The sequence below is a fragment of the Thermobia domestica genome, chromosome 5, assembly GCF_964235325.1.
Source record: "Thermobia domestica chromosome 5, izTheDome1.hap1.1, whole genome shotgun sequence".
Taxonomy (NCBI): Eukaryota; Metazoa; Arthropoda; class Insecta; order Zygentoma; family Lepismatidae; genus Thermobia; species Thermobia domestica.
In genome coordinates, this window is record NC_137458.1 from 247,950,661 (window position 1) to 248,022,749 (window position 72,089).

Here is a 72,089-nt window from a genome sequence, read left to right on the forward strand (position 1 = left end):
TATGCAGTGGCGTATTTACGATTTTGTTTCGGGGGTGGCTTTGCTAACTTTCGGGGGGAATTTCCCTGAAAATGTGAAAATTATGCAAGATATTTCATATACTTTACTATAGTAAGTAAGATTTCGGGGGGGGCTTAAGCCCGGAAGCCCACCCCCCTAAATACGCCACTGGGCCTATGTATATAAAACAATAAAAAGTTGCGATAAAATTTCGGCGAGTGCTTACGCCCGAAACCCAGCCCCTGGGGATGCGGTGGCTCAGTGGTAGAGCGTTCACCTCTGATGCTTGGGGTCCCAGGTTCGATCCCAGCCCCCGCCAAGTGAACTTTGTGGTGGACAAACACCGTGCTCGTAGGATTTCTCGGGGTTCTCCCGTTTCCTCCCACTTTCTTCATTTCACCATTTCACTCATCTCTCATCATCACCGTCTCCTTTAGCCTAACCGGCATATACGTGGGACGTAAAACTTAAAGATTTCATTTCATTTCATTTTCCGAAAGCCAGACCCATAAATATGCCACTTCATAGAATACAATATTAAATATCTTACGTTGATTCAAATAAAGTTCCTTCTGAGCATTAACATTTCTAGTGAAGTCTTACAAGTGATGCATTAATTAACCGCAGTATTGAACTTACTTTAAAGCGAGAGTTGCAAGTAGCAAACGCTTATCCAAGAAATTTGACAACTAATTAAAGAATATGCTTTCTTTTTCTCTCCCTCGATTTTCAAATATGCAGGAAATGAAAACAGTAAGTGAGAAGGGAATTCTCCTCAACCCCCTGAAAATCCCAGATAGAAAAAAAAATGAAATGAATTTTTTGAGTTTTACGTCCCACGGTTATGCCGGATAGGCTAAAGAAGACGGTGATTATGAGAAATGAAAGAAAATGGTGGAATGAAGAAAGTGGGAGGAAACGGGAGAACCCCGAGGAAACCACACACGGTGTTCGTCCACCACAAATTTCACTTGGCGGGAGCAGGATTTGAATCCCCAGACAGAAGAAAGTATGAACTGCACTTTAAAATATTTGTAGTGGAGCTAAATGGGAATATTCCAATCACACATATTGCGTGTTTTCCCCATGTAAATATTTGTTGAATAATAATAATAATAATAATAATAATAATAATAATAATAATAATAATAATAATAATAATAATAATAGATTACTTTCCGTGCACTTATATTTCATTCTTTCTTGTTAAATTATGTGTATACATGCACATAAATTCAACTCTAAACAATGGTAGAAATACAGCTAAGAAAGCTCTTTAAAATAAATAAGATTTGGTAGTTTTTAAAAAAAAACTCAATAAGGAATTAGAATTCTTACTGTAATTTTAAACATTTTGATACATTAAATGTTACTTGTACTATTAATTTGTCGGGCCTACCTTACTTGTGGGATTACGCTTCGCCACTGGAAGTAAGCAGTAGTATTAAACTTCTAAATTCTATTTTGAGATGCATCTATTTTGAGAACTACTTTGAGAGTCAGTTGAGAGGCATGAAATGTGTGCTATTTTTTTTCATAATTGGTTTCGACAACATCTCTTAGGTTATTATAAAATTTCGACTTAATGTAAATTTGTAATTGTGCAAAGAGTTATGAAACTTATTGATATAAGGACTGTTGGTTTATCAAACCTTTTGTCTATCATTTCCATTAAAACTTTTAAACAAGTAAATGAAATGAAATCTGTGAGTTTTACGTCCCACGATTATGCCGGTTAGGCTAAAGGAGACGGTGATGATGAGTAATGAATGAAATGGTGGAATGAAGAAAGTGGGAGGAAACGGGAGAATCCGAGAAAACCCACGCACATGGTGTTTGTCCACCACAAAGTCCACTTGGCGGGGGCTGGGATCGAACCCGAGACCCCAAGCACCAGAGGTGAACGCTCTACCATTGAGCCGCCGCGGCACCCATCTTTTAAACAAGTTCTAATGCTTCTACATTGTTCATGCTATAAACAGATGTTGGTAACTGTTGTTATACTATGACCATGTAAGGTATATGTCCCTTGTCTACCCTCTCAAAAGCGTTAAAAATAATAAGTCGGATTTTAGCAACGGTTTTCTTTAATATATATATTTTTTACACCAAAGAGTTATGACAAATTTGTCGCAGATGTTTCACTTATTATAGTATGAGATTAGCTGTAACAATTGATTTTCTTCCTTCCTTTCTTTCTTTTTTCATTTTTGAACTGAATAATATTCTAAATATCTCTGAAAGAGTAATTCGCTTCATTACTTCTCAAAATAGTATTCAAAGATATAATGCAGGAAACTCTTTTCATTTATGAACACTCCATAGCAATACCAGTTTCTTTTTATCTTTTTTTATTCTCTTCTGTAGATCCTAGTAGTACTTCGAAATATATTCTTTTCCAAAAATACAGTTCCCTTTCTTCACTACTACGTATATGGGCAGTCACATGTTTTTACAGTTAATGATGTATCACAAAACATACCGTCAATACATTAAATTAACACATTGAATCAACAGAAAACAGAGTTTCTTTACAAGTTGTGTACAATAAAAACAGAATGCAGTAGAAACATATACAATATGGAATATCTCCACATGTGGTAGACCATATATATTCACGAAGAAAGTTCGAACTATTTCATTGTAAACATATTTTACTGTTTTTTTTTCTTCTAAATTTCAATGTGAGAAAACTGGTAACTCCAACTCCTTCGCAGTTAGACTCTTCTGTCGTTCATCCTATAATACTTTCGTTTCCTTTTGCTTTCAAATAGTCTTCAGAATATTCCAAATTGTTGTCCAAAGGGCATTTTTTAAAATATGTGATGACAAGTCACGTTTAATATGCCAAAAGTAAAGTGTTTCCAATATTATTTTTTTCTTTTCCCTTAAAGAAAATTTGTGCCAAGGCACGGCAGCTACAAGGACAATTTTATTTTCTCTTCTTTGCCAAAACAGTGTAGTGCGTTTCGAAGTATCCAAGGACGAACAGGGTATATTAGAAACATTAACAGTGACAGCACAAAGATATTAACAGCTGAATACTCAACCCTGTTGTAAGGGCTTCAACAGTTCTTTGAAGAGCCTCTTAAAGTTCATAGATTTCCTAGTCTGCCGTCGAGCAACAGAGTAGTCTCCGCCACCACAGTCTTTTCTTCTGCTTATTCGTTCCAGTTTCAGAAGATTCGAATATGATGCCATCGAACTCTGATTCTGAGATGTCACTTAACGAATCAGCCTCTGAGACATCGCTTTTGTAATCATCAGATGCTAGATTTCCTAGTCTTCCTGTGAAGCAACAGAGTAGTCTCCGCCACCACGGTCTTTTCTTCTGCTTATTCGTTCCGGTTTCAGAAGATTCGAATATGATGCCATCGAACTCTGATTTTGGAATGTCACTTAAGGAATCAATCTCTGAGACATCACTTTTGTAATCATCAGATGCTATTGTGGTAAGCGAATTTGTTTCATGTATTATGTTCTCAGGCAAGTTATTAACGAAATTTAGTTCTTCATCGGCACATAGTAACGTGGCCCGGTCGCTATCATTATCTTCGCTGCATTCCCAGGAAGCATCTGCTGGAAGATAAGCGATAGAAGGCTCTTCATCCTTCACAAAGCTGCGCACATCAGTGCGAATGCTGACATATGGAAGAATACATTTTAAACACATCTCGTTAACTGAGAACCAGGTGACAGAGTAAGCTCGTAATGTATAAATAAAAACTCGTGTAACCACTTCCTCATCGTATTTGTAGGTGTAAATTCTATTGCCCCTGGAGTCGATGCTTTGGTACTCTGTGCAACGACGGTCACAACTAATGGTGTTTCTCGGATTATCAATAAACGGAAATCTTATTTCTTTTGAAAAGAGAGCAAGAAAAGAATTCTTAAAGTCATCAACCATTTTAAAAATCGGACCTTTACTATTTTACGTGTGACTTGTATACTTCTTTCGCCGCACTGAATTTTCCAGTTCTTAGTAACGACAACAGTGAACACAAGAATCGAAAATTTAGTTTTATCAACAATGACTTGCGATATTTCGTATTATGTATAATATTAACAAGAACAGGAAAAAATAAAAATCAAACATTTTTGATAATTTTTGGTATAGATATCTAGAACAGTTAAGCGCAAAATTGTTGAACTTGATGCAGGTATGATAAAGTTCTTCTCGGGCAAACAGCCAGGTGAAAACTGGTGGATAGGCCAACGTTTCGAGAGCTGTCATCGTTCTCATCATCAGGGCAATTATGTAGAGATCAGCGGATATAAGTAATATATACTCTGGGCTGGCGAGAATGCTGGTTCCTGATTGGCTGAAAATGCTGGTTCCTGATTGGCTGGTTCAATCTGAAAACTGGAGCTGTGATTGGCTGGCTATGTTCCGTAGTCCGTGGTACTGATTGGCTGAGGGTTATCTGGATGTTTGTGTGTCGTTTTCTTTGCTGTGGTACTGATGACCGGGTTCCATATAGGACTGAGTTGAAATCCAGTGTCTCTATTAACGTTGATCGGTTCATGAACTATGGCAAGAGATTCGGCTACTATCCTGGTCCAGTAATTGGTGCTCTTGGTAATGATGAATGTGTCCTTAAATAAAACTTTATGCCCTTCTGTTAAACTGTGTTCAGCTAAACCTGATTTTTCTGGATGGAATAATCTAATGTAATTTTCATGTTCTCTGCAACGTTGTTCAATGGTGCGTCCTGTTTGTCCTATACAAGCCTTTCCGTATTCACAGGGTATACGATACACGCCCGGTGTCTTTAAGCCTAAGTCATCTTTGATCGGGCGAAGTAGGTTTCTGATTTTTGGTGGCGGCTTGTGTATGGTCTTAATGTTGTGTTTTTTCAGAATCCGGGAGATCTTTCCAGAAAGTTGTCCAGTGTATGGTAAAACTGCTATACTCAATGGTTCTTCAGTTTCTTCTTTGGATTTCCTCTGTTCAGGACCTTTTCTGAACAACGTTAATAGAGACACTGGATTTCAACTTAGCCCTCTGTGGAACCCGGTCATCAGTACCACAGCAAAGAAAACGACACACAAACATCCAGATAACCCTCAGCCAATCAGTACCACGGACTACGGAACATAGCCAGCCAATCACAGCTCCAGTTTTCAGATTGAACCAGCCAATCAGGAACCAGCATTTTCAGCCAATCAGGAACCAGCATTCTCGCCAGCCCAGAGTATATATTACTTATATCCGCTGATCTCTACATAATTGCCCTGATGATGAGAACGATGACAGCTCTCGAAACGTTGGCCTATCCACCAGTTTTCACCTGGCTGATTGCCCGAGAAGAACTTTATCATATACGCCGCCAGGAAAGCTTCAAATCTTACTTGATGCAGGTAGTATATCTTTGTATGTGAATTCTCTTTCCGAAAGCAAGTTTTATATATGCTTGGATTGATGATTAGCGTTCCTTTCACCAATGAGGCTCTATGAAGCGTGCATCACTGTTAGAAGTATATCAATGTTAGGATTATTTGTGTCACTATTAGCAATATGTGTATCACAGTTAAGAATACTTGTGTTACCATTAGGGTATGTGTATCACTGTTAGAGGTATGTGCGTTATATTAAAAGTGTGTATCATTGTTAGGAGTATGTGCGTCACTGTTGGAGTATGTGTATCATTATTAGAGTATGTGTATCACTGTTAGGAGTATATGCGTCACTGTTAGAATATATGTATTACTGTTAGACTGTGTATCACTTAAGAATAGGTGTGTCACCCTTAGTAGTATATGTATTACTGTTAGGAATATATGTGTCACTGTTAGAGTATGTGTATCACTGTTAGGAGTATGTGCGTCACTGTTAGAGGATGTGTATCACTGTTAAGAGTATATGCGTCACTGTTAGAATATGTGTATTACTGTTAAGAGTATATGCGTCACTGTTAGAATATGTGTATTACTGTTAGAAATATGTGCGTCGCTGTTAGCAGTATTTGCATCACTGTCAGGAGTATGTGTATCACTTTAAAAGTGTTTCATCATTAAGCGAAAACAAACAACAGATATAATCTGCTACTTGACAATGTACTGTTTCATATAGTATATAAGTAACTAATATCTGGTGTAGTAAAAAGTAATCCATTATTTGGCCAATAGATGGCTTCAGTGATCTGTATCTCGCGTTGTATAAGTCCGATCAGGTTCAACGTACTACAAGCACTGTTCAGATAGTTGTGATGAGTTGACTCAGTATTGTGAGAGCGCGACTCAAAATGGACATTAGCAAAGAGAAAATACGCTATATTTTACAGTTTTTCTTCGATAAATGCGAAATCACAAGTCAGGCGGCTGCAAATGTGAATAGTGTTTATGGTCCTGATACTGTAACAGCCAATCACGCGCAATTTTGGTTTCGTCGATTCCGTTCCAGTAATTTTGACGTCAAAGATGCACCACGCACTGGAAGGCCAAGTGTCGAAAATGCCGATAAAATCATGGACATTGTCGCGTCCGACCGTCACGTAAGCACTGTGTCGATTGCCCAAGAGCTAAACATTGCACAAAAAACCGTGTGGAACAATTTGCATAAGTTTGGATACAAAAAGAAGCTTGATATGTGGGTGCCACACGAGTTAACGCAAAAAACCTCATGGACCGAAATCGCAACAAAATCGACCCATTTCTAAAGTGGTTGGTGACTGGCGATGAAAAGTGGATCACTTACGACAACGTCACGCGAAAACGTTCGTGGTCGAAGCGCGGTGAGCCGGCGCAAACGGTGCCCAAACCAGGATTGACGGCCAGGCAGGTTTTGCTGTGTGTTTAGTGGGATTAGCAGGGAATTATCTACTATCAGCTGCTCCCCTACGGCCAAACCCTTAACTCGGAACTGTACTGTCAACAATTAGACCGTCTGGAGACAGTAATCGACCAGAAGCGGCCAGCTTTGGCCAATAGGAGAGGCATTGTGTTCCACCAGGACAACGCCAGGCCACTCACATCGATAGTGACTCGCCAGAAGCTCCGAGAGCTTGGTTGGGAGGTTCTTATTCATCCACCTTATAGTCCGGACCTGGTACCGAGTGATTACCATCTGTTCCTCTCCATGGCGAGCATGTTTGCTGGTGAAAAAGTCGCTTCAAGAGAGGCTTGTGAAAATCGACTGTCTCAACTTTTTGCCGCTAGGGACAAGGGTTTCTATGAGAGAGACATCATGATATTACCTTCCAAATGGCAACACGTTATCGAACCAAACGGCGCGTATGTGACCTAAATCGGATCATTCTAACTATGGTAAGTCAAGCCTTCAATGTCATGCCAAAATAATGGATTACTTTTTACTACACCAGATATGTTCCAACAGAATAACTATTTCTGTGGCCTACCGGAGGTTAAACGCCGCATTCACAAAAGTTCTCCATTGTCATCTCTCCGTAGCCAACTGAATCCGCTAACTTTGTATTTCTATTTCTGCGAGACATCTTTATTTTGTCCTCCTATCTGCGCCTAGGTCTTTATGTTTGTATTTTGCCGATTGGATTCCTAGTTATAATTTTGAAAACATTTATTATTTATTCCATCCTGATTACATGACCTGCCCTCCTGAACTTTCTTGACTTAATGTCCATTCAATATTGGGGAAACCGTTTCTCGTGATGAAGTTTCTGGCCTGAACTGTACCGTTCCTTGTTATGAAGTTTTAGTATTTCTGTCACTTTTAAGTTAGAATTTTCACCTTTATATTTTATTTTCGAATACTTTCAGTTTGTGTTGTGTCCTGAAAGTAAGCGACCATGTTTTGTAACCATACAGTACATCAAACATAATTATACGTAGTTTGATATATTTTAAACTTTAAATTATTCGACAGAATTCGTGAAAACAAAGAATTTGAACTGAATAATAATCCTAATTCCTTCTTCCTTTGAGATTATTTTTTTCGTGGATGAAGTTTTGGTCTCAATGTTGGTCCTAGATAAATATCCACTTTGTTGAAAGTATTGTTTGATATTTTAAAGTATTCATAACTTTACCGGTATTAAGTATTAAGTATTTACGGTCACACCGAATTTCCATGTAATATTTTCCTCTGGATGTTTAAGTAAAAAATGAAGTAGGCGAGGATGATAAAGGATTTAGTATTCTTCGGGATGAGTTTGAAAAAGTTATATTTGAGATTAAGAATGGAAAGGCAACCAGGACAGGTAATATACCAATTGAATTCACTAAGAATATGGGAGACAAGGGCACGAAAGAATTGTTTCGACTGTGCAATCCCAGGAGCGTGGCCAAAAGACTTCCTGAAGATGATCATGATACCGATGGCTAAGAAATCGAACCCAAATAGATGTGAAGATTATAGAACTATTAGTCTCTTATCTCACAAGGGAACCTTCCGAAAATGATAGTTGCAGTGAAAGATGTGGCCTATGCCAATTGAAAGAGCTGTAACAGAGATGAGCATTCCCAAAAAAATAGCTGCCCATAGCAATAGGTTCAAGAAATATAAGGGGTGGAAGTTTGGGAAACAGCAAGTTTGGACAAGGGAGAAAAGTGCAAATTCCGCCAAAAAGGGGGGTACGGCAAAATACAATGCTGACAAGTGATGTATAGAAAGAGACTTGCCACAATAGGGAACAAATGAAGGCCACCAGTGGGGTTAACCGTGTTGCCAACTGCAATGAAAAGTATATGTTTTGCAAAGAACACTATATGAAGTGAGTGCAATATTCAGTGTCAACCTGTCATGTAGAACATAAGATATGGCCAGGCTGTGCATATTAGAATGAACAAAACAAGAAGCACAACTATGCAGGAAACCGACGTCCCTAGAGTCGAAAAGAAAAACGAGTTCCAAAGTTGGTAACATTGGCCATGAACATCCAGACAAGTCTAATATAGTTAGGCCACTCGCTTCACAAAAAGAAAATTCCGGCAACAGGCATCACTCGGAATGCATCAATGCTAGAGTGATTGAGGCAATGTCAAGTCGGGGAACATGAAATGGTTGGGTTGAGCCAAAAACCGATAATAGAAGCATTATGTCATGGTTGGGTCGTATGTGGGAATATACAGGGTGTCCCACCAAACTTTGTGACCTGGAAGATTTGCGAAACGAACAAAAATGTGACGGATCCAGTTGTGCAGGAATGTATCAATGTCAGGGGGTGATAAAAGTCTGTGAGAGGCAAGTGCCCCCAGGATCCCTATAATAGGGCCCCAGGAGCCAACTTCAAACTTTCAAATGGCAACAAGGACCGAGTGGTAACTCTCTTGATATATCATGGAATGTGCAACAACACCTATAGGAAACATTTGTTATATGAAACATGTTTTTCAAAATAGCCGATACAAATATATGTTGTGTCTTAACATGGCATCGAACATTGTGATCTCAAATTGCTGGGAAGCGAAAAGAAATGTTGCAAATCCAGTTGCACAGGAATGTACTCATGTCGAGGGCCAAGAAAACTTTGTAAGAAGCAAGTCCCCCAGGGCCCCCATTATAAGGCTCGAGGGGTCAACCGCAACATTTCAAATGGGAACAGGGGGCGGATGATATTTCTCTGGATAGATACAACACCGCCTATAAGAAACATTTGTTTTATGAAGCACGGGTTTCAAAATGGCCGCCAAAAATGCGCGTTGTTCTTGTCACCGAGCAGATATTTTTGGCGGTCATTTTGAAATCCCATATAGTAAATATTTCTGATATGCGTTGTGGCATATTCCAAGATTTATCGAAAGAAATATAACTCGACCGATGGTGCTATTTGAAATTTTGAAGTTGGCCCCTGGGACCCTATGATGGGGACTTGGGGGCACTTGCGTCTCAAAGAAGTTTGTCACCCGCTGACATGGGTACATTCCTACACAACTGGATGTGTCACATTTTTTTCGCTTTAAAAGTATTTCAGTCGCAGAGTTAGGTGGGACACTCTGGATATATCTTATAGGCGGTGATAGTACTGCAGACAGCAACACACAGTAGATCAAGCCTTTGATTATGTTTGCTTTCTACAGGTGTGGATATGTGATAGAAAGACCGAAGGTTCCGACACCTCTAGAGTACTGTTTCGAGACATTCACAGGCGATCATTGTACCATGTGTAACGGATTGGCAGTATTCCGCTGTGCTCACTGCAAATGTATCTTCGGTTTGGACCATTGTCTCATCGAACAATTGCACGTACAATGTGGACGAGCATGTACAAATGATGCGGAGGCTAATGCCTGTTGCCGAAATTTTCTTTGTGTGAAGCGAGTGGCCTAACTATATTAGAATTGTCTGGATTTTCATGGCCAGTGCTGCCAACTTTGGAACTCGTTTTTTTTCGACTTTTTTCGACGTCGGTTTCCTGCATAGTTGGTGCTTCTTGTTTTGTTCATTCTAATATGCACAGCTCGTGATCAAATGGGGCGCATTATGGCCAACTCCGCCTTTCCCGTATTTTTCATACTTCTGTTTTTTCTATTCTCTTTTGTTAGATTGTACCACTGATTATACACTCATATCTTATGTTCTACATGACAGATTGACACTGAATATTGCACTCACTTCATATAGTGCTCTTTGCAAAACATGTACTTTTCATCGCAACTGGCAACACTGTTAACCCCACTGGTGGCCTTCATTTGTTCCCTATTGTGGCAAGTCTCTTTCTATACATCACTTGTCAGCATTGTATTTTGCCGTGTCCCCCTTTTTTGCGGAATATGCACTTTCCCCCTCTTGTCCAACTTTGCTGTTTCCCGAACTTCCACCCCTTATATTTCTTGAACCTATTGCTATGGGCAGCTAATTTTTTGGGAATGACCATCTCTGTTACAGCTCTTTCAATTGGAATAGGGCACATCTTTCACTGCAACTATCATTTTCGGAAGGTTCCCTTGTCAGGCAGCTAAAATTCTGCTTCGAATTCTGAACAGAAGGTTGTATGGAAGAACAAATGAAAAAGTTGAGGAGGAACAATTCGGGTTCAGGAGAGGTAAGAGAGATCGCTGAAAAGTTTATAGAAAAAGGGAAAGAGATGTACATTGTATTTATTGATCTAGAAAAGGCTCTTGACCGCGTGAATTGGGAATTTTTGTTGGGATTTCTAAAGAAGATTAGGTTGGAATGGAAGCATCGAGATTCATAAGAAACTTATATATGAATCAACAAGAAAGTGTTAGGACAGGGGAGGAACTGATAGAGGAGATTGCAATTGTAAGAGAAGTTCGACAAGAATGCTGTCTCTCGCCCAGAGGTGTATAGGGCCACCGGGCTACCGGGGGGCGCCCGGTGCGCCTCCCAACGAATCGCCCCCAAGATGCAACAAATAAAAGAAAATTTCGGACTGAATCGACCAAGAAGCTTTAAATCGTGAAACTCGATGTGGCATTGTGGAAAGAAAACAAAGCTATTAGAAGCAGATGCTGATGCCTGCAGAAAGGTCACATATCTATTTAGTACCTCCAAACTTACAAGAGCATCAACTACTGACTGCCAACAGACTGAACACAGTAGGCATATTGAAATTAGCGATCCCACCTCATCTGCCACGAATACTACTGTCAGAGTGGAAAATGAACAGGAAAGCTCTAGTTTCATGAATGCTGAAATTACTGCTCCCACCACATCAAATGTCACTGTCAGAGTGGAAAATGACCAAGAAGGTTCCACTTCCTTGAGTCTTGAAATTAGTGTACTTCCAACCTAAGGTACGATTGGTTGCTGTCAAATAAGAAAATGAACAGAAAAGTTCTAGTTCTAGTGATGCCGATTTCGAAATCAGAGAAAACATTGAATAGCGTAATGCCGCAGGGAACAGAACAACGAACTCTTTCATACATTCACAAGACAATGGTATCCTCAAGTTTTTGAATTCCATCCTCATCAACCAAAATCAAGCATACCTTTTAATCTTGAGGTTGCTTATTAACGAGCAGATAGCACCAACAGGGCTTAGCTGTTGCTCAAAATGCGTGTGTGTGTGTGCAGCGTGCACAGCATATTCTGCAGATTGAACAAATAAGTTTCTTAAAGGTACGCCACGTTCGCAACACTAAACACGCTTATCAGCGAGTAAGAGAGCACGAGTCTTCCAAAATACATCAGACCAGAGCAGTTGTGCTATTCTAATTTTTTAACATCCGGTTTTCTCTTTCTCTCTCTCTCTCTCTCTCTCTCTCTATCTATCTATCTATCTATCTATCTATCTATCTATCTATCTATCTATCTATCTATCTATATATATATATATATATATATTTTTTTTTAGAGAGAGAGAGAGTGAATTGATTGGTATATATATATATATATATATATATATATATATATATATATATATATATATATATATATAATTCTCTTAGGAAACAAACCATACAAGATAGACAAAGACATATTTTTTACTGGATACCACAAGTGACAAGTAGAGACCTACACACTAACCTAATACAAGGTGATGTGAAGAAATTAGGCAGCACTGCGAATATATTGGATACGAATTATCCGAGATATATGTTTGCAGTGGCGTATGGTGAAATTTTACTTTAGGTAAGCAATCCCATGAAGCTTGTTATCTGTTTTCTGTAAATACATTTAACATTTGAATTCAAGAACAATTTGTAGGCTTTAATGTTAGAGGTCGCCTGAGACAATAGCGGTTTAATTCATTCTTTTTATATATGAAATTCGACACATTAGATACATATTCTATTACATCGGTCTGAATTATATTAGTTAATCTATGAACACATTAGAATTTTCTAATCGGGGTTGCTAATAATGGATCATATTTGTTAACTAGAGTTAAGAGTTATACATAATTTCCTCTATTTGAAAATTCCGTCCTCTCATTTTGACCCCTAAACCTGTTCATGTTTACTTAAGAAACAAACAATAATGAAACGTTTAATAAAATCTGTCCTCGTGTTCCTGATCATATTATTATTATTATTATTATTATTATTATTATTATTATTATTATTATTATTATTATTATTATTATTATTTCATTCATCAGGCATATGGTCAGGTCTGGATTTTCCATTATTTTCACAACAACTGTTCAGTTCCGATGTCAAGGAAGGAAGTAAAGGAGCGATTTTAGGAAATGGGTTGGAATAATTTTAAAAAAAAGAAGAAATAATAATAATGTTGTGTGAGTTTTATCTTGGGTATGCACTGCTTACCTTACATACATGAGATAACGCAACTGGATAGTTGTCAAAAAAGTATTGGGAAGACCTTAATCCAGTAATGGATCAATAATTTTTTTGATAATGGTATGTATGACTTTCAAATATAAATAACCCTCACAACTATACTCATGTGATCTCAGTTCTCATTCTTGATATCTCAGCATTTGAGATTAAGAAATAAACGCTTATACTTTGTTCTGCTAACTGACAAAGGAAGGAGAAATGAAGCTACCTATAGACTGGAAGACACAGCTACAGATCATGAAAACTTTTTGGATAGCATATTATTCTTTTATTAAACAAATTTGACCTTCCGCTTAATAAGAGTAATTTTAAAAAGGTCATCGAGAACAGTAAACTGAGTCCTGCATGAGGAAGTAAGCAGGATGGTGGTCATATAACTTTCTAAAAACATGGCGAATTATGTTTTGGATGTTGGAAACATACTTATCAGTGAAAATATTTCGAAAGAAGTCTCAGAATCTGGAAAGTTTTCTGTTCTATTAGATACTATTCAACACGCCAGTGCTATGTTGTTTTATGGTATGTTGTTAAAACTGTTGTTATAGAAAGAATTGTGCCATTGTAAAATGCACATCTACCACAGGTCAGTATCTTTTCGGTTTACTGTTGAAGATTCTGCAGAAGTTGAACCTTGATATTAAGAAGTGTATTGGAAATTCAACTGTTTGCGCAAGTAATAACACGCAAGGACAATATTCAGATTTTTCAAAACACATATGATGAGTTACACGTGTCGTGTTATGCTCATATACTCAATCTTGTCATACGTGATCTGAGAAAAGGATGCATTGATTCTGTGTCATTGTTCTGCTGAATGATAGTACGATATTTATGCCTGAGTATTTTCTGCGAATGGATATTTGGAAGATTAAATGTCAACAAAGGCGTCTTGCAGTTATTGCGGAAGCAAGATGATGGAAAATATTCTGCAGAAAAGGTCTGGTCATTTTTCGAACCCAGAAAAGTGCTTTTGCCTAGAATGGACCATAACAATGAAGAAAATTGCTTATACAGAAAATATCAAACTAGAAGCTAGGTGGAAAGCGAAAGAATACATATAAGATCTTTTCAAGTTTAAAACAATTCCGACAGCACAGTGCTCCTGAAAATATTTCAAGTGACGGCCCCTCTGTCAAACTATCTCCACACACGGGGTGCTGGTGAATTGTAGTAGTATCGAATGGTCAGACTACTGTGTTCCAACTGAAAGAGCAGGGAGCTGTTTCTGAATCTGTTAAGAATGCAGGGTTAAGATTTGCAGAATGGGCAATAATAAATATGAAGAATTATAACGTGATTTCTTTGTTTCCACTGACCTGTAGACAACATGCCTTCGGAGGTGGAAAAGAATGATTCCCTATGAATGTGAAGATGAAGCTGCTCCTGAACCAATGACCCAAATAGTACATCGAAGCACTCAACACAATATTGGTTACGGTAATATCGAGTATTTCTTCAAAATTCAAGAAGCAAGATACTTTATGGTTTGTTTGGACTCTAGAAATTTCAACCAAGTAAGACAACTTCCAGACACAGCTTTTGATAAACTTAATCATCTTCTGAAAAAAAAAAATCAAGAAAAAAATTTCTAAGGATTCTGTAAAAGTCTTCTTGGATTCTTGAATATCAGGCTTGATTACGACTACAACCGAGAGAACGACTTATTGTGCTGATGACACAAGTGATTCAGAATTAGAAGTTCATTTCTTTAGAAGGAAGACGAGTGCAAAACGTTTGAAAAATTGGCCACAAAATTACTCCCCCAAAATATATTAAATTGCCTATATGTATAATGTGTTTACATTAAGGTGAATCTAAAAAACAATAAGTAAAAATAAAGTACCGCAGGGTGGACTAGAACTACCAACCTTTGGATTATTAGCCGCGTGCTCCTCCGACTTTTTTTTTTTTATTATTATTATTATTATTTAGATGCAAAAAAGTATTATACATTGGAATACATAACAATTTTTTTCCAAAAAGGATAACATATACTGTATTATTAACAAATAACAAGGAATCAAATCACAACCAGCAGAAACATAAAAAAAAGAAAAAGAAAAAGAAAAGAAAACATTAGTAATACAAAAATTATGAATACATCATTGTTAATTTTTCATCAACAACAGCTAAATAATTCGAGAACTGTTTTCGTTTGATAGTTTCAGTTATTTTCCATCGTTCTTTCAACAGGTGAAAATAATAGTCTGCAAGGGTTGGCGTTTGACTTTGAATCAAATATTCCACAGTTACACCACACAACCAAATTACACTATTTTGTTTGTAATGAGGATAATATGAAAAATCAGGAAATAAAATCATTAGCGGGGAAATATCCTGGATCCCACAACGAACGAGAATACACATGATACGTGCGAACGTCAACCATATGTCATGCACCAAATCACAAGTTGAAAGCCGATGTTGTAAAGTATCGTCTCTACTACAATGCGAACATGTTCCGTTAGACATCAGCTTAATTTTCTGTAACTTTATATTAGTTGGTATGACGTCATGTACAATTCGATACCACACAGAGCGTTGATTGACATTTAGGACTGTGTTATTGATATTTTTCCAGATCATATCCCAATTATAGTTAGGAAAGTTGTCTTTTCGTTTAATAGTAACATTTTGTTTACACTGATATGAGCTGTACAAAAGTTTAATATTCTGGTGTTTGGGAGTATCTAAGTCTAGAACCATGTAACTAGAATTCAAGAGTACATCATACAAATATTTTACAGTGTTTGAAAGAATAGACATATTAAGAGGAGGGGTGATTGCCGTGGCCTGTACCCAATAAAGACCCCAGATTTTAGCAAAACTGGGTGTATGTAATTGTATCTTGTACATCCAATTAATCAAATATAAAACAGTGCTTTTGCAATATATATCCACCATGTTGAGACCTCCAGCATTTTTAGATTGAGTAAGTACATACATGGGTGTTTTAAAAATGTTACCTCTCCAAACAAACCAATAAACTGCAGCTTGCATAGAGCGGGCAATTCGACTTGGCAACGGTAAAACAGGACTTAAATACCAAAGGTGAGATGTAATATATGTATTAACAATCCAAATTCTTTGTTCAAGACAGTAGCCACGAAATTTCCACGATTGACATAAACCTTTCACCTTCTGGAGGGCTAGAGCCCAATTTTCTAAAATCATTTGTTGGACCGTGCAATAAAAATAGACACCTAAAATTTTTATCCTATCAACATGGAGAATAGGAAAAGTAATCATCTGAAAATCCCAAGTACCAAACGCAAGCAATTTTGTTTTCTGAAAATTTATGCATGCCCCACTAGATTGTCCAATATTTTGTATGACATGAAGAACTTGATTAAGTTGAGCTTCATCTCGTACTAAAACAGAAAGATCATCAGCATAGGAACGCACTGTAAGGTGGAGATCAGCAAAGGAAATACCTATTTGCATAGCATGTAATTCACAAATCAATGGTGAAATGTAAATATTAAAAAGAGACATTGAAATCGGACACCCCTGTCTAATAGATCTATTGATTGTTATAAAAGGTGTTAAATAACCATTTACCTGGATTTTAGATCTCGCAAACATGTACAAAATTTTCACTTGATTAATTACAGCAGGATGAAATCCAAATTTTTCCATTACTTGATATAAATACCCATGGTTAACCAAATCAAATGCTGTCCTTAAATCTATAGATAGAAGGCCACCTTTACATTTGGTGTAATCAAAATATGCCACAGCATCGCGAAGATCCATCAATACATCAAGAAGTTTATTACCTTCTAGAAATCCTGCTTGCATTGGGTGGAGAATGCTTGAGAGCACTGTTTTTAACCTATTGAAAAAGCATTTTGCTACTATTTTATAGTCAACATTTAACATAGTTAACGCTCTATAATGCTTAAGACAAGTAGGATTTGGTACCTTTGGTACTAATATAATGACACCTGTAGCAAAGGATTCACTAATTACACCATGATGCAATATTTCATTGACAATAGTAGTAAACTCATCTGCTATAATAGGAAACACCTTTTGATAAAATTCTGCTACTAATCCATCAATTCCAGGAGTTTTATAACGCTGAAAACTGAGTATTACATCATGGATCTCATTTTTGGTATATGGTTGCATTAACATGTCGTTATAATCAGATGTCACTGTATAACCTGGCAGAGGCGTAAATTGCCAAACAGGAGTCGTGTTCTGTGATACATTATACAACTCTTGGTATGTATTATGAATGTGAGCTCTAATTTCACTCGGATTAGTTAGTACTTGCTGAGTATTAGAGGTTAATCTTGAAATTAAAGCTCGATTTTTACGTTTCTTTGTATGAATTAGATGGTATAACGTCATACGCTCGTTTTCTACCACAGTGTTATCTTTACAATAGAAACGAAATTTTTCAGTACATTCTCTCTGCAAATGTAAAATTTTACCTTTATAATACTGCATATCTCGGTACGATATTGGGGAAGTAGACGATAAACCACTAACAGATTGTAAACATTTCATATAAAATTCCATCATATGGTTACTATTGGCATTCCTATCTCGAAAGTGATCGATATATAGCCATTTGATTTTAGGTTTCACATATTGCTCCCACCATTTGAGGCGTGTGGTATACCTGTGGCGGTGGTGAAGCCAGACTGACCAGTGCCGATGAAAACGGTTAAGAAAATAAGGATCATTTAGACCAAGGGGGGACATTTTCCAGTAGGATCGTCCCCAGACACAGTACGGCGAACCAATATTAAATTCTAGAACTAGACCTAAATGATCAGTAAACGGGGCTAAACAGACATCATATTTAACAATCAATTTAACCAAGTCTGGATTACAATAGCAACGGTCAATTCTGGACGCCGCATTACTGCGCACGTAAGTAAAGATATGGTCCTTTTTACAGTAGATAGCAGTATCAACCAGCCTATATTGAGAAACAAAAAATTGCAGTGCAGGACTATATGATGGTGTCCCGACACAATCATTAGCTCGAAGTACACAATTAAAATCGCCCATGAGCATAATGTTATTAAAAGGTTCAGAAAGCAAATACAACAAATCTTCAGAATATAAGATCTCTCTACCCGTCTTTCCTTGATGCCCCGAATTCCCATATATATTGACAATTACAGTGTTTTTCCAATACAACGCTATCCCTCTGCCATCCACCAACATTTTAAGGGAATCAATTTGTATTCCTTCTTTCACTAATATAGCAGTTCCAAAACCATGTACACCAATATTAACATGACTCTTATAACCAGAGATGGAACAGTGTTCATCGGAGATTATTTCCTGAAGACATATAAAATCTGCGTCATAATCATAAACAAATTTTTTAAACAATTCTTTTTTAACACTATTTTGCATACGGTTTACATTGAGTGAAACAATACGTGTAATGTACAGTGTTATAAGTAAGAAAACAAAAAAGCAAATGCAAGATTGGAACATATCGACGTATTACTATAAACAGAAGACGAGAACGTCAATATAGTCACACTGACAACAAAAAAGCGAAAAAAGTGTTTACAAATCTTGAAGGTCAGTGAGCACACCTGAGGCAGTATCGTCGTGACGTAAACATTCAGTTATTGAAGCACCACGCCTTTTCTTCTTTCGAGTTGTTATGACATTCACAGGTTGTGAATAGGAACCACGTGAGCCTCGTTTCTTTCGTGAACGTAATTCCCTTGTATCAGGAATGTCTGTTGTTTCACTTTCCAGGTCAAGGTCACTACCTTCTGTATCTGAAGTAGGTGCAATGAATTCCATATCAGTTTTTTGTTTCACAGCTTGGAGGGAGCTCTCAGTACCAACAGGCTGTTTACCAGGGAGACAAGACGGAGTATCGATATTATCTACACTTGCAAGGTCATTAACATTAACACTAGGTGTATGTGTTTCTTCAGCTGCATTGTTGATAAGGCCAGATGGGGAATCAGAGTTGTCATCCGTATGAGCAGCAATCGTAGTAGAGGTGTCAGTTATTGATGCTGAACTGTTTGGTTGTAATTGCACATGTTGTTCACAAGGTTTTTTTGGAATAGTGCCGAGAGATGACATTTGTAAAGGCAGTGGCGGTGCGCTAGATGCGGGGCGGAGTGGGGGGAAAAACTCGGTAAATCGAATGTCAGACGTTTGAGACGTATGGGGGCCATTCAGTTCTTGTCTTCTTTTCTTATCACAGTCACTAAGTCGGTGAGTTAATGATCGACAGAAAAAACACATTACAGGCTGGCCTTCATATGATATGAAGCCACGAAAGCCGTTAAAGAGTAAACGTGAAGGAATAGGTTTTTTAAGGACAATGTTCACAGTTCGTATTCCATTGGACACTGCAAGGGGATAATTTTGAGACCATGTCTCATTGGTTATATTTTTCACTGTTCCATATTCAGTCAGAATTTGCACAATAACATTATTATCTAGTTGAATAGGTAAATTAAAGACTCTTACCCTGGTAATATTTTCCATTGCGTTGACAAGTTGGACAAAAGAGGTACTACCGTCACTATGTTTAAATGGTACCGTAGGTTCGAGCTTACTTAACACTTTTTCAAAAATGGCATCAGTATTAAAAGTCACAAACACAGCATATTCATCAGAGTGAAGTTGGAGCGCAATAATGTCATGGCAGTCCTCTTTAAATAAACTTTCAATCCATTTATGAATAGCGATGGGTGACGGGCGATTATTACGTTTTTCCTTGTCAAATACACATTTGATGGTATTTTTTCTAACGAGCTGAGACATCGTAATATTTTACAATATATAGTCACTTACACAAATAAACCACACGTAGTGGTAAAGCTAAGCACGTCAAACTGCGAACAAACACTGCACCGGACAACACGTCCTACCGCTAGCACAGTTTAACAGCAACTCCCCTTGGCCACGGAGGCGACGAGGAGAACGTCGCTTCTAGAGGGATATATTGGTGAAGTCTTTTGAATTTGGCTAATCAGTGTGCTCTTTTAACCGCGTATATTCGACGATACCGTTTGGGATCAGATAAAATCTGCTCGCCATGTAGTTTTATAACAAAATGATGAGTTATTTCATGGTTCTTCCATATTCACTTTCAAATGATCGGCGACAGTTTCCATCTAATAAAGTTGATGCGTTTGTTACTTCTAGTACCAGGGGCGGATCCAGAACGGACTTCTGGGTGGGGCGGTGGGTTGTAATACTAATACTTAGAGCTACTTTTAAGAGCTCCAAACTCTGGGATGGGTTTTATTTATACATAAAATTAAAAAAGTTTCCTCTTCTGGGTGGGGGAGATCACCCCCCTTGGATCCGCCATTGTCTAGTATACAATCGCTTAGAAGAAGCAACAAATGCATCAAATGTGGGAGAGGAATTTAGAACACCTAAATGGCGCATGCCTAGCACATATTGTGCTGTTAGGGCATCTGAAACAGTCTGTACCTAAAGAACGTACCTAGAAAATGACAGATATATATTCGACAGTGACGACATAAAAACAAATGACAGAGTGCGAAACAGTCAGGTATATAAATGCTATATTTGTAGTATATACAATATACCGCTGTCCGGAGAACGGATGTTTCTCAGTGTAATTATATGTAATTTTAAGTGAGATTTCAAATTTTCGAATTTTCCCTTTATTTGTACAAAATTCCTATGTTTGTGGCAAATTTCAAGTTTGCATGGCCACTAGAAGTACCTTATAGGTTTCGAATATATTGACATAACTACGAAATGTTTTCCTTGTCCCCTAATTTTCCATACATGATAAAATTTCAGATTTTCGGATTTTTTTCTTTTGATTTGTCACCAATTCTACGTTTATGCAAATTTAAAGTTTCCATTATTATTAACAATAGCCTACAGATCTTGAATCAAATGACGTAACTATACAATTTTGCCCTTATACCCTAATTTACCCTTGGAGAGGGAAATTTACGTTTTTTTTTTTTAAATGCCATTTACTTTTATCACAAACTTTACATTTGTACCATGTTTCAAATATTTATGTCTACAGGAAGTACCCTATAGGTGTTGAATCAAGTAACGTAATTTTGCAGTTTCCTCTTGATTTTCCTCCTGAGGGGGGGGGAGTTCAAGTTTTCGGATATTTCCCTTTACTTATAGGATAGCACGATCCATACATTTCTGCTATATTTCTAGTTTTTTGTCAAATTTAGGATAGGAAATACCCGATAAGTTTTTAATCCAGTGACGAAATTTTGCTTTTGCCCCCTAATTCCCCAACTTGAAAGGGAAAATTTCCCATTTTTCGGACATTTTCCTTTACTTGCATCACAAAATGTACATTTGTGCCACAGTCAAAATTTCAATGTCTACAGAAAGTACCCTGTAGGTTTTGAATCTAGTAACATAAATTTGCCTTTCCCCTAATTTTCCTCTAGAAGAGTAAAATTTGCAATTTTCGCATTTTATCCCTTTACTCGCATCACAAAATCTACATTTGTACCAAGAATAGGAAGTACTCTTTAGATTTTGAGTCCACTGACGTAATTTTGTCCTTGCTCTTAATTTTCCCTTTGGACGGGGAAAGTTCCAGTTTTCGGATTTTCCCCTTTCCTTGTATCACAAATCCTACATTTATAACAAATTTCAAGTTTCTATGTCTATACGTTTTTAGTCCAGTGATGCAATTTTGTCTTTGGCTCTCATTTTTTTTCCATTGGGCGGGGAGAAATTTCCAGTTTTCGAATTTTTCTCTTTACTTGTATTACAGACCTTACATTTGTGCCAAATTATGTTTCTGTATCTATTGGAAGTGTTCTTTAGCTTGTGAGTCCAGTGACCCAATTTACCCATGTCCCTCAAATTTCCCCCTCGAAGGGGGAACATTTCCAGTTCTCGGACATTTTGCTTTACTTATATCCCGAATCCTAAATTTCAAGTTACTTCGTCTTCCGGAAGTACCATATAGCTGTTGATGAGTAAGTGCCAACATTTTAGCGTTTTTTTTTCAATAAATAAATAAATAAAAAATCGTGACTTTCTGTCCCAAACGATTGGAGACAAAACATTGAACGCTTATTAAGGATGGTCTGGTGCAAGTTAGTGATGGAGCCATTTTTTTTCTTCATTATCTTCATGTGAAGCGAAATTACGGATGTTTGAAGTGTCTGAGTTGAATCGTGTAATATACACACTGCGTGCTCCGGCCAGAGAACATGGCTTGGTGCACTGCTATGTGCCTTGACACTGTAGCACTATAATATACAGATTGTTATCACTAGAATAATATCAACACCCTAAATATGTACAGTAAGAGACACTTCTGGATGGTACAGCCATATGGAGATTTACGGCAAGAGTGCTCCACCAGTTGAGTCCAAAGTATTTGCTGAAAGTATTGCAACCGAATTAACTTTAAAAGAAGGCGGGTGGCATAATCGCCAGGCAATGAAAATTCCCGTACACTCGGGTGAAATTCCCACTACCGTCTACAGCATCATTTCTCCAAAATAAAATGAATCTTATATGTGTGTTATGCCAAATATACTATTTGATATTCGCCCTATTCGCGAAGATAAAGTGCAACAACAAATAAAAGCCCAATCCCGTTGCTGTTGGAATGAACTCTCTTTAAATCGTTTGATCTAAAATGACTTTACAGAACCTAAATAAATATTCTGTCACTTCAGGGGGGGAGGTAGGAAGAGCAAAATCTCCCCTTCTACTGTATGAAAACATATACTTTCAATCAAATGCTTAGCGAGAGTGAACCCATTGGTATAGCGCTTTTATGATTTGAAATCTTGCTTCCAAGCCATCTTTTGTCATAACTGACAACATAGGAGAACGGGAGATGCAAATATGATGAAGGAGAAATACACTCACATGTGCAAATTCAAAATTGGAGACAAAATGATCGGATAGCATCCATATTTTGTCGAAAATTTTGATTTTGTAAGTGGACATGTAAAAGCTCACCCGAACTTGAGAGCATCCCATTACCAATTGTTGAATTAAAGTGGAGAACTCAGTTCAGAGCATCAGATGATTACGGAGGGAGAGAAACATCTTAAGATATGGGGAACGAACAATGGAAAAAAATACCGACCGGACTCGAACCCTAAACCCCATGATTACGAGGCTACGCCTTTGCTCACTCATCCACGGAGCCACACAGAGTCGTACGGTCATACGTCAGGAGAAGCGTTCGTTACGACCAGTGATTTATTTGTAGGGGGAAGCTAGGGAAATTCCCCGTCTCTAGTTTTTCTTTCCTTGGCACTAACTTAATTACTGTTGTCCCAGCCTGAGAAGAATATTTTCCACCACTCTAGAAAATTTCCTAACAATTTGCATACATTTTAAGCAACACAAAACATTTATTCATCGCTGTTCTGCATAATTATACTTACACAAAGGAATTATTTTCAATTCTATGAATTCCCGTACCAAGTAAACAGAAGTACTGAGTATGAAATTCTATATCTCGCGAATAGTTTTGCAGAAACATCGCCGGCTACGATCTCTTAGCGCCTTCCCAAATAGCTCAGAGAAGCGAACATGGCCTAGTTCCTATAGGAGCCGCTGTGGCGCTAGTTACGTGCACCAATATTTTCTGTGTAGCAGGGAAATGAAATAGCTAGCTATAACAGGAAAAGTCCCCCCCCCCACATAGTATCACAAAAACTAAACTGTTTTTAAAATTGAATACAATTAGTATCGATTAATTAAGAATAAAAGATAATACAAACACACCGGGAAAAAATCCTTTACAAATTACAAACGAAATACTTCCCCAGATAATGGCTTGGCATTTTGAAATTTTGCATGTTCAAAACATCGTGTTTCAACATCTGCTATGTTCTTCAGCAACACTGGAACTATTACATCGCAAATTTTTACACTTAATTTAAATGAATGATTGTCCGAAAAGAGGCACTGCAAATACTAAACGTGTTGCAGAAAGGAAACAATATAGGCGGAAAGTGTTTCCGAAATTCGGGTGTTCACAAACAGGTGGGCCTTTTCAACAACGTGAATCACCCATACTAGTTCTTTTGTAGGATAGCACATTACGTTTCTACTGTCTTGTTTATATATCAAGTCCATAAGCGTGGAATTGAATTTGTCCTGACTGATAAGTTTGTGACATGAGGCACAATCTATACTTTGAATAATTTTCCGATCTACAAAACTTCCTAAGAAAGCAGTAGAAGCTAATTTCACTGTTCCTAATAAAATACCTGAAAAGAAAACCATAAATGGGAACAAATACTACTATAAAGTACTATACAATACTATACTATACTATACTATACTATACTATACTATACTATACTATACTATAAAAATTAAAGTACTATACAAATTGTGACAATAGTAGTGAACAATAGGCTGAAATGTTATGAATTGACTAATTTCTTTAAAATGTTATGAGTTGACTTATTTCTTATTATGCATATAGTGTGTACAGACTGAATTGTTAAGGATTGGATTTCATTTGCGTTATGATTTAACTGAATTTCACTTTTAGTTTACACTTTAATGAATGAATTTTTCTCCTAGTGCAAAATGGTTATATTTTTTTCCTGGCATTATCATATTAGTAGGTTTCATATGGTAGATTGTCAGAAATACACAAATATCTTTCTAAAACATGGGATCTTTGTATATTATTATTATCTGTTTTAGCAAGATGTAAATAAGACTCTACTAATATATTACTACGACATTTCACAAAATAAATAAAATCATTTTATCTATTGTAGATAAATATTAGGGAAATTTGGGGTTACCACTGGCACACCAAATACTGGGATAGTATCTGAAATATACGCTCTGGGTTCTTCTATCCCATTGGCAAGGGCATCAATTTTGGGAAGCTTTGTAGGCCGGGCCCTCCGAAGTTGAAATTGGCTCCCCTAATAAGGGGGGGGGGGGCAAAATGCTAAGTAGAAGTAGGTTCTCCAATTTCTACAGTACATGGTAATTCCTTTCCCTGTTCTACTAAAGCGTAGCTGCCATAGGGCTCCCCCAAAGTTACACAGAAATCGGCACTCTTGCACATAAGTTAAAGGTTTTACGTCTGTTTTTTTTTTCTTTAGAAAAGTACTAACCTACGCATAGATCCCATTACTAATCAGAAACATAAATAAATAAAATTAATTACACAAGCAAAAAACAACACTTACTAGGATCACTTAAAACAGTTCACTTAAAACACTATAGAAATATCCTAAAACTTAATAAAAGGAAAAAAGTTCTTTCACAGCGTGAAGCTTACGATTATTTCCATATACTTATAGCGTAGGTGATTCGTGTATCTTCTTTCGTAGCTCATTGGATCCGTATAGAATTCCCATTCCCGCGACCCGTGTTCGAATCTTCGCGTCGCTGTTTTTTATTTTTATTTTATTATTGATCAGGTAGGACTGCAGTAGAAAGAAACATATGGTTACAGTTCAAGGTGTGATTCGATATTCTGCAAGTATTTATTTTTTTTTTCTTGTCAAGCGAAAAATTGAAGTAGAATTTTACATGCGTAAAACTTCTAAATTTGACTGTTAATAAGAACTATGAATAAGATTACAGCTCAAAATAAATTGAATTCTCTTCAATTGTAGTCCATAATTAGCTATGGTCAAGGAAATGGATTTAAGCTGTTTTGTGATCAGCACATTGACTTCGATCATCCCTATTTCTGGAACTAAATATCACAAATTTTGTTTTTTTCGTTTATATATGAAATTCTCATCCTTTAGTCCTTAACAAAACAGAGATTATTGTTCAAACTGTCACTATGGGATTACATATCATTATATAAAAAAAATTAAACTAACTATATATATATATACATACTTAAAAATATCGAAAATAATATGACAAATATTATGAACAATTTTATAATAGAACTAAGCAATGTTTTATAATACACTAAACTGAATGAAATACAGGATATTTGAAGTTAGCGATAATATTGCCAGTAGATTCTGAAATACAAGTTTATTGAACAGATAGGGACACTTCACCTTGAAATATACACCTTGAATTTGATTCTCGATAGAATCTGAAATATGTTAAGAACTTTAAATCTTGAATAACGCAACAGAAGTTTGAATCCCATGGTTGTAATTGTGTCGTTACAAACTCACTCTTTTTATATAAATCAACCAATCTAAAGCCGGATCTTTATTCAAAAAGTATTTTCTCCTTTACGTATATTTCAGGGAGAACATTTAACGTCAACTTTTTATTAGCAAATGTAGCAACTGATCAAATTGAATAATGCTAAAAATAGCCTACTTTGCTTGCTAGAACTTATCTTTGGTAGAAGTTCATACATCAAATCTTTTTTTTTGGTGTTTCTTGTTTTTTTTTTTTTTTTTTGTTTCGTAGGTTTCTGAATATTTCGGAAGATTTTAACAGAATCCTTGTAATTATACATTTATGTTTGCTCTGTTTGATATGAAATAAAATATTTCTTATGAAGAAAATGGCCTGCAGAGCTCTTTGTAGAATGTCTGTTATTAGTTGTAGTAGTTAGTTTTACTTTAGCGTCCCATTCAGCAGCGAGGCTATATGAGACATGGACTTACAGCTTAACGTGGGATCCGAAACCATAGGCTTCTACTGAGAATCGAGCTCCGTTTTTAGGGGAAAAATCTAACCACAGTCAGTTCCTTCCCGTTGGGGTTAGAACATACCCTATTATTATACTGGTATTTGGAAGCAGTGATAATTGGTTACGGATTTCTTGACCTGGAAGCAATCACACTCGTGTGCCGGCAAGACAGGAACAGACCTGGGGACGACGACACGTCGTGATACGCACGATGAAATTGTATGATACTGTTAAATATTAAAGTTAATGCATCATTTTTATATCAATAGATAACTTAAATAAAAAAGACAGTAACAATACTATTAACGTATATCTACATAGTATATAAATCAAAAATACGTTGTCTATTATAGCGAAAAATGGCTGAACCGTTTGAAATGAATTTTATTGACATAGTTAACCTCTAGCTTGGACTAGGTTATTGAGATCTTGCTCGGGAGAGTACTCCCGGTAGTAGTAACTAAATACAAGATTCTGATTGGTTGGCGTTATCCATATCTTGCTATGTAGCCTATACCTATGTATATAACAGAAATCATACGCTTGTTGCTATCGGTCCTCGTGGTCGTGTGCGCTAGCGTTGTAAGCTGGTAACAAGAATTGCTTTTGGCGTGAGTTCAAACCCGGCAATTTATCTATTTTTTTTAAATCGTTCATAACACTTTTTTCAATAAAATATGATGAAAGAGTACTCAAAAAGGAGATTTGCTTACTTTTGGGGAGATAAGTAGTAGTGATAGTAGTAGTACAGCAGAAGCGGATATATATATATATATATATATATATATATATATATATATATATATATATATATATATATATATATATATATATAACTTTCCATGAAATCATGAAAATAAAAAAAATGACTTCCAACTCTATTCAGAAAGTAGGTATATTGGCACGTGTCGAACCGAGTTGTTTGCTACGCGACGTTGAAGAAAGAAAAAGGTATGCTTGTTTCATGGGGAGAACAAAATATAATAGTCTATCTGCTCCTTGACATTAAGTGTTTGAAACCAATGCTGTTATGAATATCCATTTTTCTAATTTCTTTAGGAGACTAAAGAGAAACGTTAATTCTCCTATATATGAAAGAAAAATATATATCTCATATATCACACAGATAACGAAATAAAATAGCATATTTATCTACGCCTTGGCTTTAAGTGCCTTAAAATTGTTCAGAATATTTTCTTTATTCCCATAATAAAAAGAAAAAATGAGAATTGTTAATTCCCATAGAAGAAGAAAGAAAAATATAATTATATTTATTAAACAAAAAGAATAAAATAAAATATATTTAAAATATATTAAAATAAAATATGACTAAACTAAGTAAAACATTTACTCCGAATAGTCTCTGCAAGTAATTTGTAGAAAATTGTCAGAAATAATGAGCATAAACTATCAGGTCTAGTTCTAAAAGTGTAGCAAGTGATAGTTCTAAACTCAAGTAGAATATTCACTCTGCTTCATTTAAATAATAGACATTTTACAAAAATAATGATCTTTTGGCTGTATCGTAAATATTTTAGTAAATAAATAAATAACATACATATGTATAATTTAATCATCGCAACTGGATAGCTGATTCTGTGGGTGAATATAATGAATATTACTACAAACTGTTACAAAGGTGGGGGCCGCAGTGGCCCAGTGGAAGCCGGTGGGTGTAGCTAAGCAGCCTGTAGTGTTGTCAACGGCTCGGCTCACGACTCAGTCACCTCAACATACCGAGCCGGTTCGAGATCCATAAAAGTGATTAGATGCTAATACAATACGAAGTATATGTTCTATAAGCCTTTCCCACAATTCTACTGCTTGGGGCTGAAATCAGTCAATACTGAGGAAGTTAATTATTCGTGCCTGATTGAAAACTGTTCCGCGAAGACATCTTTAAAGAAATCCCATTTTTATGGAACATATTGAAATTGATCAAAGACAAGCGCTACAATTCGAGTCAACTGACATTTGTGTATGTGCGGCCGTTTGCCTGTTTCACTACTATCTTTTATTGTTTTGGTTTCATTTTAATGAAAATTGGCTTATGGTTTCAACTAATAATCCTATTGTTTGGGATTTAACTCTATCAAGAATAAGGGGTGAAAGCTAAAACACACCCTTTGCACATACACATATATAACAATTTTGTGTTATAGGCAAAACAACTGAAGATCATTTGATTAGACAAAACATAGGCTATTTTTACTTTAGGCCATCCGCATCATTCGAATTTGTTGCGGGTGAAATTGGCAATGGATAAGCGCGTAAAAGGGACCAAGTTCCTCTGAACTTCGAAACTTGGTTATTTAAATATTATAATAAAATATGTTTAAAAATAACTTCCACCATATTGAGTCAATTTGATTCAATATGGCGTATATTTTCTTTGGGGCTTCTCGATCATCCCTATTAAACGAAGTCAATTGGGGTCAAGAGAAAAACGAAATTAACTTTTTCAGTTTTACGTCCAAAGATTATGTCCTGTAGACTAAGGGAGACGATGATTGAGGGATGTGAATTATGATGGTAGACTTGATGGAATGATAATGTGGGAGGAAACGGAAGTACGCCGGCTATCAAGAATTAGAGGTTGAATTACTTTACCCTGCCGTTTTAAAAAGATCCAGTATAACTTCTGTAAAAAATGTTTAATTTTTAAAGAATATGGTGCGAGTGTAATTTGGAGTTTATGAACAAGCCACACTTTTAGGGGTAAAATCAGTCAAGAATGACCAATCGCCCCCTCCCAATCATGTTCCTTTACAAAATTCCAAATATTGTTTTGTAGGTTCCCAATTAACTCCGCTGTTTGGAATTATAATTGGCCAATAATAAAGAAGTAAATTTCATTCCTGTCGTCATGTAATATTTCGTGTAAATTAGTTTTGTGAAACATAATGTTTTGTTTGAAATTAGAGGCATAAAGTTATTGTTTTGAGTTGAAGTTGGAGGGGAAGAAAGGTGAATTAATTTCATTTCGTGAAACTGTTAACATTTTTTCTCCAAAGTTCCAATTTTTCATGAAATAGTAGGTATGTTTTCTTTCAGGCTGTAGTTAGGTCTATTGTTTATGCTGTTATGCATGAGAGTTGGGGAAATTAAACCAATTTCAAGATTACATTTTACGATAACTTCTGTGCTTTTGTTAAACCTGATTTCATGAAGCAACTTTTATTTTTATTTATTTATTTATTTATTTATTTATTTATTTATTTATTTTTGAAAGTGTAAGAACTACTATTGTTGGTAGGGACTGAAACTGATGAAGAGAAAGATAATGCAAATGTAAAAGTTGAAACGAAATCCACTCGCTTCTTTAACACACAGCACAAGTAGTGGTGAAAAAAAACGTTATTTTGTAAAGAAAAATAAAATATATAATTCTAGCCCCAAATGTCTTTTGGGCATTAATTAGGAAAAACATAAAATTAAAACTAATTTTTCTAAAAACGAAATAAAATATTTAACTTTAGCTCCAAAGGTCTCTTGAACATTAATTGGGATGAAAATAAAATCAAAGTTGAATTTGATGAAGAAAACCTAAGACATTTAATCCAGCTTCAAATGTCTTTTAGGTTAATTGAGAACAAAAATGAAATGTATAAGTTCTTTACCATTGAACAAAAGAAGAAAAGATAAATAAAAGGCAAATATTTGGAAATTAAAGAATTTTAGTATTTTGTCTAGTCACCTTCTGCTTCTATAACGTCACCCAAACGATTAGGTATACTAGCTACAAGATTCGAGAATATAGTTGGATGTTGTTGGAAATTATTCCAGAGTTCTATTACATGTGCCTCAAGAATTCCTTTGTTACGGTCTTGTCGAAGTTCTTTCCATTCTTGAACCATTAACGCCCAAAGATGTTCTATGGAGTTAAGGTCTGGCGATCGAGGAAGCCATTTTATACATATTAGCTCTGGATGATCTTCCAACCATGCTTGAGTTTGCGTCGAGATATGAACACCGCTGTTGTCTTCCATAAACACGAATTCCTCTTGTTCTGGAAATTTTTCGTGTAGAGACGGAAGCAGTGTATCCTCCAGTACTTGGATATAAGTCGCACTAGTCATTCGTCCAGGAACAGGAATAATCTCGCGCGGACCTTCAGCTGTCATAGAGCCCCAAAAATGAGCTGAAACTCGTCTTGAATGTTCGGTGCGAATGACATGTTGTGGAAGTATCGTGTCCCGCGTGGCCTGTATAATATCATTCTCGGTTGCAGATCAGAGAGGAACACCTTCTCATCAGACCAGATGACGAGATCCCAATAGGCTTGTGGAAGACTCACGTTCTTCTTAGCCCATTCTGAACGCCTTTCCTTGTGGTAATCTGTCAAAATAGTTCTCATAGCTGGTTGTGCGTGATGGAGTCCAGCCGCAGTAAACCGTTGCCTTACTGTCTTATGTGAACATCCTAGTTCAACAGCTTTGTCTCTCAACACAGACACTACTTTAGTTCTAGGCACTTTTGCTGACACTAGAATCACAAACGAAATACTCCACAGGATGTATGAATGTGAAGGCGTGTAATAAGGATCAGAGTAATATTATGGGTTGATTTATTTATTGATGCATGTTCATTGTGGGTATTATTAATTTTATTTTTGTAAAGAAGCAAGTTACTACCCGCAAATATAAATATAACTCTAACTAAACTCTTTTTCTATTTTTGAGAAAATAATATGACGAGTGTGGATCTTTGTATTTGTTTTTGGGTGAGAGACTGTTGACCAGGGTAAAAGAAATCATGATTTTTTAAAAAAATATCATTTTTGTTGATTTTTTAAAATTTAAATCGATTTTTTTTATTTATATCAAAACTTTCTCCTCGTATAATACAAGTCGCGAACTACAGAAAAGACATTAGAAATTAGTATTAAATGTTAATTATGTCATTTAGGTGGAAGTATTGGGATTTAATTTTGAATTAATCCCCAATCGTTTACCTATTTCAATCCCAAACAATGTGTCTCAAGCATTAAGGAAAAAAACTTACAGCAACGTTTATCAATATGACACTTTTCTTTTCGCAAAAGTTACTGATGTTTGGCAGTGCCATATTTAAAAAAAAAAAACGAAACTAGCTAGCCGCACGAAATATAAGTCCATAAATTTCGCCTAAAATTAACTAACTCTATGGCGTATGGAACCCATAGGATCAATTCCACGTTCACAAAAGCTTTCCCTGACTTCTATCCTTAGCCAACTGGATCCATTTTCTACTTTGTATTCCTATATCTGCGAAATCCATCTAAAAGTTGTCCTCCCATTTGCGCCTAGGTCTTCCTAATGGTCGTTTTCCGATTGGTCTTCCAGTTAAGACTTTTAAAGCGTTCCTACTTTTTTCCATCCTGGCTACATGACCTGCCCACCTGAGTCTCCTAGACTTGATGACCCTAACAATGTTTGGTAAACCGTAAAATTGTGTAGTTCCTCGTTATGAAGTTTCCACCATTCCCCATTCCCGTTCCTTTTAGGTCCGAATATTCGTCTGAGGATCTTGTTCTCCAATACTTTCAGTCTCTGCTCTTCCCTCATAGCAAGCGACCATGTTTCGCAACCATACAGAACAACAGGCATGATTATCGTTTTATATATTTTAAGCTTCAAATTTCTCGACAGAATTTGCGACGACAAGAGATTTTGAACTAAATAATAACACGAATTCCCTGCTTTTAGTCGACATTTAATTTCTTCGTGAATATCGTTTTCGTCTGTTAATATTGATCTTAGATATTTGAAAGTATTCACTTTATCAAAAGAATTATTATTTTTTTAACGCATCCAAAATTTGCCGTATTACGATCCCGAATAACTTCTATGTATTTAGTACATAAATTTCGCCTGAAGTTTTAAACTCTATTATTATTTTTTTTTCGCAGAGGGGATCGAGCTTTCCTAAATACGACCCTATTACCTGAAAACAAACAAATAGGCGTGGGCACAAAAGAACTTTCGGCTTAAATTTTCATGATGATTTCTCCGTTGGAATAGTTTTAACGATTTAAAAACCCTATGTTACAAAGAGAAGAAAGCAGGATTTACCCGTTACCTGTTCGAAACGGGATTTTCTCTAATCATCCTCTGCATGATACTCGTTTTCATATTGTGCTTACATAATTTGAGTCTCATTGTATTTTCTTATTATCTTCCATAATCGAAATAACAGAACAGAAACGGGATTTTACTTATTTTCACTTTAATTTATTTCGGATTTTGATTTAAACCAACGACTTTTATTAAAAAAATCAAGTGAATTAAATCTTGATTAAATTCGTGATTTAAATCAGACTGATTTAAATCAATCCACTCTGCTGTTCACCCATTGAAATTTCCTTCAGTAGTAAGCAACAACTTATTCAATGAATCATCACTAAACGCTAGAGGCAAAGAAAGGCAAAGCAATATCGCCTGAAGGTCGTTTGAAATGCGTGTCTTGTCTTTGGTTTACCTGTGAAGTGAAGCATTTTGCTTCTTCTACTAAGTTCTGACACATTATGTCAATGAAATATTGGTCTGTTTGTGAAAACAAAGAGAGGAAAGAAAAAAATATGAGCTATCCGCGTCAGTCTATTAGATCTTTAAGCATGTTGGAAAAATAAACCATGTCCTGTATTTAACCAAAATATGGTTAATAAACTAGCGTTATTATCATTAAAGGCCGTATGCGTCCTGGAACCTTGTATTATACCTGGAAAAGTTCGTGTCAGATCCAGAGGAAATGTAACATTTTATAATTATGCAACGATAAATGAAAAAATGGAAGTACGCTCTGTCTTAGTGTTCGATGCGGAAGACCTGGGTTCGATTTCCAGTGTGAGTTTATCTGGTTTGGGACAACACGTTATTCTGTAGGCCCATGTCTCATATAGTCTCGGTGCTGCAAATTAAGTTAAAATTCTAACCATTCAACCCATCAGTCTTAGAGCTCATAGTATTATGAGAAAGTGATTGGTGTGATCCGTGATGCGTTGCAATTAAAAAAGCCACAATGAGAATCACAATGCTGGATATAAAAGTTGATTTCTCGCTGAAGCATCGTGACTTATAATTAAATTTCAGATTTTTAGCTTCTAAAAATTGGGCCTATGGGTCCCTAATATAAGCTTGGCTAAGTAGTTAATAGGGATGCGCACGAGTCGAGTCGAGACAGAATTTTCCTGAGAAAATTAGAGTCGAGACACAGCTCTTCCAATAGAAAAATATACGTTTTTCGAGTCGAGATATCACTTTTACAGCACATTTTCGAGACGAGACAGCTTCAAATCTTGTCTCGTGCGCATCTCTAATAGTTAAATATATTCTAAAACTCATGAAATAGAATCAACAATTAATTTAAAATTATTGACTGAGTATAAATGTAAACCCAGAGTTTAAAAGTAAATATGTAAAAATGATTAGACACATAGTTGCATTCGTCTGGATATTCAAAGCACGTTTTCACTGTTCACATCAGTTTAAAAATTATCAACCAACTAATTACAATTTCCATTCTCCACACGAGAAGAATAAGTGTACGAAAATGTTATTTGGAAAATATTTAAACCCCTTTCATCTCCCAGAAAAACAGCGAATGATAAAAGCTATCCCAGTCAATCCACGAGTTAACTACGTATGTTCAAAATTCATTGTAAACAGTTATATTACTTCCTTGCTTTGACCATTTAATTAGGATCGTGTAGCAATAACCCTCGTTCCCCACTCCGTACATTCTACAAGACAAATTTTACTGGCTCGCTTGATTGAATTTTGACAATCCCTTAAAATCAAATAACTTCTCTTTTCTGTTACTCTCAAGTGCTTATACTCTTACAGACCTTGCAGTTATCTTTCAGTGCAATGTTTTGACACACACAGACGCACTCATCAAACAAGAAAGGCAAATATAAATTTAGTGAGAAGAGAAAGCAGAATCGTGTTGTTATAATTCCATTTAAAAATTAAATGAACATTAATGAAAAATTAGTTTCACGTTCCACGATAAAGTCCTTTAGGCCGCGCCTCCATTGCAACCGAATGCGATTGCGAATGCGAATGCGAATTTCCCAGCACGTGTAAATAAATTGGAGTGCCTCGACTAGTTCCGACCTCCGAATTGCGAAAACCGACGAAAAGATGCGAATGCGAACGATCCCAACATACTGGGATTGTTCGTCCGAATCCATGCGAATGGAGAGTCGTCTGCAAAGAAATTGAGCGCTACGTGAGAGAACAAAGTTCGATTTGCGTGAAAGTAGACGACGTTGCGTGGTGCGGAGATAAAAATGAAAATAAAAATAGAAATAGATGTTGATGTTTTAATAAATTGTGTTTTTGATAAAGTTCCATTGTGGATCCAAGCTCATCCAGATTATCACAAAAGACACGTCGTGAACAAATTATGGGCAGATGTAAGTAAAGAACTTGGAGTGGAAGATATAATTTTCTTTGTTTTTTCTTTAAAATATGAAGATTTAATTAATACACGAACCGCAACTTTTTATTCAGTTTATATTTCCTCTTTGTTCCTCAAATAATGATTTTACGAATACATGTAATTATTGACTAATATGTTTGAAATAGCAAAAACGGGTTTTTTACTCATGGAGAAAATTTTCTTAGAAAGTTGGTTGATTTTGCAATTTCTAATTTTATTTAGTTAATTTATTTTAAAGTGAAAATAGCGGTTACCACAGAACCATAATAATAACAGGAGCGACATTCACTCTATTTTGCACACAAAGGAAATTAATAGATATTATAATTATTATTATTATTATTATTATTATTATTATTATTATTATTATTATTATTATTATTATTATTATTATTATTATTATTATTATTATTATTATTATTGCTCTGAAAACTTTAAGATATGAATTTTCAAGCAAAAATATTTCACATTGAAGGTTTGAAAGAGATATTGCAACTTGATTCGCATTCACAAAACTTCGGATATAGTAGAGGCACATGAATTCGCAGTTCGCATTCGCATTCGCGTTCGCAGTCGCATTCGGATGCAATGGAGGCGCGGCCTTAGGCTAAAGGAGACGGATCATCAACGAAACTAATGTTTCTTGAAGTAAAGTTTTAATGATCTCCTAACGAAAATCGAATCCCAGACTACACGAACCACAGGCGCACACGCTACCCACTAGATCAGCGTTTCCCAACCGGTGTGCCGCGGCACACTGGTGTGCCGTGAATGGGCCGCAGGTGTGCCGCGAGGAATCGAAACAAAATTATTAATTTTATAGCAATCAAATTTTAAAACGCAAGGAAAAATGTATATTTGTATTTCACATTACTATGAACCTCTACTATGAATCTACAATTTTAAGTTTCATACTGTATTACTGTTCTGTACATTTCTAATGTTGAAAAAAGTATTTGTTGTCATTGTTATGACCATTATTGCTTCTTTATTGTTACATACTATTTCGTAACTTGAAAATTTAAAATATCATTCGATCCTTTCGACAAATTACCTACATTTGTGTTTTAAAAGTAAATGAGATTTGTTTGTTCGTTCGTTATTTAGTGATCTTCCTTCTTAGTAAAAGATTGGATACAGTTTTTAAAAAGAGAGCATATTTTTAAAAACTTGAGTCCAATATTTCATTGCAATTGTTTTCTATTTTTAAATTAGAATGAAAAATAAGCATAATGATTTACCACGGGGAAAAACCAGTGTTCGAGCTTTCTTCTCTGTGAGAAGGAGATCAATAATCATAGAAAAAATACCACTGTGTTTTATATTTACAAATAATATCTATAAGTGTGCCGCGAGAATCCAAGTAACACCCGTAGTGTGCCGCAAGTTAAAAAAGGTTGGGAAACGCTGCACTAGATCAACAGGAACGGTTAGGGCTTCTTTAACTGTGTCGTAGACACTTTCATTTCCATCGTCTCCAGGTTTGTTAGGTCATACCGGATCCAGGTAATGAAATTCTTATCTAGTTTCATTACTGTTTCCCAATAACAAATTAATTTCATTTTTCTCTTGACCCCAATTGACTTCGTTTAATAGGGATGATCCAGAAGCCCCAAAGAAAATATACGCCATATTGAATCAAATTGACTCAATATGGTGGAAGTTATTTTTAAACATATTTTATTATAATATTTAAATAACCAAGTTTCGAAGTTCAGAGGAACTTGGTCCCTTTTAAGCATACCTTTTTCTTTCTTTTTTTCTTTCTTCATAGTGGCCCTTAAGACTTACCTAGTCGATAGCCAGAAGTTTGCCTGAAGGCATAACGTCGCGTAGCAAACAACTTGGTTCGACACGTGCCAATATACCTACTTTCTGAATAGAGTTGGAAGTCATTTTTTTTTTATTTTCATGATTTCATGGAAAGTTATATATATATATCCGCTTCTGCTGTACTACTACTACCACTACTACTTATCTCCCCAAAAGTAAGCAAGTCTCCTTTTTGGGTACTTTTTCATCATATTTTATTGAAAAAAGTGTTATGAACGATTTAAAAAAAATAGATAAATTTCCTTCGGCCGGGTTTGAACTCACGCCAAAAGCAATTCTTGTTACCAGCCTACAACGCTAGTGCACACGACCACGAGGACCGATATCAACAAGCGTATGATTTCTGTTATATACATAGGTATAGGCTACGTAGCAAGATATGGATAACGCCAACCAATCAGAATCGTGTATTTAGTTACTACTACCGGGAGTACTCTCCCGAGCAAGATCTCAACAACCTAGTCCAAGCTAGAGGTTAACTATTAGGGTGGGCCGAAAAAGGCCGAAAAAAATTTTTTTTAGAAAATTAAGATTGAGTACCGTGCAAAAGTTGTATAATGTTATATTATGTTTCCTCACGAAAACAGAGCCGGATTAAAAGATATTTAACCGGGCCCCGGGGGGCCCAAAGAACGTTAATTTTGAAAAAAAAAATAGTTGCGAATAGTGAAAATATTTTTGAAATATATATATTTTTTAGAAAGTTAAGTTTGAGTACCGTGCAAAATTTATAATGTCATGTTTCCTCACCAAAACAGAGCCAGATAAAAAGATATTTAACCGCGCCCCGGTAGCCCTAAAGAACGTTAATGCTGACAAAATATGATTGTGAGTAGTGAAAATATTATTGAAATATTTGTTTTCAGAAAATTAAGTTAGAGTACTTTGCAAAAGTTGTATAATGCTATGTTTCTTTCCCAAAACAGAGGCAGATAAAAATATTTCACTAGGCCCTGCGGGTCCGAAAAGTGTTATTTTGTTGTTCTTTTTAAATATATATATATATATATATATATATATATATATATATATATATATATATATATATTATTTTAAGTATTTATAGAAAATTGGTTAAGATTCCTAATACTTTAACTTGACCCCAGGATTTTGAATGTTCTGATCTGATGTGCAGCTCTTCGCCTGATTGGTGTTTAGTAGATATAATAGTACGAACACAAATACATAAGGTAAGGTTGAAAAATTGACCAACAAACACCAAACCAGCGCAGAACTCACCACGTGGAGATGGCTACAGCGAGTTCCTCCCACCCGCCCTCCTCTTACTTAAAGCTCCTTAGCGGAATCTTGGAACAAAATATTGAGATTTATGTCCGAAGCTTGGTAGATACTTACGTGCTTCCAGTTTTGCGCGAATATAATCGTCTCGTGCAACACTACCGCATACTTCTGAAGAATATTCTGTTGCTACCTTTAGACACTTCTCCAAAGCCTGCGTGTGGAAGGGGAACGTGACAAACTGAAACCTCCTCTTTTCCACAATCATTTCGGTTAGTCCTATTGATACGTTAGCCGAAATTGGAGGTTTCGTTACTAATACTTCTGACCAATCGGTCAAATCGATATAATCCGCATATTCTTCAGTGCTTTGCCTATTGGAATTGTCAATTAGAACTATAGTTTGGTATTTTTGGCCATCAAAATAGAGACCCTTAAAATTAATAGCTTTACACTGTAGACGGTTTCTTTTTTCTTTTTTGCTAGTTTCGTACGGATTTTGTTGTTATCTACTACCTTGTCTTAGTTAGTTTTGTTCAGTAAATTCATATCTTCTAAAACAGCGGATACAATTTTAGCAGCCGATCTATTCGGTATACCTGTTAAATCTTTTGCGGTACTCATTTGCTTAGGGCTCACTATTGTTTATTTAGGTTTACTTTAGATTTTATTCTCTAAACGATAGCTCCATGCGAACTCTTCATCGTCTGAATTCGGGGTGGAAGCGCTTACGGGATTGAGGCTAACGATTGTAACCCTCTTGTAATTGGTACCGCAGCATCATAATCGATCTGTGTGTCATGCTTTCTTTTGAGCCTATGGGTTTCTGCTTCAAACTACATTGCAACTCGTCATTTGTCTCTGATTTCTCTGATCTAATATGAGCTCCCACTCCAAAAGCGGTATATAATTTGATTTACCACACTTACAGGTTAATCTATCGCAGCATTTGCAAGAGAAAATATCACATAACTTCTGAGCACCGTTCTTAAATTTCTTTAATTTGGCTCTTAATGGGGTATATCTCTTTTCTTAATGGGGTTAATGATCGTTTCGCATTTTAAGTTGTAATTCAAAATCATATGCTTAATTCGAAGTTAAGACTATACAGGAAGAGAGGCTCGCAGCCATATTGTTTCTACTTCATTTGAATTCAGCAATGTAAGCGCCGCCTTCGGAAAGCCAGTGTTATGTATTTTGCATCCAGATGCGAAAAAGTGATATTCTCTTAAAGTTTGAGAGTTCTGAGGTGGGCTCAACACAAAGGTTTTTCGTGTGTTAATATGGTAGTTATGAAAGTTAGTTAAGCTCTTAATAGTTATTTGCGTACATTAAAACCATGTATTTCATGTTTTATGTATTAATAGTAGTGTCTGGTAAAATGTTATTATTACCTAAAACCATTTTATTTGAACAAAAAATTAGGAACTTTAGGGCCACGGGGGCCCGGTTAAATATTGTTTTAAAATCAACATATTTGACATGGCTTCATTTCGTACCATTGCACAACTTTTGATAACTACTCAATCCTGAATATCTGAAAAAATTTTTTTCGGCCCACCCTATTAACTATGTCAATAAAATTCATTTCAAACGGTTCAGGCATTTTTCGCTATAATAGACAACGTATTTTTAATTTATATACTATGTAGATATACGTTAATAGCATTGTTACTGTCTTTTTTATTTAAGTTATCTATTGATATAAAAATGATGCATTAACTGTAATATTTAACAGTATCATACAATTTCATCGTGCGTATCACGACGTGTCGTCGTCCCCAGGTCTGTTCCTGTCTTGCCGGCACACGAGTGTGATTGCTTCCAGGTCAAGAAATCCGTAACCAATTATCACTGCTTCCAAATACCAGTATAATAATAGGGTATGTTCTAACCCCAACGGGTAGGAACTGACTGTGGTTAGATTTTTTCCCCTAAAAACGGAGCTCGATTCTCAGTAGAAGCCTATGGTTTCGGATCCCACGTTAAGCTGTAAGTCCATGTCTCATATAGCCTCGCTGCTGAATGGGACGCTAAAGTAAAACTAACTACTACAACTAATAACAGACATTCTACAAAGAGCTCTGCAGACCATTTTCTTCATAAGAAATATTTTATTTCATATCAAACAGAGCAAACATAAATGTATAATTACAAGGATTCTGTTTAAATCTTCCGAAGTATTCAGAAACCTAAGAAACAAAAAAAAAAAAAAAAAAAAAAAAAAGAAACACCAAAAAAAAATTTGATGTATGAACTTCTACCAAAGATAAGTTCTAGCAAGCAAAGTAGGCTATTTTTAGCATTATTCAATTTGATCAGTTGCTACATTTGCTAATAAAAAGTTGACGTTAAATGTTCTCCCTGAAATATACGTAAAGGAGAAAATACTTTTTGAATAAAGATCCGGCTTTAGATTGGTTGATTTATATAAAAAGAGTGAGTTTGTAAAGACACAATTACAGCCATGGGATTCAAACTTGTCTTGCGTTATTCAAGATTTAAAGTTCTTAACATATTTCAGATTCTATCGAGAATCAAATTCAAGGTGTATATTTCAAGGTGAAGTGTCCCTATCTGTTCAAGAAACTTGTATTTCAGAATCTGCTGGCAATATTATCGCTAACTTCAAATACCCTGTATTTCATTCAGTTTAGTGTAATATAAAACATTGCTTAGTTCTATTATAAAATTGTTCATAATATTTGTCATATTATTTTCGATATTTTTAAGTATATATATATATATAGTTAGTTTAATTTTTTTTTATATAATGAAATATAATCCCATAGTGACAGTTTGAACAATAATCTCTGTTTTGTTAAGGACTAAAGGATGAGAATTTTATATATAAACGAAAAAAACAAAATTAGTGATAATTAGTTCCAGAAATAGGGATGATCGAAGTCAATGTGCTGATCACACACAAAACAGCTTAAATCCATTTCCTTGACCATAGCTAATTATGGACTACAATTGAAGAGAATTCAATTTATTTTGAGCTGTAATCTTATTCATAGTTCTTATTAACAGTCAAATTTAGAAGTTTTACGCATGTAAAATTCTACTTCAATTTTTCGCTTGACAAGAAAAAAATAAATAAATACTTGCAGAATATCGAATCACACCTTGAACTGTAACCATATGTTTCTTTCTACTGGAGTCCTATCTGATCAATAATAAAATAAAAATAAAAATAAAAAACAGCGACGCGAAGATTCGAGCACGGGTCGCGGGAATGGGAATTCTATACGGATCCAATGAGCTACGAAAGAAGATATACGAATCACCTACGCTATAAGTATATGGGAATAATCGTAAGCTTCACGCTGTGAAAGAACTTTTTTTCCTTTTATTAAGTTTTAGGATATTTCTATAGTGTTTTAAGTGAACTGCAAAGAGATAGATCATGCAGTTATCAATTTGGTTAGGGATTGAGCTTTAAAAACTTTTAAAACATTTAATTAAATCGCGATATGGTAGCAAGGAATGTGTAGTACCTTCAGCCATAATTTTATTCTTCCAAGCAAAAAAGAATGCCTTCGTTCTACGCATTTGGAGTTCTTAAAAGTAAAATTATAGCATAATTAAACGTGTGATTTTGCCATTTGAATGTAAATTTATGTCCCTTACTGACCAAAATAAATCTTATGGGCGCAATCTGCTTCCTAAGCTCCGCGTGTATGCTTCTCCCTGTTCCCAATAGAAAATTTAGCTTAGGTATTTTCTGCAAAACTATTCGCGAGATATAGAATTTCATACTCAGTACTTCTGTTTACTTGGTACGGAAATTCATAGAATTGAAAATAATTCCTTTGTGTAAGTATAATTATGCAGAACAGCGATGAATAAATGTTTTGTGTTGCTTAAAATGTATGCAAATTGTTAGGAAATTTTCTAGAGTGGTGGAAAATATTCTTCTCAGGCTGGGACAACAGTAATTAAGTTAGTGCCAAGGAAAGAAAAACTAGAGACGGGGAATTTCCCTAGCTTCCCCCTACAAATAAATCACTGGTCGTAACGAACGCTTCTCCTGACGTATGACCGTACGACTCTGTGTGGCTCCGTGGATGAGTGAGCAAAGGCGTGGCCTCGTAATCATGGGGTTTAGGGTTCGAGTCCGGTCGGTATTTTTTTCCATTGTTCGTTCCCCATATCTTAAGATGTTTCTCTCCCTCCGTAATCATCTGATGCTCTGAACTGAGTTCTCCACTTTAATTCAACAATTGGTAATGGGATGCTCTCAAGTTCGGGTGAGCTTTTACATGTCTACTTACAAAATCAAAATTTTCGACAAAATATGGATGCTATCCGATCATTTTGTCTCCAATTCTGAATTTACACACGTGAGTGTATTTCTCCTTCATCATATTTGCATCTCCCGTTCTCCTATGTTGTCAGTTATGACAAAAGATGGCTTGGGAGCAAGATTTCAAATCATAAAAGCGCTATACCAATGGGTGCACTCTCGCTAAGCATTTGATTGAAAGTATATGTTTTCATACAGTAGAAGGGGAGATTTTGCTCTTCCTACCTCCCCCCCTGAAGTGACAGAATATTTATTTAGGTTCTGTAAAGTCATTTTAGATCAAACGACTTAAAGAGAGCTCATTCCAACAGCAACAGGATTGGACTTCAATTGTTTGTTTCAACTTATCTCCACAAATAGAACAAATATTAAGTAATATGTTTGCCATAAGAAGTAGATTCGTCCCATTTTGGAGAAATGATGCTGTAGACGGTAGTGGAAATTTCACCCAAGTGTACGGGAATTTTCAGTGCCTGGCGATTATGCCACCCGCCTTCATTTAAGTTAATTCGGTTGCAATACTTCCCGGCAAATACTGTGGACTCAACTGGTGGAGCACTCTTGCCGTAAATCTCCATATGGCTGTACCATCCAGAAGTGTCTCTTACTGTACATAAATATGTAACAAAAATAGCTTAAAATGTAAGAAATGTGTAATATTATATAAGAATATGTAATATTACATATGTTACACATTTATGAAAACGTAATATTAACACGCGTATGAGTATGCAATATTTAAAAGAATTATGAAAATAAAAAGGAAAATCTACTACACTTTATCCTGCTTAATGCAAGTCCCCCAATGAAGTGAAATGCTTGAACAGCTGAGACAGCCATACGTCACTGACGTGGCTGATTGCAGGATAATAAAAATCAGACGCGAATGAAGAAAGATGTGAATCGGCTAGAGAGAAACAGGAAAGCCCTGAGAAAAGCAATGCATACGGCATTTGTACGTCAGAAATCTCATGTGGTGTGGTGTGGTCCCGTTTCAAATCTAGAAACTTTTACACTAAATGCGCATCCGTCACCACGGCCCAATCTTGAAATGAATTGTGCGCAATATACAAATTTAAACACTAAAAGCAACTTAACACGAAATGTATTGCTTTATATATATTTATTTCATGCAGGGAAAAGCAGTCTTATATCTTTTAAAAAATACCAGCTGAACTAAGATTGAAAAATATTTCCACTAATGAACACTTTTTAATTTGAAATTAAGTACTTACAAAAGATGTGCCTGCAGTTCAACTGTGTTGTTGCACAATGGGTTACAAGGTACATTTCCAAATGATCAGAAGTAAAATTTTGTCGGCGATCGGATAAAATATTCTTGTATGCAGAGAATGATCTCTCCACATCACATGACGTAACAGGAGCGTATTTCAACAGGGGAATGTAGTTGGGGGAAATATCTTCACGGGGGGGGGGGGGTTCTTGTTTCACCACTGAGAATCTCACACACTGCCAATAGGCTGTCGTAACCCGGGTTTCTTTCCAGCACTGCATTTAGTTCATTTCGAACTTTTTCTCCTACATCTCCACACACACCTTGCAGCAGTGCCTTTGCATCCTCTATGATTTCCATGGATTCTGGAAGAGGCCGGCCGACAGTCTTTAGCTTTTTAATGCTTGTAGGTAGCCAAAATTGCTGTCTATATATGCGATATCACACGTTACTTTTGAATCATTAAACAGTTTCTGAGCAATGGCAACTGACACAGCAGACTCCGATGGAAATGAATGAACAACAGGCTTACTTATTTGAAAATGTTCATTGTAGAAATGTACTTCCTGTATCCAAGTGCCCCATCGCGTTAGCACAGACTCCGGAGGAAGTGGCACGTCTGGCAGTTGATCTCTGTAAACTTGAACACATTGTGGCGCCTTAACAAACATTTGTTTTCGTGGAAGAAACTAGTTGATTTACTTTGCAAAAGTTGTCTCTCACCTCTTCAGCAACACGTTGAAGATCATGGGCCATATAGGTGAAATGAATTAAGTGAGGGTAACAAAGTGTAAGTGCTCTAGCCGCTTTTAACATGTATGCTGCACTGTCTGTATAGAGAACAAGGACTTTTTCTTCCTGAACTCCTCCCGGCCACAACACTTTAAGACCATCGTTTACAAAGTCAGCAATTGTGGAATGATTTGTGCGTTCCAGCAATTTACTCGCAATAAGATAGGATTTAGATGGAGCATCTTTACTTAATTTTCCAATCACTAAATTTGCTACATAACGTCCCAAAACGTCTGTTGTTTCTTCTACAGAAATCGATATGAACTACCTATTTCTGCTCTAATGGTATCTATAGCTTCCCTATAACACACTTCGAGATAACACTTTCGAAGAGTGGATTCGTCAGAAATTCGACGCCCGCAGTACTTCTCTAGAAAAGCACGGTATTTTGGCACTTGAACTTTGTTCCAAGGAATGTTTGCTGCTATCATTGCTTGGCACAAGTCTTTGAAAAACTCACTCACTGAAGTATCTTGATGCATTTGTGTCAAGAGTACTTATTTTTTTGCAGTTCGCAAATTTTTATTTCTTGCATGTAGCGCACTTCGTACATGTTGTTCTAACTGAGATTTCATTGAACATCCATTTTTTTTATGACACACTTGGCACAACACCACTTTACCGTCCGTAGTAAACGCATCATCGATAGTTACCTACGACCGCAATTTCGCGGATAAAGTTGAGGCAATCGGAGCCATTTCTAACTTCGACGGTCAATGCAGAACACGTGCGTTTTGCAACTGCAATACTAGAGTACTGTCCTCCTGTCATTCAGTTGAACAAGCGAAATTCTTTGAAAGCTTATGTTACCTGTTATGATATTGCCATTGTCGCCAGCTTCTTGGAACGAACTCTTGCAGTAAATTCCTGGAAGCACGCTAGTATACAGTTTTAACTTGAATTGCAGGATTGGTTTTCATCTTTCTTCCCGTCCGACCTCCGATAACAATCAAATAGACTTCATTTTAGGAATTTCCTGGCCAGTCGCCTGTTAGGCACGTGATCTGTCTTCCTCCAGAGTTGAGAATAAAGGGCGCTGGTAATGAACCCCGGAGGGAGGATTTTTACTTGTTTCTCCTTATATTTCTTTTGTTATCGGCGAAAATTCTGCGAAACATGGTTTGGCAAATAAAAAAAGAGAGATTACACAGTTGGAAAGTTTATGTTTTTTAATTTTAAATTAAAATTTCAGTAAACGCAAAATTTTAACAGTTTTGTGTAAAAAAATGTAGAAAACATAGAAATATGTACAGGGTGTTTCACCTAAAAGGCCGTGATTTCTAGCGGCTACAAAATTTATTTGAATAATACGTAGTATGGTAATATTTATATGTAAACACACAGCGAAAAAGGATAAATTTTGTTTTACAATGATTTTTTAAGGTTCCTTAGTCCAGTATAATAATGGCGGACCGTAGACTTACGTTGCAGCAGAAGATCTCATCGGTACCTTGATTCATTGAATCATGCTCCCGTGTTGGTCTCCAACGACGGTTCCGACTGGAGAATAATTGTGCATGGGCACCATCCACCAAATCCATATGGCGTTATGTTGATCAGTTGAATACGACTGGTAATGTTAAAGGACTTCGAAGAGGGGGTGATCCAGATCAACTGTGTGTACAGAACAGCGTATTGCAGTAGTGTCAGCATCTGTTGTGAATAGCCTGACTAAAAAAAATCTCTGGAACGTTTGTCAGCAGAAAATACAATATCCGTAATATCATGTTGGCGTATTCTGCGAAAAGATCTGCAAATGTTCACCTACAAAATAAAGATGCTTCAAAAATTAACAGAGAGAAGGCGTCTGCATTTTGCAAATTAGTTCAGTGCATTAATTGCTGATGACCCAGACATTATTGACAACTTGTGGTGTACAGACGAAGCTTATGTTTGTCAGTCAGATGAAGTAAACAAACAAAATATAAGATTTTGAGCAAAAAAAAAAAAAAAAAAAAAAAAAAACACATGAAGTGGAAGACTCACCTCTGCATCCGGAAAAGGTTTCAGTTTGGTGTGCTGTAACAAGACGTGGCATAATTGGACCTTTCTTCTTTGATGTCTATGTCACATCAGAAAATTATTTGGAAATGCTTGAGTATTACTTCTATCCTATTCTTCGTTGTAAAAGGTGTCCACTTCTTCGGCAATGACCCCAGCAGGATGGAGCTATGCCGCATACAACAGAACCTGTCCTTAATCTCCATCACACAAAATTCCGCAATCGTGTGATCTCTAATCGCTATCCATTGTTTTTGGGAACAGGCTTAGAGTGGCCTCCATGCAGCCCAGACATTAACTCATGTGATTTTATATAGGATTACTTCAAGCAGGAGGCATTCAAGCTTAAACACCGATATTTAAACGAATTAAGAGCACACATTGAGCAGTGTACGGCAGCAGTTAGTCACGTCACCCTTGGTAAGAATTTTGATAATATGCTGAGGAAAGGGTGAGGAAAGTGTCCAATCGTCAGGGTGGACACTCCGAACATGTGTTACATTAAACTTTAGTTTTTCACTTATCATACCATGTACATTTATTTTACTATGATCATCAATAAAGTACGTTGTTGCACTTCAAAATCACCGGCTTTTTCGCTGAAACACCCTTTAATATTGGTCAAAATATGTAAAAATATGTAATATGAAACATGAGTTGAAGCACTCTACAGGTGTGAATCACAAACATCTAAAGATTTGACGAACCTACATATGAAGGAAAAATATGTAATTACATACAAATCCGGACATTAGTTATCATCACCTCAACAAATCCCTCTGAAAAAAAAATGAAACCTACCGTTTAATATTGCGTTATATCACCTTTCACCCTGAAAATAGCTTCAATGCACCGTAGAGTGGAGTCATAGAATGTGTGAGAAAATGGAAGTACTCCGAGTAAAGCCACGGGCACGATGTTGTCCACCACAAACTTACTTGGCAGGGGATCGAAATAGGGACCGCACGCATCAGAGGTGAGCGCTCTATTACTAAGCTACCGTTCCTTCTTATAGAGAGGTTGTGGATAGTAGTAAATAGAATATTACACCATTCCGCGTGCACTGAACCACTTAGTTCCGTGAGGAAGGATTGTGGCGGAGATTTGCGCTGGATTTAGTCTCAAAAACGGACTCAAATATTCCAGTGATGGGATGGGTCAAGAATCAGGACATTTGTCCGTGTTCTCCGAGTCTGGGTTCATGATTCTCAGACCCTGTCTGACCCGGTGAACCACAGACCTGGACAAACTCGGGTACCCACATTGACTCGGCGATCCTAACTTTAGAGTTTCCATGAAATTGATAAGCATCTGTATTTACTGTGGTTAATTTTGCAACATTATTTGTTTAAAGCAAAATATTTTTCAAAGATGAGACGTATGTTAATCGAAAAATTACATTGAACTGAACAAAATTACATGAATACGTGTAAATCCTCATGCACAGTTTTCGAGAAAACCGACAAAAACGAATTTTGAAAGCGGTATAAAGTTTTTCGTTAGTTGTCAATAATAGTTTTTATTCAGTTGTAACATATTTTTTGTCTATGTAATATATGGATTAAAGTATGCAGTTTATCCTAGAAGTTTGTTAAGTAGCTAATTGTATATACATTATTTCTATTCTTGGCGGTAGCTCATGTGGTTCAGATTCCACGTTAATCAGTAGTATTTCGTCTCATATAGCGTCGCTGCTGAAAGGGACGATAAACTCAAAATTAACTCAACTCAACTTTATTTCTATTCTCCTAAAAGTGACACACAAACACCTGAGAGTGACATACATATTTGTGACACTGACGCAAATACTGGTGTTAAGTTATGCAATGTGTGCAACACAATTTACATGAAGTTATGTGTGAAAGTGCTTCAACGTGTGTTTGTATTCGCAACTGCAATTGTGGTCCAAGTCTTTTGCTCATCCATTGAAACCTGTATTAACTTTATTAACAGAAACATATCTTCAATGTAATTGAAATACTGTTATTTAATCTTCATTATGCAGAAGCCTGAGTAGGCCTAAATAGAAACATTGACCGTGGTAGTTTTCATTCCTTTCAAAAACGTGGTTTACCGTGTGTTGAAGTATGCAAATAACAAACAAGTTTACTGTGTTCAACACTTTATTTCCTACATACTTTTAGGCAAACAATTTTTCGGTGAAAGAAATAAGAGTTAAAGAAATGTGAGGCGAGAGAGAGAGGTAACTGGTACCACAAAATGAGGAATTTTCGCTTAGTTGATGCTTTTCCCACCAGAGGAACTGCTGCATTATAGCTCTCATTCTCTTAGACCATTTCTGAAGCTTGCCATATTTTAATTTCCGTTCTGCGGGGTTTCGTTATGTGCTCTTTTGACTCTAATGTCCCGAGAAGAGTCTATTAGAGACCGAAAATTACCTAATTACGTAATCTAGAAAATGTAGCCTGAAGAAAGGCGAGCACAAGAATTTCCCTCCTCTCTAGTATCAAAATACTGCAAAGGCATGAAATTAATTTTGTATGGCATTATCCAGCTCGGGAAATGAGCAGGAAAGAGTAATTTCTTTGTTTTTGAAAAAAAAAGACAATATCGTATACGTGTGTTTGTGTAGTTCAGTTTGTTGAATTTTAATGTAGTGTCCAGCTATGCTTTATCTCGCCAACGATCACAAAAATTATATTCTATTCGTTATCAGTAAATAACACGTTATTGGTAGATCTTAAGGCTCTTCCCTAAGCTCACTTTCAACTTTTAGTTATTAGTGAATAACTTAAAGACAGTGAAGAAAGTGAGTCATATCGTGTCTACAAAACGATATTATATGAACTAATAATTGTTTCTAACACCCTCCACACAGTGTACTAATTTAGGATAGGTGCTGACTGCCACTGGTGCTGACTGCCACAGCCAATTATTGGTGCTGACTGCCACGACTGTGACTGATTGCAAATATGAAGGTGCTGACTGCCACGGCGGCGTGCTGACTGCCACGAGCCTGGGAGAAACTGTATTTGGAAAGAGAAGAATTAATCCCTCATACTAAATTTATGATTATTAATTAATTTAGTAGAGAATAATTAGGGATTAATTTAGTAATCATCACAGCAAATCTATGTGGATTCCTATAAATTACAAAGTTGCTCACTAAGTGTAACGACATACGCTTGGATGTTTATAAAGGGATTGTCTTTTCTGTTATATGTACAATTTGCACATTTCATTGTTTATATTAATTGTTTTATTGTATTATTTAATGGATATGAGTGTCTGAAGCCAGCTGACAAGGGAAGTTTGGGAGAAGCACTCGCCTGCAGAGAAATAACCATGTCATTTGAATGACCAATTCATGCTGATTACAACAGGTAATAAAACTCCTGTACGTTGAGAATTGTTCGAGATATTCAGCTTAGAAGTTTATATGAGAAAATGAGTGATGATTGTTTCAGTTTGCGTTCTACAAGGCAGGTTACGAACAAATTATAGGCCTATAACTTTTGAATCACTTGTCGAATTTGCTTTTTGCTTTGGTTCTGCGAACTGTTCCCTTGACGGATGCAACGCAATTGCACATATAAAATGTTCATGGTGCAAGGGAGTCTTTTGCCTGCGTCATTTCTTCATAAAACAGAAGAACAATAGTGGTCAATTTTTATCTCTAACCTATGATTATTGTGAACAATGCAATGACTAGTTGTATCTAACAAACCCGTTAGTTATTGCGAAACACTTTTTTTTTTCTGTTACTTCCGATAGCTTTCAATTCGTATGTCAATATTCCTTACTAATTATGTTGAACTTAACATGTATAAATGCGTATATCCTCATTTTCTCATATAAACTTGTATGAAGTTAAATATCTCGAACCGTTCTCAACCGTACAGGAATTTTATTAGGTTGTTGTAATCAGCATGAATTGGGACTTTGAATGGCATGCTTAGTATCTCTGCAGGCGAGTGCTTTATCCTGAACTTCCCTTGTGAGGGACAGCCAGCAGTGCTTTTTTGATGGAACTTTCAAGAGCTGCTCGAAACAACTTGCGCAGCTGTACACAGTTCATGCTGACATAGGGAGTTCAAGTGAGAATACATAAATCGTACCAATTTTGTACGCACCGCTCCCTGACAAAACTGAAGTACACTCATGTTCAAAATTATTGTCCCATATCTATAACTGTCTTCTTGTAAGAATATAATTTGATAATTTTGCGGAGTACTTTTAATACTGATATGTGTATAATCAGGAAGTAATATATTTGTGGTAAATTTCATAGGGAAAGAATTATAAATGCGAAAATCATAATGAGTAAAATAAAATGTAACTAATGGACAAGAAAAATTTATTTTCGTTTTATTGTTCTTATTTACTGCTCTTTTGACATGAAATTTACCACATACTTGTCTTTGCCGATTATACACATACTAACATTATAAAAAATACCGGGATAATTCGTTATCAAATTCTCAGTGGTAGAGCGACGTCTGTGAAGTTGTCCCGCCCACCTAACGAATTTTTCATTTTTTTATCTACATCGTTAGTTTATCGTTAGTTTACGTTAGTTTTGTTAAAATTATCGTTAGTTTTGCAAAAATAACGATTTTATTCGAGAAATAAATGGGCAGGCCAACTTCACGGTTCCCCGCCCACAAACGAATTTCAAAAGTTTTTCATATCACATCGTTAGTTTATCGTTAGTTTACGTTAGTTTTGCTAAAACTATCGTTAGTTTCGCAAAAATAACGATTTTATTCGAGAAATAAAGTTTCCCGCCAACTGTGAATTAGCCCGCCCATATTGAATTCTCATAAAATTCCAAGTCACATCGTTAGTTTATCGTTAGTTTACGTTAGTTTTGCTAAAACTATCGTTAGTTTCGCAAAAATAACGATTTTATTCAAGAAATAAAGTTTCCCGCCAAATGTGAATTAGCCCGCCCATATTGAATTCTCATAAAATTCTAACTCACATCGTTAGTTTACGTTAGTTTTACTAAAACTATTGTTAGTTTCGCAAAAATAACGATTTTATTCGAGAAATAAATGGGCAGGCCAACTTCACGGTTCCCCGCCCACAAACGAATTTCAAAAGTTTTTCATATCACACCGTTAGCTTATCGTTAGTTTACGTTAGTTTTGCTAAAACTATCGTTAGTTTCGCAAAAATAACGATTTTATTCGAGAAATAAAGTTTCCCGCCAACTGTGAATTAGCCCGCCCATATTGAATTCTCATAAAATTCCAAGTCACATCGTTAATTTATCGTTAGTTTACGTTAGTTTTACTAAAACTATCGTTAGTTTCGCAAAAATAACGATTTTATTCGAGAAATAAATGGGCAGGCCAACTTCACGGTTTCCCGTCCACAAACGAATTTCAAAAGTTTTTCAAATCACATCGTTAGTTTATCGTTAGTTTACGTTAGTTTTACTAAAACTATCGTTAGTTTTGCAAAAATAACGATTTTATTTGAGAAATAAATGGGCAGGCCAACTTCACGGTTCACTACCCGCAAATGAATTTCAAAACTATTTTCTATCACATCGTTAGTTTATCGTTAGTTTACGTTAGTTTTACTAGAACTATCGTTAGTTTCGCAAAAATAATGATTTTATTCGAGAAATAAGCTTTCCCTCCAACTGTGAATTAGCCAATCCATATTGAATTCCCTTAAACTTCCTACTCATATCGTTAGTTTAACGTTAGTTTACATTAGTTTTGCTAAAATTAACGTTTGTTTTCGAAAAATAACGATTTTATTCCACAAATAAAAGTTCCCGCCAAATGTAAACCCTAACAGCACATTTGCATAACAGGCATACGTAAGAAGTATATAAGGCACATACTGGACACATTCTCATGTACTGTACCTGAGGGAACATGATAGGCGTATGCCTGCTATGTAATTGTTTACATTTGGCGGGACCTTTTATTTCTCGATTAAATCGTTATTTTTGCGAAACTAACGATAGTTTTAGCAAAACTAACGTAAACTAACGATAAACTAACGATGTGACTTGGAATTTTATGAGAATTCAATATGGGCGGGCTAATTCACAGTTGGCGGGAAACTTTATTTCTCGAATAAAATCGTTATTTTTGCGAAACTAACGTAAACTAACGATAAACTAACGATGTGATATGAAAAACTTTTGAAATTCGTTTGTGGGCGGGGAACCGTGAAGTTGGCCTGCCCATTTATTTCTCGAATAAAATCGTTATTTTTGCGAAACTAATGATAGTTTTAGTAAAACTAACGTAAACTAACGATGTGAGTTAGAATTTTATGAGAATTCAATATGGGCGGGCTAATTCACAGTTGGCGGGAAACTTTATTTCTTGAATAAAATCGTTATTTTTGCGAAACTAACGATAGTTTTAGCAAAACTAACGTAAACTAACGATAAACTAACGATGTGACTTGGAATTTTATGAGAATTCAATATGGGCGGGCTAATTCACAGTTGGCGGGAAACTTTATTTCTCGAATAAAATCGTTATTTTTGCGAAACTAACGATAGTTTTAGCAAAACTAACGTAAACTAACGATAAACTAACGATGTGATATGAAAAACTTTTGAAATTCGTTTGTGGGCGGGGAACCGTGAAGTTGGCCTGCCCATTTATTTCTCGAATAAAATCGTTATTTTTGCGAAACTAACGATAGTTTTAGTAAAACTAACGTAAACTAACGATAAACTAACGATGTGACTTGGAATTTTATGAGAATTCAATATGGGCGGGCTAATTCACATTTGGCGGGAAACTTTATTTCTTGAATAAAATCGTTATTTTTGCGAAACTAACGATAGTTTTAGCAAAACTAACGTAAACTAACGATAAACTAACGATGTGACTTGGAATTTTATGAGAATTCAATATGGGCGGGCTAATTCACAGTTGGCGGGAAACTTTATTTCTCGAATAAAATCGTTATTTTTGCGAAACTAACGATAGTTTTAGCAAAACTAACGTAAACTAACGATAAACTAACGATGTGATATGAAAAACTTTTGAAATTCGTTTGTGGGCGGGGAACCGTGAAGTTGGCCTGCCCATTTATTTCTCGAATAAAATCGTTATTTTTGCAAAACTAACGATAATTTTAGCAAAACTAACGTAAACTAACGATAAACTAACGATGTAGATAAGAAAAAGAAAAATTCATTAGGTGGGCGGGACAACTTCACAGACGTGGTAGAGCGTTCACCTCTGGTGCTAGGGGCCCCGGGTTCGATACCAGCCTCAGCCAAGTGAACTTTGTGGTGGACAAACACCGTGTGCGTGGGTTTTCTCGGGATTCTCCCGTTTCCTCCCACTTTCTTCATCCCACCATTTTCATTCATTACTCATCCTCACCGTCTCCTTTAGTCTAACCGGCATAATCGTGGGACGTAAAACTCAAAGATTTCATTTCATTTTTTTCATTTTTCGTTATCAAATTATATTACTAGAACAACATATTTATAGTCATCGACAATAATTTTGGACATGAGTGTATATACAGAGACCTTTGCTAGGTGTTGGTCTGAACAACACGATCCTAAGGTTCATCTAGTTTCTTTCATGCTTCTTGGCGTCCGGTAATTTTACTTCTAGCAACTTTCTCTCAGGCTCGTGGCAGTCAGCACGCCATCGTGCCAGTCAGCACCTTGATATTGGCAATCAGCGCCAGTCGTGGCAATCAGCACCAATAATTGGCTGTGGCAGTCAGCACCCGTGGCAGTCAGCACCCCACCACTAACTCTATGGCCTATGCAACCTGGAGGTTCAATGCCACGTTCATAAAAGCTCTCCTTAGCCAGCTGGAACCAGTTTCTACTTTGTATTCCTATTTCTGCGCGATCCATCTTAATACAGGGTTTTCATAAAGTATGGACGGATTTAATTCGCTTATAATTTACATAAAAATGCTCATATTGAAATCAAGTAAAGTGCAAACGGTAGCGGAAGGATTAAAATTTTACCTGTAATCTGCACCAGCTCAGTTCATTCACCGCCACACCTCCAACTGGGCGCCATTTACGTCCACACATTCGCGTAGGCGGCGCTGGAATCCACTCACACTCCCACTTCGAGGACGGTCCAGGACGCTTCCTGTCTCCAAGAACTTAGCATGCCACTTTCGGATTGCACTTTCTGTTGGTGCCGGCTTTTTGAACTCTTTGGTGAACTTTCGACACACCAAAATTGGTGATTTTAACTCTGCGTACCACAAACCACATTGTCCTCCCAAACTGACCCAGGCCCTCCCTCTCCCTCTCTCAACGTGTTCAGAGTTGCCGCTTATCTAACAGTGTTGCCAACTAAAAATTTAATCCTTCCGCTACCGTTTGCACTTTATTTGATTTCATTATGAAAATTATAAGCAAATTAAATCCGTCCATACTTTATGAAAACCCTGTATTGTCTTATCATCTGCGTCTAGATCTACCTAATGGACATTTTCCGATTGGATTTCCAGTTAAAACTTTGAAACTCTGAGGATTCCCATTTGGCTTTAATTAAAGAGAAAGAGAAGTTATAGCCACTACCTTCAACGATGCACACCATAAACAGTAGCCCTCATCATAATAATTTTCTTCTTTCTGGCAATATTTCTATCCTGCTGAAAATTGAGAATACACCATGTGCTATGATGGTCCGCTATTCTTTTCGGTTTTGTTGTAAGAATTACACCACAAAATCCTGGTGAGGAAAAACATTATAATGAGAAAAAAATCCTTAGGGTATATCAAGAAAAAGGGGAAGGTATAACAAAAATCATAAAAGGATTCGGTTAGCTTCGGATATGATGCATTGATTCTGCGACGATAAACTGGATTTCTTAAAAAGCCATGGAGTTCAGTTTGATGGGTATGATATAAATGTAGATACATCCAGCCATTGAATCATAAATAGAGAAGTATCAACAAAATAAATATTAAAAAATCTCCCAAAGAAATTGATTCTGGGTCAGCATATGATCATGAAATGATAAAATATTTTGTCTTCTATGAAAGCTTAAAAAAAATTAAGAAGTCTTTTAGAAAATATTTATTTAACATGACTTGATTTCTAATTACATTCACACATTAAAAAGGAATTTCTTACTTGCATCGAGCTGGGCAATTATTTAAAACAAGCTTTTAATTTTTTTTTATAACCTTCCTTCTTAAACAACAGAAAAATATAACAAGAAAATAATCTGTTACATTTTAAAATGGTGGTCGCATCATTTTCCTTTTTTTTTTTTTTTTGTTTTCTTTCTTTCATAAAGATCAATTTAAGCAATTTTGATATATATATAAGTCATCTTTGGAAGCCGGTTCTTCCACTGAAGACAAAACCGTGTGGTGACTACAGAAAATTTTCTCTATTATTTTCTTTCAAACGAACTATCATCTCCAATACTTTATTCTAATTTTGGTCACTTAAAATTACGAAAACAACAAAGCAAGCCATTATCTCTCTCTCTCTCTCTCTCTCTCTCTCTCTCTCTCTCTATATATATATATATATATATATATATATATATATATTCACCAATATCGTAGATTCACACACAATATATATGTAACAACGTTTGCAAAAAAAAAAAAAAAAAAAAAAAAACAAAGACAATAATAATGTGGTGTTTTTCGTATTTTGCATGTAAAATAACCATACCAAATTTTCAACCTAGAGGTTGTTGACGTATCGGATCGTCTTACTTCATTTGCAAAACGCAAAGAACAAAAAAGAAGAAAAATATACTAAAAGCGTTATTACAGTAACGTAATTCGTTTTTACACTTTTTTTTTTTTAGTTTTGTTTCTTTCATTCTTGTTGTGTATATGAAGATGTGAAATAATGGTGTTAGAACATGTAATTACGGTTCATTTCTGCACTCCTTTATTGCTGGGCGGGGCTTAATGATGATAGCTATATAGTTCTGATTACATTCTATGATATGCAATAGGCATAGACAAAAGTTAACGCCCCAATTGACCTCTTAGAATAGAACAAGAGAATGATTCTTAAGTACTTTATTCTTGAGTATTTTTTATTTCTTAAAGAAAAAAATACTCTCAATTAGTGCTATTAACGATTTAATTTGCTAACAATTTGCATTTCTGTAGCGGGACATGATAAGCACCGTTGTTTTTATTTTCTGTTTAAAGGTCACCACGTGTCGGTAATTTCATTGTGCAGTTTTCATACTTTTAATGTACGTTATAATTTTAAAATTGCTACTCCAAAATAACATCAGTAGCTTAAGCTTAGTCCCTTAAGTTGGTAATACCTATAATTTCAAAAATTTTACAAAAAGTTATTAACGCAAAGTAACATAAAGTAGTTCTATTTCTCAATAAATAACATGTACTTTTTATAAACTTCAATACAGGATACATGTGTTGTAAAGTATCGTAAATATATATATATATATATATATATATATATATATATATATATATATATATATATATATATATATATATAGGCTAACATTATTAATTAATTTATGATACATCATTAAGGTTCCAATATAAAATTCAGTTCTTTCCATGTTAGCAATTAGACATGTTTAATTAGGTATCACTACCAAACTTTAACAATATAAAAAAGGAAAAAGCGCATGTAGAAAGTGTTGACAACACAGTATTAGTTTTTATGATTTTAAATTGTCGTTTGCTCCGGAAAATAAATAAACAAGGAAATTACCCTATAACGGGTTTTACGTGGGAATTTAAAAGCACAGTTTTCATGAATTTATAACCACAAAGAAATTTGTGTGCTAAACAAGGGTGCCGATTTCTCTGTAGTATTGGGGTGGTGGTGGTGCATTTAGATGTGTACTTGGTTGCAGATAAGGGTTTACGAAGGCATATATGAGGATTTTAAGACAAATTGAATTCAAATTATACCAAATATTGTATATTTATAAAAATACATATACAACCATAAAAATACATATTCATAAAAATACATGGGGCCCACATGAGCATTGGGGATCCCGGCCCTCCAGGATCGGTGCCCTTGGTGCTGAAGTAGGTAATCTGCACTTTTATATACGTAAGAGTGATGTTCAACTACTGTAGCTAAAAACGTAAATTTTAGACAAAATATATCTTTTGTTCCGAAAGCAAGGGATAAGAAAGAACTAAAGGTTTCCTAAGGGGGGTTGTTTTTTAAAAAAGAAACGAGTATCTAACAAATTTCGGTGCTTGGGGTCCCTGGTTCGATCCCAGCTCGCGCCGTGTGGACTTTGTGGTTGACAAACACCGTGGGTTTTCTCGGGGTTCTCCCGTTTCCTCCCACTTTCTTTATTCTACCATTTCATTCATTTCTCATTTTCACCCGTCTCCTTTAGCTTAACCGGCATAAGCGTGAAACATAAAACTAAAGATTTCATTTTACAATCAAAAAAATAAAAATTAGAAACTGGGTAATTCGAAAACGTAATAATTAAGACTACAATCTTAAAAAAAAAATATATAAATAATTAAGAAAAGAAATCAATCACTAGGAATTAAATGGTTAAGAATTATAGGGAAACAACAAATAAAAATAAATAAACAAATAACAAATAGAAGAGTAGATAAAATAGATAATCGTTATAGATAGATAAGTAGATAAGAATTAATAACAATAGAATGTATTATTTAAGTATTTTATATCGTATCTCATATTATTATAGTTGTTGGATTAGGGATTGAGTTAGTAAGTAGTATAGTTCAGGATAGGTGCAGATAGAGTTAAGCTGAATAGCACTTCGCAAAAAAATTTTTGTTAAGGTTTTCATAGTTTATTGCTGTTTGTTTGTTTGTTTTTGATTGTTTTGTTCTTGTGCTGTGGTTCCTTTGTTCTTTCCTTTTTCACTTTTCCTTTTCACCTTTTTTGTTTCAAACATGGATATCTAATAAAGATAAGAAAACAAATAAATGGCTATGATGATAACTCGTTCCGGTCAAAAGTTTCAGATGCCGTATCTGAAAGACGGGGCTCAGCCAAAATAAATAAATAAATAAATAAATAAAAATATACGTATCATAGTCTGGGTTCGGGCTGGCCCTTCCAGTTTTTACGTTCTAGATTCGCCTCAGTTTGTTTCGAATTTTAAAAATGTACTCTTCGTCTCGCTTCTGAGGCATACTAGTGTTGATGATTGTGCAGATGATACAACTGACAAAGTTTAAACAGACGATGGAAAAATAGTCAATTTTAAATGGTAAATAGTAATTGCAAAGTTTGTATCTCAGTTAATATCCCAAAATGTACACCATGTTACTTAAATCACGTCTTAAATCATGTCTTAAATCACTATTTGAAATATTTATCTTCTATCACTGCTTTTTCTTTTCCCATCAACCAACAAACAACTTTATACTTTCGATGCATTTTGTAAGATCGTCAACACTTGCATCTTGCTGCACTTGCATAAAAGCATTCTTTGTATTGTATGTACTTCGCTGTACTTCTTGGTATGTATTCTGTACACTGTCAATGTCACCAGGTGTCTTATATTTTCCGCATTTCATGGAAGTAAAAGTAAATAAATTTTGTTTTTATTTCTTTGCAGGTGAGACATTCAACACATAAAAATGGAAGTGCAATGCACTCGTAAAAGAAAATCTGTCGAAAAGAATGAGGGAGTGGAACGGACGGAGGGTGTTACGAGTATGAATGCGAAGGCCAAGTTTAAGGTTTTATGGTTTTATTTTTCTTATGTCTTTCCGGAGTTTTATGCGTTATTTCTTTCTGCGTGTACAATTAGGTCAACTTTGAATTTTCTTTCTTGGAGTAGCTACTACTACTACACTTCCTGACGCTACGAGCTGCGGCAAGCTAAACGGAATACATTCCAGCAGATAATTATTTAGCTAACGAGATGAGACAAGACAGCAATTTCACTTTTCTTTCTTGAGACGAGACATAACCAACTCTCTTCGCGTGGGCAACATTATAGATGATACGTGACCAGGTCATTCATTTCAAATGTCACTTGTTTTCTGACTTTTAAAATAAGAGTTAAAAAATCCAGTACTATGCAGCAATTATCTTATGATTAATCAATAATGAATTGAACCTCTGACTATACCCTAACCATCAGCAAGAAAGTAGTAATATTTTATTTTTAAACGAAGAAAAAACTAAACATTTGTTATAGTATTTGAAATTCTACAAGAGATTCGTAATTTACTTATTCATTTGTCTTAACGAACTAATTAAATATAAGGGCATGGTGGTTCAGTGGCAAAGCGCTTGTCTCTTGTTCAATTCCAGGTCATGCGAACTACCAGGGGGTAACATTGTCAGTGGATTCTCTAGAGGGTCTTCTGTTTTCTCCCACATTTTCATTTTACAAATTATTTAAAATGAAATCTTTCAGCTTTACGTCCCACGTTTATACCTTCTAGGCTGAAGGAGACACTGATGTTGAGAAATGAATGCAATGGTGGTATGAAGAAAGTGGCAGGAGACGGGAGAACCCCGAAAAAACCAATGCAAACGGTGTTTGTCCACCACAAAGTCCACTTGGTGCGTGCTGGGATTCGAACCAGGGACCCCACGCACCAGAGGTGAACGCTATACCGCTAAGCCACTGTGGCTCTATCAATTATTTAATGAGCAGTCAATTCCATTAATATTTTTTCTCCTTTAGTAGAAGGACATTACCGAGGTACGTTGAATTTAAAAGAAAAAAAAATCATTCAAGTTTTGTCCACAACACAAATAATAATGCACAGTGTTTAGGGTTCACTTTTTTAAAACCGGAAGCTGGGATGATTCATGAAGTATTGATTGGAAAAGAAAGAGAAACACGAGGTGATTTGTGAGTCTCTCTGTCTTGTTTTATATATTCAGAATTTCCAACTTACAGCAACTTAGGTACTAACACCTGAAGCTGTCATTTATAATACTAATTTATGTATAAATAATAGCGCATTCGCAAATTATTTACGGATAATAGTATATGAGTTATTGAATTCTGTAATCTTTTTTAAAAAAGGAAAGTAAATTATTTAAAAATATACAAAATAGTATATTATTATTTGAAAATAAAATAAAATAAATTAATTTTTATTTAGGAAAAACAGGCTTTCTATAGAAAAATTATCAAACAAAATAAAACAAATGTTACTAAAAAGTTAAAACATAATTTTGTTTTCAAGAAAATTGCTTTATTAATTTAAAGAAATTCTATTTATGCATGACTAAAAAGAAAAACATGCGGAGTGCTCTAATATAAGTGAAATTATAATGTGAGGGCGCTCCTTATGCTTCTTTTTCCAGTCATGCATAATTAGATGTGTTTTTAAAAAATGAATTCTTTTTACAAAATATGACTATTTTTAACCTTTTTAGTAAGATTGTTTTATTTTTGAGTAAGATTTGTTTTATTTTTGTTACTTTTTTATTAAGATTTGTTTTATTTTTGTTACTTTTTTATTAAGATTTGTTTTATTTTTGTTACTTTTGAGTAAGATTTGTTATTACTTTTGTAGTTTTGAGTAATATTTGCTTTATTTTTGTAACTTTTGAGTATCATATGTTTTATTTTTGTTAATTTTTAGTAATATTTGTTTCATTTTTGTTACTTTTGAGTAAGATTTGTTTTATTTGTGTTACTTTTTAGTAAGAAGGAAATCATGCTATTTTGGAAAAAATATTTTATTTTATTTTCTACTTTTTACTCATAGTTAAATACGTTTTATACTGTTGTAGATTTTTTTCGTTTCCTTCCCTACATGCTAGGTGAAACTCGGTGTCTCTTGACACTGTAGGCTACTTGAAGAGATTCTAAAATTACAAAAAGAAAAAAAAAAAGTCAAATGAAGAAATGGGATTAAGACAAAAATCATTAGACGTTGTAAGTGATTCGCTATTATCCATTGTAATCAATCACGTCTTAAACATATTTCTTCATTTTACTCACAAAAGAATATTTTTATATGCATTTTATGAAATTATTAACTATATTTTTCACGCTTATTATTCTTTTTTAAAAAAACTTTTTGTCATAAGGTGTTTCCACATTCAGTCGGTTCTTAAAGGCTATCGTATTCCACATCTGAAACATAATTTACGAAGATCTCCTATATGTTATACTGTACATGACAACTTGAGAGTATTTTGGTTGCATAATGAATAGGATACACCGTTATGGAGAGCAATATTAATAACTTAATTGAGCAAATATATAAAAATAACAACGAAATATTACATATATTATTCGACTTACATCGTTGTGCAAAATTTCATCACTTTATGACGTAGGGAAAATGAGTTAAAGTAAGGTTGCAATATTTGAGAACATAGTTAAACGATTACAATTTAAAGAGAAGAATGTGAAAATTAGAATTAGTATTAGGAATTAAATTTCTGAGCTTTTGGTATTTATAGCGATGTTAGTCAGTCACCTATGAGGGGTGACGTACCTCGGCGATCACAGGAAAGGAAAAAAGGATTGGGAAAGAAAAGAGGGACCTGTACATTAGGTACTATCCCGGCATTTGCCTGGCGTGAATGAATAAAACCCAGGAAAACGTCACCCAAGATAGCTGGCCTGAATAAGTTTCTACATTTTTCAACCGAATGTCCTCATCGGGAATCGAATCTGGGACCAAAGACAAGAGCGTTAACGACTACGCTACGCGAGACTAAGCATTTAAAAATAAAATTTGATAAAATGTATAAAAAAGTACATACTTTTCAAGTCTGAATAATAGTTTTACTTTTGAATTTATATAATCACTTATTATTTTTTAAATCAGCTTAATTGAATGCTTTGTGTAAAATCCAGTACTTCCTCAAAATATAGGATTTAGGATTTAGATTTCTTGGCTTTCGGCATCTAAGGTCATTTAGCTCTTCACAATTTGAGGGATGACGTCCCTCGGCGAGCACACAATCCGGGGAAAGGGAAGGAAGAAAGGAAGCGGCCTGGGACCTATAAGTTAGGTACACCCCGGCATTTGCCTGGTGTGAATGAGGAAAACCCAAGAAAACCTTATTCAGGGTGGCTGGCCTGAAAAACCGTGTAACACTTTTTCAACCGAGTGACCCTTCCTCAAAATTGTCTGTTGAAATAAGATAATTTCGGATTCTGACAAACTCTATTAGAATAAATGTTTCATCTTTTATCTTTAGAGAAAAATTCCTTTTTGGGCGTGGGACCGGGGCACAACGTAACAATCATATTAACACATAGAAAAAATATATATACTCATGAAAATGTGGAAAAATAGACCAAAAAATTTATTCCAAATCTGTAGTAAGAAGCATTATAAGTAATGTGGTCTGTTTCTGGAATATTAACTTTGAACTACTATCTTGTTTATTTAACTCTATAGATACTTAAGTCACTTCATCGATTGTTGTTGAGGCATGACAAAGTGTATCCGGCAAAGCACATCACAGCAGGAATTGTCTTTTAATTTAATAGCCGTTTAGTAACGTCAGAGAAGGAAAAGGACCTTTGTTTTTAGACTTTTTTCAATGCCATTGAACCTATCACGATTGTCAACGTAAATCTTGTTTTTTATTTATTTTTTATTTATTTGTTTATCTTTTCAGCAAGACAACATTTCAAATCAATCTTTCAAGGTCTTTTGCGGGATCATCTCCTCTCGTTTTTTCTTCATCCGCAATGATTGTTAAATAGATTGGAAGAACTGATACACTAGTAGGTATACGCTCAGAATACGTCACTAGGATCACGTGTATCTTTGCGCACGGAAGAAATTTGGCAGGAATTTTAACCAATGCTCTTGCTCTCTCACGCATAACCTTTCACTTAACTATTCTCTCTCCCTTCGTTCGAAAAAAAAAAAAAAAAAGAATAAAATATGCACGTAAACAAGTCTTCTTCTGGGTAGCATCTAGCAGTGTTTATATTTAATTTCGGTTGCCTTAACGATTTTGATTGTCCATCATGATAAATTTTACAGAATACAAGGTAGAAATTCCCAAATGTTTTATATCGTACTCGTGCATATACCTACTTTTTTCGTTCTTTTTATTTTTGTATAATTTTTTTCTAAGTGTATTTCAATATTATTGGCAGAAGTTGGATGCCGAGTACATTACAAATAAAAGAAAAATCGTACATAAAAAAGTAATGATACAGTCCCAAACAAACCGAAGAAGCCGGGAAGCATTGTATCCAACCAAGAAATGTAGGACATCGCGTGCCACATACAATTGTGCCTTATCCTGTTGGAAAGTGACTTTATGAAGAATCTTAAGTAAAGAAATCATAATCACGTCGAATAGCTCATGGGTAATCAAAGACTTGTCTATGCGTATTAGACGCGACTAGGCACGAAATCTAGTAACACATCATATTACTATAGATATACCACATTGACTTGACACCTAGTCTTCCGTTCCAAGCGCTGCTATCGGCTGAAGAAATTCCACTCCCACTGCTGCAAGGCTCTCTCGCTTAGCAACAGTTGAATCCTTATTGGCTCAACGCGTGGGTGTGAGTTTAGTTCGCATTTTTTTGCCACGGATCAAGACATTTTGGCAGCACTATAGCTCGGAATCTCATTCCCTTACTAGTCCTCTTAGCGCGTCTAGTCCTTAGCTTCCGTGCCTTTGATGCACGTGGTTACGGACTCGATTCCCGGTTCCCTAAAGCAACAATTTAATATTACCATCATTCAGTTTTATTAATTATCCATCTCCTTTAGTCTAAACCAACCGTGGGACGTTAAACTAAAAAAATCATTTTGTTTTCATTACCTAACGTATGATATGAGTTTTTTTTTGTGTGTGTGTGTTTTGGAGCCTACACTTCAGAACAACTGCCTCAGCAAATATAGGTCGAGATATAGTGACAGGCACCGTTCTTTGAGAAGGGCGATCACTCATCCCATTGTTGCGAAAAGCAATGACGTAGGCACTTCCTTAACATGTCAATCCATTTTGTACACTTTCTGCAAATGTGGATCAATCTTCTTGGTGTTCTATTTTTAATGTCCTGCAGTGTACTATTACTTTTTGTGCGATAGCGATGTCTCAATGGTAGAGTATTGAAGTGAAATACAAGGAACCTCCGTTGAATTCAAGCCATGTGAGATTGTGATGGGCACCATTGTACTTGTGCCAGTTTTTCTTTTCTTTCTTTCTTTCTTTTTTTGTTCTACTATTTTCTTCCTTCTTCTTGAATCAAAATGGCTGTCAGATTGTTAAATCTTCTCAAAACCAAACTTTCAGTGCAGCCTTGCCACTGGCTTTAAAAATAGTTGAAGTTATTATTTACATATTTTTGAAAGTTTATGGTAAACTTATAATATACCTATCATAGACTGGGTTCTGGCTGCCTCCCAATTTTTAACTTTTAGATCCGCCACTGAGCCTTGGCAACAACAGCCGTGTGAACTGGAGTCTTGTCATGCAGTAGGCTATACGAGCTGAAAATAGAGCGACTGATTCAAATACCTGTCTCTAACGAACTGACGCAGCTAGAAGTTGAAACTGATATATCTTCCATAGATGGCAGTATATGCCATGAACGGGTCATTACGAGTGGGTCGATATTTTAGTGTGAAACTAGAAACTTTTGAAAAAACCCTCGTACATTTGGGGATGCTAAACCGGACTAACTCTACATTTTTGACGAAACTGACATAAAATGACATTTATATTGACAACTGAAAATTTTATCATGCCAGAACGCACTTGATAACAATTTATTCCATCTTTTGGCAAACTAAACTAGCTACAGAGTTGATTAACACCACAATGCATATTGTATCATATTTGATACAAAATAAATTATGGATAGTATTAGTGTTTAGGTCGTGAGATGTATCACAAATACATATTGTATCATATCTGATATTTCTCCTGAGCACATATTTTATCATATATCCGGTAGATGTCAGGAGAATATTGCTTCAGTACAGGGAGAAAGAGGTCGTGCGTGTGCTTAGCGAAGGTGAGAATAGAAGAATTTATGGGTCGTCTACTCTGAAGGACAAAGAATAGTTTCGAAATTGCAAAAATTCCAAGTTCATGAAGTAAGTTTCCTAGTTGTTTTTACGAATGCTATAATTTGATTTTGTACGAGAGAGGAACATGAACTGTTGATGCATAACGTATCATAAGTGATACAAAGTATTTTTATATTTTAGTACGAAAAATTACTTTAGGACTTTTTCTATTCGGATATTAATTAGAAGTGTCTTATCATATGCCTGTATATTATTTCACTTAAATACAAAAATTATGCACTGTAGGGTTAATTCTGGGATGGTAAGATTTTCAGTTCACAACACGAATGCCACTCTATCTCAATTGTCTCATAAATGTAGTTAGTCCGTTTTGGTATAAGAGCCTCCATTTATCGTGAATCCCTTTTAGGCTATAGGTATAATCATGCAACATTAAATTATAAGAAATATGTGCAGGACTGACATCATAAATGAAAAAGTATTGAAAAATAAAGTTTCAAAATTAATGATAATTTATGTTACTGTTAATCTTATAATATGCAATGTTGTTTTCTAATGAAAGGACAGATGTTTTAGTATTAGGTTTAATTAAATAACTGATACTTTTCTCTTAAATAACTGTTACTGTTCACTTCAATAACTGTTTTTTTCCCACTTGAATAACTGTTACTTTTCACTTAAATAACAGTTACTATTAACTTGAATAACTGTTGGTTTTCACTTGAATAACTATTACTTTTTACTTGAATAATAGTTATTGTTAACTTGAATAACTTTACTTTTCACCTGAATAACTTTTACTTTTCACTTGAGTAACTGTTACTTTTTACTTTTATTAAAAGCGATATACTAGCGCCATATACATTAGTTTTCATCGATTTTTTCGAAATGTATTTGTGAGGATTTATCCTAGCGTTTATCATTGAATTCTATCGAATTATACAGGGCAAATCAAAATGATAGACCCGATTTCAGAAATTTATTCTGTGAAACCTAATAAACATACATTATTGTAAGACATGTATTAAGAAAGGTAAGCTGTCAAAGTTTCCTTCAAACGTATCACAAATGTTCAATGTGAGCACACATCAAGCTCATAGTCCTGCCAAACCTTTTGAAGTATACTCTTGGTCAATTACAACAATGGCAGCTGTGATGCGGGCACGCAGGTCATCCAATGTTGTTGAAAGTAGTGGTACGAATGGCCTTTCCCGTAGATGGGTCTCTCCGATATTTGGTACAAAAATGCCGTTGCACACTAACCACAAACTTGTTTCCATGAACATCAAGCACACAGCACAATTTCTGTTTACCCAGCCATTTTCCTTAACCGTTCGCTGCTGACTCCTAGCGGTAGAAACTAGAAACACTGCGTGGAAACTAAACTTTGAAAGTTAACCTTTCGAAGCATATGTCTCACATTAACATAAATGTTTGTTATATTTCACGGAATAAATTTCTGAAATTGGGTTCATCATTTTGACTTGTCTGTATACAGTATGTTTTATCAGTGGATAATTATTACTCGCTACTACTATTGTAGGGGAAAATATTTAATTTAAATTTATTTTATATCTTGTCCCACAATTCCCTATGCACGTCCATGTTTTCTAATATGCAGATGCTAGCACTCGGCAAAACTGTTCACCATCTTAACATTTCAATGCAGTCCGCCATAGATTCGTGTGTAAACTGCTATGAAAAGTGGTACCTCAAGGTAAACACTCTGAAGACTCAGACTATTGTTTTCTTGCAGCCCAAAAAGAGCACAAAGGTCCAACGTAACCCCAACCTACTTCATCTCACAGTCGACAATACCCGTCTCCAACTCAGTAAATCTGTCAAATACCACGGCCTTACCTTAGACGCGCATCTCACTTGGAAACTACATTTACAGAACGTGATTGCAAAAACTTCAAACCGTCTCAATGTAGTAAAACGTCTCACGGGACTACTTTGGATCTCAGCTCTACAACTGTGCTACATACTTACTGTGTCAATTTCTGATGTACGCTAAACTGGCTTGGATTGCTGCTCTTTCGTGCTTCTACAACAAATCAAATATCTTGGAACATCATGTACTCCGCTTTGCATACAGGATAAACTTGCCCAGTCCTACATACAAATTGTATGAAAGAACACCTCTTCCACACATTCTTTTTAATCTTGAATCTCTCTGTCGTAAATACGTCGATAAACACCTGCCTGAACTCCATCCACTACTTATAGACACCATGAACGCCTACATAGGATTTTCTATTTCAGCTCCAATTACACATACCCTGTCATCTCTTCCCTTCACGATTTACTACTACACTCTATCTCCAAACCACAACTATCTCCATTTAACAAAAAAATTAATACCGACGATCCCCAGCCTCTCATATGTCTATCATACGTACTTTAACACCTCTGTCACTAATCTGGGTTTTCTCCTGTCTTTCATCAATGCTTGAAGCAGCCTCCCAAGAGAGAAGATTATTCAGCATCCGTCAACTAACATAACCCAGTATTGTGTTTCGCACTTCGCCACATCATATTACGCTTTCTCAACTTTACCTCATGATTATGATCTAAAAATCGCAATGTTCCACTTGATAATGCTTACAATAAATGGATAAAACTTTTTTCTCTATAATTATCCTACCGCCCCTTCATTTTTCTTCATTTTTACCCCTCCTAACTCAGTAGGATATTATCCCATAGAGCAGATACAACTATTCCTACTTCTCCCTATTACGTCGCCTTCCACCTCCCTATAGAGGGCGTAACCCTCGAGCGGATAACTAGCTTCAGCTAAGGAAAGTTTTGTCTTCTAGATTAAAAAGATAGAGTTAAACGCATTAAAAAGTGGTACGGATGAGTACCTACTTTTCATCTTATTTGCTCAATCTCAGGATCACTCATTCAGAATAGACTAATGAAACTTTAGAAGGAATTGGACCCTATTGATTCGGATTGTTGTTTCGATAATTATATATTGTCTCCTTTGAACCGTGGAGGGTGGGTTACGTTATTTTTTATTATTGTTTACATAAAGAAAGGTGAAGGTTAATCCGTTTGCACCTTACAACCTTAAGATAAGTTTACATCAGTGTATAAATGCGGCCTTGACAATGACATTTACTTGTAGTGCTATTAAAATGGCTTTGGTTGTGTAAGCACTTGGAAGAGATCTCTCTGAATAACAAACTCTTCGAATTCCTTGGATTATGGCGTCCTAGAGGAAAACGTGTATGTTACAAGACGAAACACATATATCTGCCTCCAGGTCTTCATACGTTCTCGTCTGTCAATCAAAAGAACATGCTTGGTCGGTTTGCATTTGAAATCTTTTTTTTTTTTTCCTCTCAGCAGGCCTGTCATAGTCTCATTTAAGATTAATTTTTCATATTTTCTTGCTCGAGATCCTTCTTGCTTCTATACTGTATTAAAATCTCATTGATACTTAATACCATACCAATATTATACTATACGAAATTCAACATAATTTCCTAGGCATTAAAACGCATATAATAATTATATTATATTACTAGCAGCGTTCACCCCGCTTCGCTGCGGTCACCCCGGAACGCAATAAACTTTGTTACTTAGATAATTTTTACTTTTTCGCTTTCAAGTGATATGATAAAAACCATAGTAGATTGCAGTAAATGTTAACATTATATCGCCTGTCATTTATGTTAACCCGCCGAGTGACACGGTCATGCGGGTTGCATATAAATACGTTTATTTTTACCTATGATGAACTAACAAAGGATTTGTACGTTATGGACACTTGAATGGTCAATTATCTCAAGACACTGGTAATTAAAAATTAAAGTGATATGATAAAAACCATCTAGGGTCCAAATCCTAATAACCCCCCAAAAATGAAAGAAATTGGTTCAGCCGTATTAGCGTGATGAGGGAACAAAGGATTTGTGCGTTCTCTTTTATATATAAGATAATTTTCGATATTCGGAAATATTTTTTAAATAAAATGCTGCTTTAAACCAAACATTATAGCAGCCTATTAAAGACAGATTACTTATATACAAGAAGTAACTCGTTAAATCAAATGAAAAAAAAATAGTACCAGGTTCGATTCCCGGTAGAGGTACATTTTACCTCTATAAGCCCTCCACTCACTCCTGCTGCTTCTGCCTCCAGACAATTTCGAAAGTCTCTCTTCTTTTTTTTTTGTTTTAATCTCTCTCTTTACTTTTCTTGTCTTTTTTGATCTTCAATAATTTAAGGTATTGATACAGATAGATTGTTCATCGAGTATAAGTTTGCTGGGCTGCAATGAAATTGCGCACACTTTTCCGGTTCTATCAGTTTTAACTGATAAGCCGTTGACAAGTTGTCACAATGTACAGGATTGCGCACAAAAAGATTAAGCAATGTTGTCAGATGGAAAATATTTTCTCTTCTGTTATGTTTGTATATGTGTGTGACTATTGACAAGTGAAAGATCATTTTCATAAGCTCTATACTATTCAGGCATACAAAAATTGATTTTATATGCCTCTGTATTACGCGTTTTAACGGGAAAGGTGGCATAGCACTGTGGCAAATGATAAGAAGTTTTGAACCTGGAATAACTTTGAAATCGATCCATGTAAATTTTGGTGGTTATGGATCCATGAAGCTATCAGGAAGGTATTTCCAAAATGTAACATCATCGGATGTCGATTCTATTTGAGTCAATCTTGGTGGAGAAAGATCCAGGGCAATAAACACTTAAAATGAGCCTACTTGAATCCTCAGTCTGAGTTATGTAGATACTGTACGTGATTTTACTTCATAAACTTTTGTTTGTTTAGCCAATTAATGAAAACAATGAATTTGATATACTACCAGTAAACAAAGTTGATTCCTTTGAGATGTCATTACTTTTAGTACTAGATAATAGATCACACCTAATCATAAATTGTCAATATTAACTATAATTATCACCAGATTTGTTATATTTTAAATTAGAATAGAAGTAATAAAATATCGAAACAATTATATGATTGAGGGTTTTAATTGTATTTTACAGAAGTGTGAAGTTAAATTTATTTTTCGGTCTTTCATATTTACATCCAACGGAATAGTTGCAGCGGACAAGGTAACTACATAATACTGTTTCTAACTATATATTCTAACTAAATTTACGAAGGTGATTTAACATATATTGACAGATTCCATATTTTAAATAAGTAAATCGTATAATATTCTAAGGATTATTTTGTTATGCAGTACAATTTATAGGTGGATTACTCGTATCGTTGTATTGTATTAATAGTATTTTAATCTAAGTTTATTGTATCTCATATATTATTGAAAAAGTATATTATATGACCGGGGAAAAGCAGATGGTAATGATAGACGCTAATAAATTTACAAAAAAAAAAAAAGCTTTACGATAATGGGCAACATGATTCATGTTGATTTTAAATTGTCAATTTCTGCATAAAACTTGTCTAGTAACAGGAAGTATTTCTACTATATTATTATTATTATTATTATTATTATTATTATTATTATTATTATTATTATTATTATTATTATTATTATTATTAACATTCAAAATGTCATCATAATTGTTTGCTTCGTTTTATTTAGGTTTTATTTAGGTTTTCACGAATATGGGCTTCAGAACCCTCAGTAACTTGTCGAACAATGAATGGGGTGTATTCATTTCATAAACATTACAATGAACAATTCTATTCACCGGGTCCAGATATTTATCAGATGATTTCATCTTTGTTGAAGATACAATAAGAAACAGAATTGAAATTAAGATCAATTGCAAGAGGAGATACCAATACACAAAGAAAGGAAGATTTGAAGAGGCATAACTTAATATTGAAGCACTTTGAGATGCTTAAAGGTGATACATATTCAATCGTGGAGGATTAAATTTCTAAAAATTGTAGACTTAAAATTGCAACCAAGAAAATTTAACATATGGATTGTAAATATAAACACTTGGTTTTAGAGCTATCTTGACTTGTTGTATTTACTGATCGAGTTATATTTAGTTAATGCTCAATACAATTTGTATTTTATTTCTAATTTCTGTTTCTATCCTAGTCTGAAGGAGAATCTTGTTTGCGCACAGATTTTAAACCTACCATTGTGGCAACATTGGACAAAAATTTGTGTTCGAAAAGACCAACAGAGATTTGTGCGCAATCTGAGATCTAAAGTGTGCGCAATCCAGTTGCTCCCACTTCGTTGCACTGGAATGTTTTATGCTCGGGAGATTGGTATTGTCTACTACAAAAACATATTCCATAAAAGTCCTAATTTACAGAACGTAGATTCAATGTCTTGTTAGATATTACCATAATCACATCCCAGTTTGATATTCATTAATTCCTAACCTTCTCATTTTCTGAAACATAGCAAATACCCCCTTCTCCTTGTTTTATTTAAATAAGATTGTCATTTGTTTTTTCAATGTCTTCGCGACATATAGCATCACATATAAAAGTGTCTGAAGTTCTAACGCTTCTTCTCTTTAATTAGTAATTTTTCGTTGCTCTTAAAATTCAATACGAGGTGTGATCAGAAAAATAAGGTTACAAGGCTTGCAGTAAAACGT

The 72,089-nt window shown here is 35.4% G+C and overlaps 1 protein-coding gene across 1 annotated transcript; it reads left to right on the forward strand.

Annotated features, from left to right (window-relative positions):
• The first annotated feature begins 6,245 nt into the window (after positions 1-6,245).
• LOC145685457 (histone-lysine N-methyltransferase SETMAR-like) lies at positions 6,246-6,659 on the forward strand. The gene has a single exon (XM_081757856.1). The coding sequence runs from the start codon at positions 6,246-6,248 to the stop codon at positions 6,657-6,659; it is 414 nt and encodes a 137-aa protein (XP_081613982.1).
• The last annotated feature ends 65,430 nt before the right edge of the window (positions 6,660-72,089 follow it).

Coding starts and splice junctions, on each gene's coding strand:
- LOC145685457 (XM_081757856.1), top strand. CDS start 6,246: ATGGACATTAGCAAAGAGAAAATACGCTATATTTTACAGTTTTTCTTC.